This window comes from Papaver somniferum, unplaced genomic scaffold (genome assembly GCF_003573695.1).
Source record: "Papaver somniferum cultivar HN1 unplaced genomic scaffold, ASM357369v1 unplaced-scaffold_21, whole genome shotgun sequence".
Classification (NCBI taxonomy): domain Eukaryota; kingdom Viridiplantae; phylum Streptophyta; class Magnoliopsida; order Ranunculales; family Papaveraceae; genus Papaver; species Papaver somniferum.
The window spans coordinates 13,601,018-13,673,106 of record NW_020631041.1 but is presented as its reverse complement, the minus strand read 5'-3'; the positions used below and the strand labels follow the sequence as shown (position 1 = coordinate 13,673,106).

Here is a 72,089-nt window from a genome sequence, read left to right as displayed (position 1 = left end):
ATGATGATCTCAAAAAGGAAAGGAAGGAACAATGATCTATGATATTTTTTTAGTCCTATGTTGCTTTTGACTTTTGTCTCTCTCTTGAGAGTTTAGAGAAAATAAGAAGAAAAAATTCAATTTGAGTTTTTTAGAAAAAATAATTGATTATAATAAATTTTCAAAACAACTCTTTCCTGTTTATGGAAATAATGGATTTTTCCAATTATGATTAAAATAAGTAATTATTATAAGATTTTTGTTATAGGGAAAGCTAAAATGTTTATGGGGAAAGCTGACTTTTCGGTCAAACAAAATTGACTATATATAACTTGGGTAGAAATAAGAAAAGACTAAATAATCTTCCATCTTGAACAGAATTCCCTGTGTTTAGTGCTCGTCTTCCTCTTGGCAATGCATAACTTTTTATCCCGTGACAGAATCCTGTGTTTATTTCTCCTCGGTGAATTGATTATTCACTTCTTCCCTTTGGATCCGATCTTTATCGATACTCATTTGGGTCCAGTTAAGATTAAACCTTCGGATTGGTGGCATAATAATTAAGTTTATGGTCTTATGAAAATCAATCATCAATCCTAGCAAGAACATGGTTTTCAAGTTTTTTTCTTGGTAAACTTAATTTATAACGCCATATATAATTAATTTTCACTAACTGATCACACAGTTAATCTAGTTTATTATTATGATCATGCCATTGTCGAAACGTCAAAATAATATGATAAGCATCATATTCATATGCATCCTTTGCATCCCATTTTGGCATCGTTCTGATAGCGCCCCTGTTTCATTTTTCAAATCTAGTTCCATGACAACGAGATTTATATTTTTTCTTTTCTTGATTGGCAAATTTTTCACGGTGAGAATTTTCTTACCTACTTAGTTTCTACTTGAATCCCAGTTGAGGTTTTTGCATCTTTAAAGTAAATCACAGGCGTGCACAATCTAACAGTAAACAATAAATCTGTTAAACAAAGAAAACTAAAATGTTGGGGACGATAAATTGTTAATGGAAGATAATTGAGTTCTTTTTTAAGAAAATTTGTTTCTGCCCTACTGACCTATAATCAACCCTGTTTGACCGGAAAGTCATCTTTCTCCCTAAACACTTTAGCTTTCCCTATAACAAAAATCTTATTATAATAGTTACCAAACGCATATAGAATCCATTATAATTTGCATAATGGATTATGGGCTGATAATCCATTAAAATAATGGTTACCAAACAACCCCTTAAATGATCTGAGGTTATTTTTGTCAAATATCATAACATTTATATCTTATATCCACAATTAAAGAACCATCAAGTGGTTTGATGATTTCTGTACTTCTCCCTTTAGGCTGGTAGGGATTCGAATCCTATAATTGTCAAATCCACTCCAATTCTAAGGGGTTTAGACGTAATCACTTCAAAATGACCTCACCTTGTCTTTTAGTGATTGGGTTCGAATACATGAATAGGCCTGAAACTAGTCGGCCCGGTGTTATTTTCATTTTCACAAGTCAAAATTTAACTACGAGGATAAGGTCAAACGACTGTAAAAAAAATACTTGGACTAGGGTAAAATCTTAGAGATATAAATGCATAATTATCTTCCGCCGCAGTAAATAATTGTCTCTAAACCCACTGTTAAAATCATCTCAAGAACCCTAGCTATGAAGAAGAAACTAGAAAAAATCCCAAATGGAATCAAATCAAAATCATCATCAATATCGAGAAGAACAAGGAGTACTAGAACCAAAGTCATTGATATTGAAACCCCTAATAACTCAACCCCACGAAGATCAATAAGACTCAAAATCAGAGAAAAAGGAATTTCACTTGGAAACTCTGTTGAAATCAAATCGCTTAGATCAGTTAGACTTAAGAAAGAAAAGAAACTCATTACTGGTTTATCTGTAATTGAGACGAAGGAAAAGAAAAGGGGTGATTTTTCGGATAATTTTGTTTGTCAGATTTGTGTGGAGAGGAATATGATGAATGAGGCTTTTGAGATTAAAGAGTGCAGACATTCTTTCTGTTCCGACTGTACGGTCAGGTAAAAATGAATAAAAACCCTAATTTTTTAATGATTTCTGTTTTTGATTGTTTAAATTAGGGTAATTTTTTTTTAATAATTTCTGTTTTCGATTGTTTAAATTAGGATAAAAACAGTGAATTCACTAAGGTTATTAGATTTACAGTGAAAACTGAAAGTATAGTTTTGTACTGTCCATACAATTTTTAATAATTCGACCCACATTGCGGTCGGTTTGGGTGGAAATGACGAAATAAACGAAATGGCTACTGAATTGTTAATTGGGTGAAAAACAAATATATGCCTGTTTTCTTTTCCAAGGTTACAACCATAGGCTCGTTTTTTTGAAAGTTACAAATCTAGGCCGATTTTGACCGTTTTATTGAAAAAACGGCTAACGGTGGTTATCCACCTTTTTGGCACCGTTAGTGTGTTAGGAAAAGACTTTTAAGCCCTTCGACTCATTAAACTCACCGTGTTATTCTTTGAATCGTCAATTCTGCACAGGGACTCGGTGCTGACTGTGTAAACACGTGTACACTGTACACGTCATAGATTCTGCCACGTGTCAGTAAAAATGTGGCCCCCACAGTACCCAACGGCAGGATTATCTCCAATAAAAGCATATCTTCTTCATATCTTCTTCTCTGTCTAATTTTCATTCAGATCTAAAAATGGTTGGTGGTGTTCATCCTTCATCAAAATGCAGCACTAGCAGCTTCAAGGTGCAGTGTGATATGTGTGACAAAGAAGACCATGAAACCAAGAGTTTTCCCTGGGTATATTTAAGGTCCAAACATGTACCTTGTAATGGAGTTAGAGCATTATTGATATCTAAAACCGATCAAACAAATGGAAGGGCCTTATTCAAATGTTTGAATCCCACCTGCAACTACTTTGAGTGGTTTGATCATGCTTCTTCTCCAGCTAAATCACTTCAAATCAAGCTTCCAAGCCAAGATAGCTGCATTTCATGTGGAGATGAGAACCACTGTTTCAATAATTGTCCATTAAACAATCACCCCTGCTTCAAACAAAACTGCAATTCAAAGTTAGAACTAAAGGTTTGTAAGAATCAACGCAATCTGAATATAGCATATCTGGTATGTAAGAAAAAGATTGTGATGCTTTTAGATGGGCTTCAGATACACTTGTAATTGAAACAAAAGAGACATTGAAAGGAAAAGTACTAGAAGTATGTAATGAGTTTAAGAAAAATCTGAAAATGTAATGAAACAGAAGTTGTAATTGAACATTTCATAAAATGTTATGCAAAAGAAACTTCCAACATACATTGTATTTAAAAAATTTACTTCATTATCCTAAAACTTCACCAATAATCCAAAGTGAAAAAGAAACTTCCAACATATATATCTTCTACACAACAAAATGAAACTCAATCAACATAACCAACTCAGATCTTCATATACTTCTTTGTTTTCTTCTTGCTCTTTGGATATGACACTGTGAAGTTGACATTTTTGCTAACTGTACCAACCTTCTTGAAGTTCTGATTCATACATGAGGTTTGAGAAGTTCCAACTTTTGATTTTGTCTTAGTTGCACCCCAACACAACCCTGGCTATTGGATTTGGTCTTAGTTGCACCCCTTACACTGGTACTTTGACCTGCAGATGAACCATGAACAACTTTTGCAGCTTTCTTGTTCCTCTTTGATGGACCAGATTCATAAGCTGTGAAAGTATCACCATCAACACAGGTTCTAGCCTTTGGTACCTTTGGATTAGAACCAACTGCTCCTCCAGCATAGGTCTTTTCATAGTGACCTGGTTCTCCATATGTCTTGCATCTTCTACTCTTCTTTTCTGTGGGTGGAGGTTCATCATATGCTCTAATTCTCTTTCCCCTTGGTCTACCTGGTTTTCTGATGTTCACTGGAGGTTTAATCATCTCTTTCAATGCTGTATGGATAAGAAGAAGAAAATAAAGAAAGTATCATATATAAATGAAAGGTTGAAACCCTAAAGGAATCAAATATGAATATTTTATTTATTGCACAACAAATGATAAAAGCAAGAATGGGTCAAAGACTTTTCATAGTGATAATGTACCTTTTCATAGTCTTCCGGGACCAACAATGGGTTGAATTCTGGAGCATATGTCCTCTTGTAGCTGTCAACCCAATAATACTTGTCACAATACCTGCAACAATACCCAACATGTAAAAAAAGAAATCAGTTAGGACAAACCAATTAAAAATAAGAAATGTCCAAAGTACATTATCACTATGAAAAGTATAGAAATATTATAAGGACAAAAGGACAATACTTACTCAGCCCAAACAAGTCCCAATGGCTTTAGAGCACAGACAGCATGCTGGCAGACAAAACCCCTCAATTGCCATTGCAAACAACTACAAGTTCTCTTTGGCAAATCCACAACAAAGATGGCTCCATGAAAACTTGTAACCTCATATACTTTCCCCCTAACAACACTCTCTAATTGAAAATTTGTGGTCAAGTCACACATCTTGGTAATCAGCTGCATTTCCTTTGGAACAAGGTCACCATCCTTCCATTTTGCAGCTTCATTCCTCCTCTTGTTGAGAAGTCCCATCACCAGTTGTCCATACATTAAACCTAGCTTGCAGATTGGCTTGTCTCTAATCTTCTTGGCCATATTGTTGAAGGATTATGAGAAGTTGTTGTTGATGTGCTCACATTTGCTAGTAGGTGGAGAATGAGCCCCAGACCAGGTTTCAGGCCTTTCATCCATGAGAAATCTTGCAGCCTTTATACTCTCAGCTGCCATAGCATCCATATGTTGCTGAAAATTAAAGTGAAACATTACATTAAAGTGAAGCATTACATTAAAGTGAAGCATAATAATTGTGTGATTCAAGAGAAGTAATGAAGCTTTACATTAAAGTGTTTGATCTTATAACACTTGACAGCATTCCACAACCTAGAAAAATCGAGGGTCAATTCATTGAGAAACGAAAATCATCTAAAAATCAAACACATAAACCCTAACCCTATAAATCATAAATACCCACAACCTAGAAAAATCGAAATACCCATAAACCCTAGAAATCGAAAATACCCATAACCCAAAGAAATCGAAACACCCATAAACCCTAGAAATCGAAAATTTCCCTAAACCTAAAAATCGAAAATTTCCAAAAACCCTAAAAATTGAATAAAATACAATAAGGGTCTCGTTGTTACCTTTCAGTTCGTGTTCTACCTCGCCGTTTCTTTGTTTTCTTTCTTTTATCCATTTTCTCTCCAGTCTCTGAATCCATCTTACTTAGTAGTTTCTTTGATCTATTAGGTATACCCATCTTACACAGTAACAGAAACCAGTGATATTTCAGACGATTGAAGTGAAAATCGCAAAGAAGAAAGAAAATTGCAGAAAAAGAAAAATTAGTTGCAGAGGGAAAAAATGGAGCGAGTGAAGAAATGGAGAGACGAAGGGAAAATAGAGAAACTGAAAGACCTTTTCTCTCTACTTTATTCTTTTCCCGCATGTTTATTTCATCTCAGCCGTCCGAAAACATCGATATCCAATGAAATTCAGATAAACGACTAAGATCTCATGATGGGGTCGTTAATTACGAAGTGATTTAATCCTAGCCTTCCATTTTTCTTTCCATCGCGGATGACCACCACGTGTTTAGAGGGCAGATGGGTAATTGCGCATCAATTACACCTAATATCTCACACGTGTTTAGAGGGAAAATGGGTACGTTACGCGTGGCTAATTTACAACATGTGTCTAACTTACACCTAATAGCTTCCACGTGTATAGAGGGCAAAGGGGTAATTGCGCTTCATTAACTCATCTCATCTGATGAGAAATTGACCTTTTTGACCGAGAAAATGACAAAAAAATGGATTTGGATGGAAACATGGATGGAGGCCTAGGTTTGAAAATTCGAAAAAAACAGACCTATGGTTGTCTATCGGTTTGGGTGGAAATGACGAAATAAACGAAATGGCTACTGAATTGTTAATTCTGTGGATCAAGCCGAAACACATTGGGGCCGGGTCTAAGGACTATGAGCTGAAACATTTAGTTTTACCGAGCTGAAATGTGCATCAGTGGCGTTGCATTGCTAACGAGTACTAGTTTTGTACTGTCTGTGACATTGCTAGTGTATTCACATTATTCTTACAGTTTAACTTTATATCGTTCGTATAGCTAGTGCACCTTTTATATTGTCCATATTGGGTTAATGAACTGTAGTTTGAACTTTATAGAATGTGACATTGGTTTTTTGAATTATCGGGTATATGTTGCTTTTCAGTGTGTAATATATGTGGTTTTGAAGATTCGACATCTAGGGGAATTCGACGGAGTGTTGGTACATAATTGGTATATTTAAACTGGTTGGATTTGCCCTGTGGGTTAAGTGGACTGCATAGATCATACACTAGAACCCGAAATATCATTTTTTTTGGAATTTGTATTCCTCTAAGAAAAAGATAGTTGACTTAGTAGAAGGTGTGTTTTGTCACTCCTCGCTATTTTTTGTTCATGGTTGTGCTTTATAACGTATTTCCTTGCCAGCCTAGACTTGCATCTGTTATACAAAGTTTTCTCTATGTTTTGACATTGGTTTCAAGGCTTGTTGTTGTTATTGATTATGAAATCACCAGAATCCTCAAGCTAGTTGCATATTGCATTTTTGTTTGATTTCCAGTTAATATGTTTACCTTGTCTTCTAGAGGGATATCCTTTGTGGAATTGGTAATGATAGTTGGTTGAATAAGTAAAAAGATTGAGTTATTTCGGCTGGATTAGTTAAGTTGAGCATGCTATACGAATGGTATATGCATCCAGTTTATATTTACAGTCCGTGTACGCATTTGTATTATCTGTATTCCTATGTTTTAACTCGACAGATGAGATTTGGATTATAAAGTTCCCGATTCTTAATTTTTTTGAGTTTCCAAGGTACGTGGCATCAAAGATTCAAGAGACTGCAATATCAATTGGATGCCCAGAAATGAATTGTCAAGGAGTATTAGAACCTGAGCTCTGTCTGTCAATTTTACCACCAGAAGTATATGATCGCTGGGGTAATGCTTTATGTGAATCGGTAATCCTTGGGGGCCAGAAATTTTACTGTCCATTTAAGGATTGTTCGGCTCTCTTACTTGATGAGGGCGAAGGAGGAATATTACAATCAGAATGCCCACATTGTAACAGACTCTTTTGTGCACAGTGTAAAGTTCCATGGCATTCAGGGATTATATGTGAGGACTTTCAGAAGTTGAATGCTGATGAGAGAGAAAGAGAAGATATTATGTTAATTAAGGCGAAAGATGATAATATAAACACACAACGGAGAACACAGGAATTACGTGGTTCAGCTCATAGCTTACATCCACAGGAGAAGAGAGAAAATCATATTACTGTTATGCAAATACAATGGAGGCTCAGACGCTAAATAGGAGTTCGAGGATATAATTCTTGCCATAAACAAAACTGTATACAGGGCAAGAATATCACTCACGGTATATGATAGAGTGCACACTCTTAACACAAAAGGAAAGAGTATAAACATAGCAGATCCTCAATATTCTCTTCTCGGCCAACACTCCCCCTCAAGTTGGTGCGAAAATGTCAATTGAACCCAACTTGCCCAGTATTTCACGAAACTTCGCAGTTGGTAATCCTTTCGTGAAGATGTCAGCTAACTGTTGCTCACTGCGAACAAAGGGAGTGCAAATGATTTTGGCGCTCAATTTCTCACTATAAAATGACAATCTACTTCAATGTGCTTGGTCCTTTCATGGAATACCGGATTTGATGCTATATGAATTGCCGCTTGATTATCGCAAAACAATTTTGCTGGTTGAGAAGAACCAAATCCTAAATCTCTTAAAAGGGAACGGAGCCAAATAATCTCACAAGTAGTTGATGCCATTGCTCGATATTTTTCCTCGGCACTTGATCTAGAGACAACATTTTGTTTCTTTATCTTCCATGTAACTAGATTTCCTCCAACAAAGGTACAAAAGCCTGTTGTAGATTTCCTTTCTACTGGACAACCAGCATAATCAGCATCAGTATACGCAGTTATGCAACTAGCCGTTACAGAACTGTGGCCATTTTTCCGCATCCAAATACCTCTCCCTGGAGAACCTTTCAGATATTGGATAATTCGATCGACTGCATGCATATGACTGATTTTAGGAGCATGCATGTATCGGCTAACCAAACTCACTGCATACGAGATATCTGGGCGGGTGATGGTCAAATAGATTAGCTTACCTACCAGTCTTTGAAACAAACCAATATCTGACACTAGCTCTCCATCATCACCAAGTTTGCTGCCAGTATCAATAGGTGTGTCAGATGGTTTTATTCCCATCTTTCCACTCTCCTGTAGCATGTCTATAACATATTTTCTTTGGTTAATAAATATACCCTTATTTGAATAAGCCACCTCTATGCCAAGAAAATACTTCAATATACCCAAGTCTTTAATGGCAATCTTTTTATGTAAGAATGCCTTTAACTTCAAGAATCCTTGTTGATCATCACCAGTGATAACAATGTCGTCGACATAAACCAACACAATAATGGTACCTGCCATTCCTTTTTTAGTAAAGAGGGATGGGTCTGCAGTACTTGTTTTAAACCCACTAGTCTTGAGAACACCACTCAATTTCGCATACCAAGCTCGTAGCGACTGTTTAAGACCATAGATTGCCTTTTTAAGTTTACAAGCATACCCATACCGAGTCTCTTGAGGGTGACCAGGGGTATACTCATATACACTTCTTCCTCTAAATCTCCATGTAAAAACACATCTTTTACATCCATTTGGAACAATTTTCATCCTTGATTGACTTCCAAAGATAGAAGTACTTGAAATGTATTCATTTTTGCTACAGGTGCAAACGTTTCCGTGTAATCAACTCCATAGGTCTGAGTAAATCCCTTAGCCACCAATCTAGATTTTTACCGTTCAAAGGTTCCGTCGCTCTTATACTTGATCTTGTATATCCAACGACATCCAACTGTTTTCTTCCCTACCGGCAATTTGACAATATCATATGTATCATTGTCATCAAGAGCTTGTAATTGTTCTTTCATGGATTTCCTCCAAATTGGTTTTGAGTTAGCCTCTCTGAAATTTGTGGGTTCACGTTCATTTGATAATAACTCAAGAATGAAAAATGAGGTTGAGTGACATTATCATATGTTATATAATCTTCTATAGGGTATGAAACTGTGTGATATGTGAGATAATCTTTTAGCTTTTCTGGTGGGTGACTATCTCTTCCGGAACGTCGTAAAACAGGAGGAACTGGAGCAGATGGTTCTGCAGATGATATCACAGGTGAAATTGTGTCACCATTATACACCTCTTCAGGTTCAGATACTAAGGGAGAGATCATGTCACTACCAACTGGAAATGTATCCTCATTATTTGAAGATACGGTTGGTTCACTTGTTGTCGGAGCACAACCAGTTGGAAGTGGTAAAAAACTAACAGGTGTTAAATCACCTAAATACTCCCCCTGAAAGCGAATCTCGGAATCAAGCATTGGACGGAAGAACGATTCTGTTTCAACAAACCTAACATCACGAGAGACAACCAACTTTCGAGAAGTAACATTGTAGCATATATATCCTTTCTTGGTCGATGAATAACCAAAAAATACACAACGCGTTGCTCGGGGGTCTATCTTATCACGGTGAATTGCTTGGAGATGCACGTAACAAACACAACCAAAGACCCACAGGTGAGATATAACAGGCTTGTGACCCTTTAAGACTTATAGCGGGGAATTGAATTCAATAATACGACTAGGTAGTCGATTAATTAGATAGGCAGCCGTTAAAACCCCATGAGACCAGTATTTTTTCGGTACATTCATATGAAGCATAATGGCCCTGGCTGTCTGAAGAATGTGTCAAAGTTTCCTTTCGGATACCCCATTTTGTTGAGGCGTTCCCACACAACTAGACTGATGAATAATCCCTTGATTTTTAAGAAAAATAGGAAGTGAACCTTTGACAAATTTTGTACCGTTATCCGATCTAAACACCTTAACTTTAGCACAAAATTGAGTAACCACCATAGCATCAAACTCCATAAAAGCAGAATACACTTCAGTTTTTGATTTCAATAAGTATAACCAAGTTGATCGAGAAAAATCATCAATTAATACTAAGAAATACTTGTATCCATCATAGGAATCAATAGGTGCAGCACCCCATAAATCTGAATGAACTAAAGCAAATGGCTCACTAGAAACATATGTTGATTTAGGAAATGGTAAGCGAGCTTGTTTAGCATATTGACAAGCATCACAAACAGTTGATACAACTGACAAAGATGGAAAAAGACTCGACAAAATACGAGAAGACGGATGCCCCAAACGATAATGTAGAATCTGATTGTCCAATGAGCTAGTAGTACGCAAAGCTTTGTTAACAAAATTGCAGGGATTAAATAGATAGAGCCCGTGCGAATATATTCCTTCACCAATCAATTTCTTCGTCTTTCGATCCTGAAATATGACCGACGTAGGAGTAAATAAAACATTACAATTCAATGAATTTGTAATTCTCCCAACCGATAACAGTTGAACAGGAAATGATGGAACAACTAAAGCATCATCACTTGAAGAGTTTGGAAAAATATTAATTTTACCACTTCCTAAAATGGGTACAGATTTTCCATCAGCAACAGAAACCGTTTTCTTTTCACAATTAGAATTAAAGGATTGGACTGAATCTGGATTGTTTTCCATATGATCAGTGGCTCCAGAATCAACAATCCAGCTATCCATTTTATGATTCGAAGTAAGATAGGATTGGAGAATACCTGAAGCATTAGTAGAAGGGTCTTCAGATGACTTCGTTGTTGACTTACTATATTGTTGAAGAATGTGGTTTAACTGACTTAAAGTGATAGAAGTATCAGATACAGCAGCTTGATCCTTTTGTTCTTTCTTTTTATTGCTGTCAAACGTGGGTTTTAAGTGCGGGTGAAGCTGCCAACAACGACCCTTTGTATGCCCGGTTCTATTGCAATGATCACCGCGGTAGATTTCTCGTTTCCCTTGACCCTTATTGCGATTACCATATGACTTTCCTCTTTCAATAGCAAGAGCACTAGATTCCTCTCTAACAGGAACAATTTTGGAGTCCATGACTTCTTTTCGAGTTTCTTCACGCTGAATAGTTGCACAAATGCTAGAAAGTGAAGGAACGGTCGAGTTCATCAATACATGACTCTTAAGAGCTTCATATTACGGCTTCAAGCTGTGAAGTAAGGAGAAAATTTTATCTTCTTCAGCGTGCTTAAGAAGTACTTTTGGATCTATAGTATGTGGTCGATAAATAGCTAGTTCATCCCACATTCGTTTCAAGTTCCCATAATCCTCCATAAAGGGTTTATCGCCTTGAGTTGCTGCTGCAATTTCATGTTGCAGCTGGAATATCCTTCCGGCATTATTTTGATTACCATATAACTCGGCTATAGAATCCCACATGTCCTTTGAAGAATCAGAGAAGTTAAAAACGTTTGAAATAGTTGGTTCCATGGAATTGAGAAGCCAAGTCATAACAAGATGATCTTGAGAAATCCATTCTTCTAATTTCTTATCATCACTTGGTCGACTAATTTTTCCGTTAATGTAACCAAGTTTTGATTTCCACCAAGAGATAAAGCCACAACTCTTGCCCATGCGACATAGTTGGTACCATTAAGAGGGACATGAGATAACTTTATGTTTGTATTCGAATCAGACTCCGACATATTAAAATTTTATCAAACAAGATATATTGATTCAGATCTATAAATATACGGAAGAACAACTTCAACCAAAGAAGTATAAGAAAAAAAAATTGATTTGACTTGAGATTTAGTCAGATCACTTATCAACAAATATAGAAGAACAATGACCTCTTCAAGAAGAAATATGACAGAACAACAAAAAAAAATCCAGCAATAACAAGTTTCAGAAATCAATGACCAGAGATCGCAATAACCTGCTCAGATGCGATAAGGCGAAAGATGACAATATAAACACACAGCGGAGAACACAGGAATTACGTGGTTCAGCTCATAGCTTACATCCACAGGAGAAGAGAGAAAATCATATTACTGTTATGCAAATACAATGGAGGCTCAGGCGCTAAATAGGAGTTCGAGGATATAATTCTTGCCATAAACAAAACTGTATACAGGGCAAGAATATCACTCACAGTATATGACAGACCACACTCTTAACACAACAGGAAAGAGTATAAACATAGCAGATCCTCAATATTCTCTTCTCCGCCAATAGGAATCTGCGAAGAAAAACAAATGGCAGCGATGTCCCCAATGCAAGTATTATGTTGAAAGAACTTTTGGATGCTTGCTTATTAGCTGCAGGTTTGTTTTATTTATCATTGAGCTTTCTTTGCTCGATTAAATATATTCGTCTCGTTGTTTTCTGGTTTTCGTAGGTGTGGACATGCATTTTGTTACCACTGTGGATCTTCAATGACAGATCATTATTGCAAAGTTTGTAAGAGGTAGTTCTGCTGAAATACGTCGCAGGGATTTATTTTGACATATCTCTGGGTTGCAAAGTTAATAGTTACGTAGAAAACCTTTATTATTTACTTCGGCTAACTTCTGGGTTTCTTAATGCAAGAGGACGTATATGGGAAATTCATTGGATAGTTAGAGCTGGAAACTTTTTCTCTCTTAATGCAAGAGGACCCAAGCTTGTACCTCAGGAACTATTGAACTGAACGTTTTGAGCTCTTGTGACGAAGCGGCTGCTAATCATCGTTTAGCCGGTGCAATACTTTTTTTTTTATAGAGAAGCAGATGACGAAGTGGCTGGAACTATTTCAGTTGGTTAGGAGATTTTGTACAAAATGACTTAGCTGACAAATTTAATATACAGAGATTCGGAGAATCCTCAGTTTCCTTTACAGATTTAACTTTCCACTGCTCAGTGAAAGCTAATAGTTCTATAGAAAACCTTTATTTTTATTTTCCGCTAACTTTTGGGTTGGTGAATCTAAGACGATCTATATATGGGAGGTTCAACGTATAGTTGGAGTTGGAAACTTTTGCTTTTGAATTGAATATTACCGGTATTTTTTTGTGGAGTTTTACTTTTGAGCTCTTGTGATAGTCATGGTTTAGTACAGATCAGAATGCAATATGATAAGGTTAACTCTGTTCTATCAATGAGTTTATTGAGTTTCTCTGTTTTGCTAGATTATCTCATAGACATAGTGCCAGTTTGTGGGTATTTCACTAAGCACCACCTATGGATTGCCGTATTCATGGTTGGCCGTGTCCGTTGGAACTGCCGCTGATTACCTATTATATTAAGGAAATTTAGGTACTGTGGCTGCTCTAGTTGCAGTTATCGCAACCAGAGTCCAGTCTGCTTTTGATAGTCACTCATGTCAGCACTGAAATGGAATCTGATGCAGGACATCATAAAAGTTTTAGCTGATATAGCTGATTACAATGTGAAATAGCCCCGTACGACCGCAGAGAAAAAAAAAAGTAGGACCAGTGTCAACAGTTCATCCGGAAGAATGGATTCACCGAACTGGGATCCGGGATCACTAATCATTACTAATAGCAACATAGTCAAATTTCTCTAAAATTCAAGAATGGGCAACCACTATGGTTAGCAAAATTTATTACTTGTAATTACTATCTAAGTCATGACTGATGAGAACTGCACATCTGTAATGCCAGTAAGCCATGGTTTAATTCGCGGAAACTTGTTTCTGCATAATAATTTACCCAAAGCCATCCTTGCTAAACCGGATAAATTTGTTTGTGAGGAGAAGAAGAAGATGAGTGTTGGACAATTATGAATCTGCAGCCCATATTATCCTGCTGCACTGCTGCCTGTTTCCAAATTCCAACGTCAACTTCTTAGGAACAACTTACATGGATATTAAATGCACATTATTATAAAGATAACAATGCCATGTAGAGGCTTATGCAAGGTCAGTTTGAAGAAATCATAGAATCTTGTTGGAGGAAGAGACACTTAAATTAGTTCACATGGAGCTATTGGTACGCCTCGAAGATGGCACACGTAAGTGAATCTGGAACTTCTTGAACGGGGAACGTGGTTGTTTGGTCCACACGACATCCTCTTTCTTACAAAGAAATAAATTCCTGGATATCAAAAGTAAAAAAAATTCAATTCTAACGAAGATGGCAATTACAAAGAGGTCTTCATGTTTTCTTGGTTCTGGTTCTTACCTTGTTGCATTACTTATTTCCCTATCTGCTTTCTCAGGTAGAGTAATTAAGCTTTGCACCACGCATGTCTGTGCGTAATCACATGGCTTGTTTTCTGGTGCGTTTCTTTTCTCTTTTCCCACTTGATTGGTTTTAGTTTAAGAAGTTTTTGTGTTTGGCTTAGACTCACTTTGAAAACTTATCAAAAATATAAAGAAACTTTTCTTTATTATTACAATATATATATACATGAAGAGATTGTGATATCTAAAAATGATCGTCTGTGATGGTTCTTTTGGTTTTTCCTCTAATAACCTTTTATTTCGTTGATGTTATTACTTGATTACTATTAATTTGTCATATTTTCTTGAATCTGTCATTACCTAATTTATCTGGATTTGATGTTTACGACTACAGCATTTACGGGAGAATGCAAGATTTGTCCAACGGAAATTGAACGCAAATGTAAGTTGCAGGATAGACCAGTGTCTACCATAGAGTGCAACTGGTGGGATCGCGCTGAAGCATCTAGGGTGTGATGGTTGTAAAAGAAAATGTGAGTTGTGGGGCGGTCTTAGTCTTAAGCAAGGGAGATGTGCTATTTATTAGATAGAGAGGCCCGAAGAATTATAAACCGCAGGATTTTTGATTGCCGAGACAATGTGAGACTAATAATTTCAACACTATTTCATGCGTTACGATGGTGAAGAACTTTATGTGTGCAATTGTTGTTGTAAACGAAATCCTATATCTCCCACCAAGTTGTCTCTCTTATCCTAGCACTGGCTAGCAATACAAAGTGGTCACCACCAGACTCACCACTATGCTAGATTAGTGGGAGGAATAAAGAAGATAACAGCACCAGTCAAGTGGCAGTAGTCGTAATAAAAGTGGTGCAGTTTCTATCTGTTCCCTGGGAGATTCTATGGAACTTTCCTGCAAACTCAAATGTTAATTAGTCTACGGAGTGAGCTGCATGAGAGACATTTGTTATATAGCTAGGTCGCTCGGCCTTGGTGGCTTCCGTTCACCGGTCGCCTGTTCCCTGTATGGTGCTATAATATATGTACTAGTGCATTGCTATGGGTTTTCTTCCGCTTATGGATGTTTAAGTGTATGCTTTCTCTCGTAGAAAAACTTTCGAAAAACTTTTCTATTTAATTCGTACTGTATGGACAACTTGTTGCTAAGCTATTATAGCACTAGCACGCCTTTATTTTGTAGCAATACAGGACCGTTTGCAGCACTCATGCGTTCACGACCTGTTTCAGATCTACACACAAGTGCTGTTTTTGTAGGCCGATTTAAATCGGTATAAGCTCTCTCTATACATCAAATACATAATATTTAAGGCAGACAGCCGATATCGCGGCGGTAAAGTTATTAATAATGATGACATTGCAAATAGTAATCTTATGGCTGCCTGTTAAAAGGGGCTAATTTTTCAGCAAGTTAATGACATTTCAGATTCTTGCCGATAATAATGTAATATTTTAGGGTAGATAGTAATCTTACCGCAGTCTATTAGGAGGGGCTAATTTTCAGGAAGTTAATGACATTGCGGATTGTTGCTGATTTTGTATGGATCAAAAAAGAAAAAAAATAGCATCCTCTTTGTTTCTGGAAAAGTGATATTCACTTTTTAACCTATTTTTACCCAGATCCATAATGATCTTGTCACCGCCTGTTAAGAGGGGCTAATATTTCAGCAAGTTAATGACATTGCAGATTCTTGCGGTGCTTAGCGAGCCTATTAGATAGGACTAGAGGGGGTATTCATATGTATATTCTTATAGTCCACTCTCCTGTCCATTTCTCTTGTACAAGATCTCACATGGTAATCGATGAGAAAGATAGTCTTTTTTTCTTCTTTAAATCATTTTTGTAGTTTTATAGATACAAGTTGCCAACTTTAGTGTGTAAGTTTGCTTTTAAGTTCCTATAAATAGACAAGTAGTTTGATCACATTAACAACATTGTCACAATGTCTTTCAAGAGATTTCCATTTGGTTTTAGTTTGTTTATCTTTGGGATCCTTGCTTTCAATGCATACTCTGGTAACTATGCAAACAATCATTCTTTGACTGTCACAATTGCTTTTATGCCTTTGGTTCTTCGCTGTAACAACTGTTTTTTTCAGCGACTTTGCATGCGACATTTCAATTTCATACTTTAATTTAATTTTTTTGAGTTGTATAACGACCAGCGAGTTTCTTAGTACCAGCGGCGTTGAGAGCATTTGTTAACTACTCCCTAATTTTCACACAACCCTGCCTATCTTTTAGAGACGGGGATATTTAACCGGTCACCAGCCAAAATGAGTACTCTTTAAAGAAGTGTATACAAAAATATATTTTTTTTTTGAAACATGTTCTTTTTTATTATATAGTTATTCATTAATATTTCTTTTTATATATAATTATCACCATAAGACATTATTAATCTCTTTTTTATGCTTTTTTTTTGGTGTAGATATGGCATCCGCGGAAGCAGTTTGTCAACCTGGGCAACAAGGTTTCAATTTCACCCTAGCCCTAACTTGTGTCGGATGTAATGTTAGATGTAAAGCAGTATGTCTCTTACAACCATATACCACGTTCTGTAACCGCGGTACGGGCTTGTTTACCGATCAATGTTTGTGTTGTTGCGGAACAGCAACCCCTCCATCACCACCACCCCCACCACGTGCTCCATCTCCACCACCCACACCGCCAACTCCATCCCCACCACCTCCTTCACCCCTACCCCCACCTCTGTCATCCCAACCGCCACCTGTTCCATCGCCACCACCTCCATCACTCCCACCACCATCATCCCCACCGCCACCTGTCCCATCACCCCCACCTCCAAATCCATCCCCCCACCTCCATCACCCCACCTCCTCATCCCCACCGCCACCTATTCTCCCCGCCCTCCATCACCCCACCTCCATCATATCTCACACCACCACCTGTTCTATCCCCGCCACCTCCATCACCACCGCCACCAGTTCCATCTCCACCACTCCATCCTCACCACCTCCATCCCCCCACCCCCACCAGTTCCATCTCACCAATCCATCCCCACCACCTCACCCCCACCCCACCCATTCCATCCCCGCCACCTCCATCACCCCTCCATCTCCACCACCCCCCCATCTCACCACCGCCGCCAACTCCACCCCACCACCCACCCCATCACCCCGCCCTCCATCATCCCACCGCCACCCGTTCCATCACCCCCGCCCTCCATCATCCCCGTCGCCGCCTGTTCCATCTCCACCACCTCCTTCCGCACCGACCTGTTCCATCCCCACCCCCCATCACCCCCACCGCCAACTCCATCACCCCCACCTCCACATGTTCCATCTCCACCGCCACCAGTTCCATCTCCACCACCCCACCGCCACGTGTTCCATCCTCACCACCTCCACACGTGTTCCATCCCCACCACCACTAGTTCAATCGCCACCACCCCCACCTCCACCTGTTCAATCACCCCCACCACCACCACGTGTTCCATCCCCACCGCCACGTGTTTCATCCCCACCACCACGTGGTCCATCTCCCCCACCACCACGTGGTCCATCTCCCCCACCACCATCGAATCGTCTCCCACCTGGGCAAAGAGATCCGAGGGATTTATGCGGTTCCAATGATGATTCTTTTGGCAGCTCAACGACCGATTGTCGCAATGCTAATAGTTGTCCAGCATGTAATTGTGGTCAAAACGTAACTCCAACAAATGAGACGTGCGCTAATAATTATTGCAATTGTTGTTGCCCCCGTGATTAAGCAACATCGATATTATTATTCGCGGCCGCAAAACTCTCACGCGGTCATTAGTTAGCTGCAGCCAGTTTAATGTCACGTAGGGTGATCTTAGTGCATTTGGTACTAAATAAGCAGCATCTGTTCTTTGGTTTCTTTGTTTAAAGCACGTAATGATCAATCCATATTTTCCATCCTCGATTGATGTATTTGTATTGGTGTTATTAAACGTTGGTGTTTAACGCATCAACTTATAATTTTCTGTGTATTATGTTGGAATTAAAACTATTGGGTTGACTATCCAAACAACAAGGCACGGCCAGCGGCGATCTTTTGAGAATGTTTTTTTTTCCATCCAAGCACAACGAGTTTATTATTCGACAACATCCTTTAAAAATACAACGTTGTAGTCTATTTGTGGAGCTTAATGTAACCGGCAAGGTTGAGCATAGTCCGGACTGGATGCTTTTGCATCATCACATCCAATCCAGTATCCAACATATTTTATTTAAGTGAATGTACAGATGGACGTTTTGGATGTGGATGATCAAATGAATTTCTTTTATAATTAAAAATTTAAATAAATAAAAATAAAATTAAAAACTAAAAAACATACTTCAATTTGTCTCTCAAGTTCAAGTCAAGTTTGATGGAAGAAAATGATGAGGAGATAGTTAAGTTGACTATACAATAGACTAGATTGCCGCATGCGGGGATCGATCCGATTTAATTTTAACTAAAATTTTGATCTTGCTATTGGAAAAAAATTTAGGAACATATATACATCCTTTACTAATTGTTCTGTTTTATACTACAGTTCTTTTTACGCCACATTGTTTTAATTTTGTTTTGATTTGAAGCAATTGAAGGTTAAATTGATGGAATTCATTTGATTTGTTGGAGTTTATTATGACGCCCCAAATACTAAACCTATTTAGCTGATAGAATTATATCCTAAATTCCTAATTGAAACATCAAACCTAGTTTACTGATTCTAAGAATCATAATTACGTAAACTGATTCCCAAAACAATCCCATATACTCTAATATTAAATAAGTGAAAATCTCTCGAGTGATATGAATATAATAAATTGTTGTGTTACATATTAACAAAGCCATACATACGTAAAAGATTAACAAACATCTTCAGTTCGCTAAAACCTTAAGCTATAAAAACGGATATCTTCACGCGCATCGTTTCTTCTGATCAGTGAAACTGAAGTGGGAACGAGGAGCACATCATCCCAAAGGGGTGCCCAATGGAAACATATAACTTTCAAGTAATCACTAACATGCTTCGCAGTTCCAAAAGATAACAGAAATTTAAAGAAACAAGAAGACACTAATCATTCAGAAATTTATGCAACACGAAGCAAGTGTCACTCTAACGTCGCCAAACTCATTGGAGAAAACGACGTGAGAGAAACCCTAACCAATAATAATAACATCGTCCACACAAGTGATTTCCCTCAAATAAAATAGTATATATAATATCAAGACGGATGGAGTACCTCCCTAATAGATGAAATAGTTATAATAATATTACAGACGGATGGCGTACCACCCTACTAAAATAATATTCAACCGAATGTCTTACCAGTATACTTAACTTATCTAAGATCCGTGGGAAAACACAGACACTCCTCACAAGGAAATCTCAGAATGCATATCACAGACAAACACATCGTATCAGACATTGTACATGCAGATATAATATACATTGCATAAAAAGTACCACATAAGTAATACAAAAAAGTATACACCATCATGCACACATATAGTAAAGTCTCATCATGCTCGCATATAAAGAAAAACTTAATGATTACAAGAAGGTTACAAAGTTCCCATCTGATTTGATGACAAGCCATACCTACCTCGAGATCCTCAATCCGCTGGTTCATCTTTTGAATCGATCGTTAATAAATCCAGAGACCCTAAAATCCAATTATAAGAAGGAACCCTAATTAACTAATTCATCAGCTCATCACTTAAGAGCAGGATTCTTCTAAAATCCTGCTTCAACCAACAAATTAACACAAAACCCATCCAATTAAACAACAAATTAACACAAAACCCTAATTAACCAACCAATTACATTTTTATTTTGATTCTTCATCAGAACATCCTCACATCATCAACCCATTCTATCTTCATCTACCATCAACTCAAAACTCTAATCAATTCAGTAAAAATCTCGAAGCCTAATTTGAAAATCCTAATCTCCAACTTACAGCAACATCAATTTCTTCTTCTTCTAGAACTCAATCAACTTCAACACCATCTCCTTCTACATAGATAAAACTACCAGCTTCTACGAATCACCCACATCAAATCAAGCTCGTTTCGTCGACTTAAAATCGACAGGAGAAGAAAAGAAGAAAGAACATAAGAGAGGAAGAGAATAAGAAAGAGAAAGAAAAGAAAAGAAAAAGATAATGAACTCTTCTCGATTTGGTATAGATAAGACCAAATCAAATTTACTGAAACAACTAGCGATTCGGATATGGGCATCCAGGTCGGTCTATTTGGAAAAAGACTATTTTGTCCTTCATATTAATATGATAATATCTTCTTCGTCTGGTGTCCGAGTGACACGTTCGAGTAGTCCATTTCGCATAGCTTTTCGAGATCTAACTAATGGTATTAGTTTTATATCTAGATTATCGTTGGATTAAATCCTATTAATAAAAGTTCATATTCAGTTAATCGAGTCACTAGCGACTAAATCGTCTCTTGACTGGTCTAATAGCGTTGACGAGCTTGAGGGACCTTACATTTATACCTATTTGGAGACCCTAAATCTTTAATTATCAAATCAATTTTATGAAACGATGACCAATTTCGTTCCAATTTGATCGAATTGAATGAAATTGAATTAAACCGTTGCAAATTGGAATCGACCACGGTTTTTTGAAGGTTTTTAGGTTGAAATAATTGACGACTAATTCGGGTTTTGATCGATTTGATAGTGTTTAACAATAGTTGGGAGATATAACTCTCTAATTATCAAATCAATTTTTGGACAAAACGACAAATTCCTATTAATTGAATCGATTAAAAAAAAGCGTTTCGTGACTGACAAAATACATTTAAGTTACGTACCATATAAAAGATGTGAAAACTACAGCCACACCCATTTTCTAGATTTTGGACACTGTGAAACCCACGCTCAAAAAAACACAGGCGCGCACCCATTTTCTACGATAAAATATCTCCCAAACCCATAATTTCTAAAATTATGTTTCCGACTTTGTTTTTTCTTCTTCTCCTATTCGTAACTCCCTACTAATTTCGTCTCAGATCTTCATTGGAGGTGAACTGGTTGTATGTTCTTCTTCTCGACAAATCCATTTTTTCTCTCTTGAAAATCCAAAATACTAGTAATAGTAATCGAATCAGTCAATTCCAATTTCCTTTCTGGATTTTGGGTCCCCCAAAGTCCACATTTGTCATCAGATTCGGAAGATACCGAACTTTTCAATTCTCTAGTTGGTAAGTGTCTTGCTTTCCCCCTTACTTCAGTTTTCATCAATTATGGTTTCGTAAACTCCAATTCTGGGGTTCTTTTAAATCTTATTTCTCGTTACCTGTTGTGGGGTTTGCTTAGTTTTTGTAATGACTATGAATTTTGTTGAAAAATTGATGTTTTTAATTGAATTTGTTGCAGAAAGGAAACCGTAACTATGGGTGGGTGGAGATTTCACTAATAGGTTATCAATTGGGGCTTATATGGATGATAAGAGGTATTTATTTTCCTTTTCATTCTGTGTGTTCTGCTTTAAAGGTACGGCTGGAGAAAGATGTGGATTTGGTAGGGGGTTTGGTGGCCGTGGAGACAGAGGTAAAGGTGATAGGGGAAGAGGGGATCGTCGAGGTGCAAGAGGTGGACGAAGTGAGGAAGAAGAGAAATTGGTACCAGTAACTAAATTAGGTATTGTTGGTATTGTTACATAGAATTGCATAAGGATGCTGGATATTGGTCCACAAATTTTGCAAAAATGAAGATACCAGAATTGGCATATACATTCCAAAGTTATGAATGGGAAATGGAATGAAGAAAAAAAAAAAGAAATGTCGGTACTTTTAACTTTATTCACCAACCATTTAGCTCCACCTTTTATGCTGTTTTGCATTGACTATTGCAAATGAAGAAATTATGTATTAACAAAAGATTGTTTGGGAAGCTACATATGTATCATTGTTGGTATTGGTCATAATGGTTGAATAATCTATTACGCAGCTACGAAAATGGTTGCATAACCGGTTATGCATCTACAAAATTTGTTTAATAACTTGTTATGCAGTCCCGAAAATGGTCGCATAACACGTTATGCAACAAATTTTTTCTCACTATTAAAACCAATAAAAACAAAGACTGCATAACTTGGCATCCATCTGCAATGATATCTGCATAGCATGTTATGCAGTCGTGAAAATGGATGCATAACATGTTATGCATCCGAAAATATGGCTGCATGATGCGTTATGCATCGAGAAAATTGTTGCACAAACTTTTATGCATCGAGAAAATTGATGTGTAACTTGTTATGCGTCCGAAAATATGGTCGCATAATGCATTATGCATCAATTTTTTATGTACGCACTAAAATCAACCAAAACAATGGCTACATGACTTGTTATAGATGCATAACTTTGTTATGCAGATGCATAATATGTTATGCAATTGAAAAAATGGTTGCATAATTCGTTATGCGTCTGCACAATGTGTTATGCATCTTTTTCGGAGGCTGCATAATGAATATGTAGTCAGTTTTCGAAAAAATTTCCTAAAATGATGATCATCTCCGATTTTTTTCGTGAAAAACAAAAATTTGATATTGTTGTTTATACTCGTTGCGTAGCTTTAAAAGATTTCCAATGATATAAAATTTGTTAAATTCCAAGGCGTGGTTTTTTAGTATGTTATATCCAAGTTGCGTTGCCAATTATACCTCTGAAAAACTTGGATGCATAACGAGTTATCCCTAAAAAAATAGTATGCATAACCCGTCATGCGGATACATAAACCGTCATGCAGACATTTTTAATAATTTCAGATAATTACGGGTGTCACGGTAGATATTTTTCATAATTATGGATGTCACGGTAGATAAAATTAACTGTGGGCATGACAATGAGAATATTATTTTTTTGGATCTCTCTCTAAGTTTCCCATAAAAGATCTCCCTTTGGTCGACCTAATTACCAACTATGAATGCTAAACTAACCTCAAATTTCATAAAAGTCACATGAGTCTCCATAATTTAACGGGTGGTATTCCATGGATTCTAAGATTTCACCCACATCCAATCGAAAATCCGTTGAATCTCAAAAATTTGATCGCATCTGGTTAAATTAGGCTATAATTTGTCAAGTAGGGATTGGCGTAGTAAGAGATTAAACTAAGCTATAATTTGTCCCTGTTTTTGGTCGGATGTCATTTTACTATGGAACTTAAAGAAGAAAATAAAAATTAGCCCACCTTTTGTTGTAATTAAATAATAATATAGATTTTAACATATTTAATTTCTAGCCCATGTTTAAAAGGATAATTAAAATTTGAACCTTATTTAAAGCAAAAGAAAATTTTCTTCTCAACACATTTATTTTCCCTTTTGCTTCCATAAACTATAATTTTCTTACTATAACCACATTTTGCTATTAGTTCATCTTACTGTGTAGTTGTTTATTTACCTATCATAAATACATGTCAATGAGTTGAAAATTATGGTTTTTTTTGGGGACCATGATTTTATTTTGGGTAAGACATTAGAAGTAAATCTACGTCACCCTTTATCTAGATATTTATATTAATTCCTAAATTACCCTCCTGATTAATTTTGGATAATGATTAGTTAGTGTTAATAATAGTTAGTGTAATGATTAGTAAAATGATTAAGTTAAAGATAATTAGTGAGATTAAAAAATCAAATGTTTTTTTTTTTTAAAGTAGATATATTGAGAGAGTAAAGTTACAGAAGATGAAGAAAGAAAACATGAAAAACGATGGATTTTACCAACCACAACCGGAGGAAGAGTATTTGGGTACCCAGGTATGCTTCAAACTTAGATAATGTTGGTTGAATTGCTCCAAATTTTCAAAAAACTGTAAATTTTTAGAGTAGATTTGAGGTTGTTCGGTTACCTTATGTGAAGAACAAGTTACCGAACTCATCTGAAAGTGTAGTTCGGTTACTTTTTCCAAACACGCAGGTTACCGAACTAGCTCTTTAATGGAGGTTTTTAGTCGTTTGGTTAACAAACATGTTACCGAACTTTGTTTATAGAATTTACAGAGTAATGTTCGGTTGGTTCGCAAACTTTAACGCAACAACATATCTAACCGAACTCCACATGTATGCAATTAGTGAAGAGTTCGGTTTGTTAAGATTTTTTTGCGAACAAACCGAACATAGTGGGACAAGTTCGGTTAAATTGAAACTCAACATAGTAGGCAAAATATCACAGCTCGGTTACATTGGATTTTTTTTTCTTTTTGTAATATAGGTAGAGTTCGGTTACTAGATAGTTCTAGAAATTTTTGCGAACCAACCGAACAGAGTAGGCAAAGTTCGGTTAAATCATAACTCAACATAGTGGGAAAAATAAAACAGTTCGGTTACATCGTTTTTTTTTTTTTTTTTTTTTTGTATTATGGGTAGAGTTCGGTTACTAACTAGTTTTAGAATTTTTTGGGGACCAACCGAACACAATTTATTGGTTTTCAATGAGGAGTTCGGTTAAAACTATTTTTTGCGAACCAACCGAACTCAGAGTTCGGTTACGAAAAATTAAATTCGTGATAACCGAAGTGTTCTTCGTGTTCTTGGTTTCAGAATGTTCGGTTACAAAACTAGATTTTTTAAAACTATTCCTAACCGAACATGCCACTTTAATTTCCATTTTAACCATATTTTGATGATTTCTACTCAATCGAACGAGGAACGTCAAGGAAAGAGAGAAGAAGAAGTGAATAAATTTTTTTTTCAAAACTAAAAAATTTCGATTCCCCTCCTGTTTTTGTTTTTGATTTTGATATTGATTAATAAATTCATTTAGATTAGATGTAGATGATCAGATTTATATAGTTATTAAGTAAGTTTTAATTTAAATTAAAGTAAAGGATAAATGTGTATTTACCTAACTTTAGGACACCCCTAATAAATATAGGGAGGTTGACCTAATAAGACCATGGTCCCAAAAAAAACATGATCCCTAAAAAATGGTTCCTCTTATTCATTTGCTTAATCCCATCAAAGATCAAAGCCTGCTATTTTGACGATGGAATGGGCTCCGAAGCTCTGTTTCTCTTCGGAAAAAAAAAAATGTTTGATGATCTTCTTCTCTCTTACTAAAACAACCATCACCCCACACCATCAGTGCCACTGTGTTTGGTTTGTCCTTTAGGTTTTAGTTTTTCTTCTTTAGTTTACTTTTTAGGTTAATGGAGACTGAGTTGACGAGATATATAGTGATGAACTTAAGATCTCTAAGTCCCGGGCCGGACAGATAAATAAATGCAAGAATTTTGTATATAGATAGATTTTTTTGATCGGTATTGTATACAGTGAAAAGTAGTTTTCCGCCATCACGTTTTAGTTCTAGATATAAGCTGTAACGATAAGATGAATCACAGATTCGATCACAGATTCACAGTTGTTGATTTTTTTAGAGAAAGGTTTTTATCATGTGTAAAACGGGTACAAGCAGGTCAAAATATATTTTACATGCCCAGATTTGTTTCACACATATACACTAAGGATATATTCGGCATAAAAATCAATTTAGGGGGCAAAGTTACTATCATTAACAAATTAGGGGGAACTTCAATCGCTAGTTTGTCGGGGAAAACTCAAAAATCCCTTATATTAATTTTAGATTTTATTTTATTTTATTTGCTAATTTTAGAAAACTGTTATCATTAACTTCAGCTAATTTTTGCATCGGTGTATGTAAGAGGATGTACATGGAAAGTTCAAAGGATAGTTGGAGCTGAAAATTTCTCCATTTTGTTCTATTATCACCATTTGTGACTCAAGGCTTGTACCTCATGACCTATGAAATTGAATATTATGAGCTCTTGTGACGAAACAGCTACTGCGCTCATTTGTAGAGAAGTAGACGTTGATTAATGGCTGGATCTTTTTCATCAGCTGGTTTGGAAACTTTGTAGAAATCACTTGGCTGACAGATTTAATATACAGAGACTCAGAGAATCCTCCGTTTCTTCACAGATTAGAATATATGATGATTTTTAAGCTATGCCCGACACACAGCCTCTGCACGAAGCACATGACTGTAACTCTTTGTATCATACTATCATCTGACTGCTGGATTCCAGGATCCTGTCCATAAACGTCAAGATTGATTTTTGTGCATAATGCTCAGATTTTAAGTTTACTTTCGATATATTATTGTGCTATACTGAGCAGAATCAGCAGATCAATAAATGCATAACAAATGAAATTTAAGCTATAAAATTCGAGTTTGACTATTAATCAAAGCAATAATGTCAAAGAAAGTTAGAGAAACCTGTCAAGTATCATGAAGGTGCACAACCAGAGATCTTGTTAGTACGTGTTCCTAAATTACAGAAGCCTTGCATATTACCTTCTCATCATGGTTGGTATACTTAACTATCCTATCTTCTCCATCTTCGGCACAAGCCGAAAGAACGTTAACGTGCGACAAGATTCAGTCACAAGAACTCTGAAGTATTTCTCAAGAAGGATAATGATGATAAGGTGATTGGATAGTTGAGGTATACCAATCATGATGAGAGACGAATATGGATTATGGATGGCTTCTCCGACTTAGAAACATGTACAATGAAGGTGTCAACTCATGGTTGTCCATCGTGATGAGAATATGATGTATCTAGAGCGGTAGTCTATTATGCATGTATTTCTACATCAACACCAGTAAGTGCTAAGTAAACAATTTGCTCAGGAAAGTCAATGCAGAAGGATGATGCAGAGTGATTGATAATCATGTCGTTTACACGACTATGCACGATAGGAACAATAAATATCATTCATTTATATGAAAAAATCATGGGTATTGCATTATGTGCACATTTGTTGGTAGATACAACTCTATTTGATCACATAAATCCAGCTAAACTTCCTAAGTTAGACCATAACCATCATGGTGTCTGCTAAGATTTCTTCTTCTGGTTTGTTTCTCCTTGCAATAATCGCTATATCTTCATTTCCAGGTAACTACAACCTCACATGCCGGGTTATTTGTCATTTGATTCAGCGGAATAACTTGTTCAAGCTAGATATATATGGTTTATAGCTTAGAATTTGATTGAATTTTTGTTATTATTTCTTTGTTGTGTAGAGATGGTATGGGCGCAATGTAGGCCAGAAGAAGTTTATGGCCACTACAGATCACCTCCATTGTTTAAGAACTGCCGTTGGTGTGTAAATCGGTGTAGAAGACTATGTGACGGGATTCACAGACCAGTTACTAAAGCTGCTTGCACAATCAAGTATATCGGTGTAGTTCTAGAATTACCCTACATCGATTGCACATGTTGTTGCCAAGCACCCCCAACACCAGTCCCACCAAAATCTCCACCACCGCCACTTGCACCCTTATCTCCACCTCCTCCGTCTCCGCCACCATCACCTCCTCCATCTCCATATCCACCACTACCAGCACCCTCACCTCCACCTCTTCCATCCCCCCCACCAACAACGCCAACACCTCCATCTCCATCAGAATCACCACCGGCACCGGCACCCTCACCGCCTACACCCTCACCTCCACCTCCGACATCACCACCACCACCGGCACCCTCACCTCCACCCCCTACATCACCACCACCACCGGAACCCTTGACACCATCCCCACTTGCACCCTCACCTCCACCTCCTCCATCTCCATCACCACCAGCTGCACCCCCGCTTCCACCACCTCCATCGGCATCACCACCGGCACCCTCACCTCCATCTCTACCACCACATGCAACCCCGCTTTCACCTCCTCCATATCCATCACCAACACTACCACCATCTCTATCTCCATCTCCATCGCCACTGGCACCCTCACCTCCATCCCCACAACCACTACCACCTGCAGCAGCACCCCCGCTTCCACCTCCTCCATACCCATCACCAGCGCCAACAGCGACACCATCACCACCACCTCCATCCCCACCACCACTACCACCTGCACCAGCATCCCCGTTTCCACCTTCCCCATCTCCGTCACCGCCACTTCCATCACTCTCACCTCCACCAGTCGATCCAAAAGATATATGCGAAGTTGGAGACACTTATTCACAAGACCGCATTCCTGATAAGACTGACTGTAGCCTTTGTGAAGCTAATTGTAGTAGTAAATGTTTGCAAATGGGAACTTCATTAGCAAAACATGTATGCTCGAGAGAAGATCCTTCTTCATTATTATGCCAGTGTTGTTGCAAGAGCACTACCTCTTTCTCAAGACTGTCATCATCAACATCTGGTCTTGGTTCACATATCGTTTTCTTGATTTCTTCTTTATGCAACTTATTGTTCATCTTCCGTTGATCGTTTGTCTTCCTATCGCACCGTTTTGGGATTGATATATATATATATATATATATATATGTAATAATGGACTCAAAGTAAAGGTTGGATTGCTGTCAACACTTCTTATATATATATATATATATATATATATATATGTAATAATGGACTCAAAGTAAAGGTTGGATTGCTGTCAACACTTCTTGGTAAGATTCATAGCCATGCCTAACAAAGAAAGATCTTTATGAACACATCAATTTGGTGTTCAAAGCAAAGGCAACAGCAATTCAAAAATCACCCGTACGAGCGTTTGGCTAAGGTCACTAGGTTGAGATAGCTTATGAACATTAGTCTCGAATGGCAACATCTTGGCTGTCAGGATCATTTGTTCCAAACGCGGGTACTAAATGTGCTAATGCGTTTGATACTAGGATCTAAACCTGTAGCGGTTGAGTTCCAAGTGATCTAGTACCTGTTAAGAATGCTAGTACAAACCAATTGTGATATAGTTGCAAACAATTACCAAAAATAAAATAGAATCAAAACCAAACGATGACTGCTCCAACCAGTGCGTTACATTTCTTTGATATAATAGCGAAACAAGCAAATTTAGGATTAATTGCAAGTCGATTTGATTTCTTGCAAAGAGCTGACTTTAGGAACTAATGCTGCTTAGATTTTATTTGATGCTTTTTTTTCTCTTATTGCTTCAGGTAGAGATAATTAAAATGCATGTGGTACAGTATTACACTACAGATTACAATGAATTACAGCTAGCACCATTGCAACCTGATTTTACCGAGACTTGAATATTGACATCAACGGGACAACATCCACAGCAAGGTGGTGGAAGTGGAGGTTGACCACACGGGGGACGTTCTCCGGGGCAGAGTGGAGGTGGTGATGGGGTTGGAGGAGGAGGCGCGGCCCCACAACAGCACTGCTCATACCAATTATACGCAGCTTCTTTGCCATCTCTACTTGCTCCCAAGCACTCTGACCTTACAGGAAAAAGATTTATTTCCTTGCATTTGGTCTCACATAGAGGATTTGAGGGGCATTCTGTGCCTGTAGCCCGTTTAATCAGTATTTCTGTTTCTGAAGTTGTACATATCTTTTCAGGACCTGATGTGTATGCAGCGAACGGTGGCCTGGATGGAGGTGCAGGGGGTACCGTTGGTGGTCGTGTACTGCAGCAACACTGACAATCCTGCCAATCACCAACTTGACGGCACTCATCTTGGACCACCCAACGATCAAGACTACAACACTGAGCTTTACACCAATCTGAGCAAGAGGTGCACTTGTCGGCAGGAACGGGGTTATAGTTCCTCTCAATATATGCTTCACCGGGAGCGCAGATATCGGGAAACCAATACTCTTGTGCTAATACCATCTCTGCAAACAGTAACAACATTTATGAATTATTATCTCTAAACCAGAAGATTAATTGTAGTCCATTAAAAAAAAAAAAAACATCTTAATACCCAAGTACAAAAATGCTCAAGCAACTCAACCAACTATAGGAAACTTACCGGCAAAGATAGAGATGCAAATTAGTATTGCAAATAGATGATTAATCCTAGTGCTTGTTGCCATATTTACTAGTGTTTCTTGGAAGAGCTTTTCCTACTTTCTGTTGTTGAACCTCTCGGCTCTTATATATGAATGAACTTTTCCTACCCAGTTATTCGAATATTAACTGGGATATCAATTTAATACTATCATTTGTACTCGAATACTCGATGAAAATTTTCAAAGATAATCGTGGCAAGTCGAGGTATCAAAATCATCAATTTTCACTGATTGAGCACGTGGGGTTGTCCAAATGACCTGATATTGTGCATCACGTTATCTAGGAGTAATTGTTATGGGGGTGCAGCAACAGCTGTGACTTGTTTGCATCTTCCAAGATCCTACTTGTTATAGGCATCCAAATCTAAAAAATCATAATTTCATCACCCAACAGAGAAGAAAACAAAAATATTGGTTTAAAATTGTTTACAACAGTAAGTTGTTGTTGTGACGGCTCCATCTGATGGCGACACAGAGGGGAAGTACTCGTTTACCGAATATGATCCAAGGATAAGATGATTAGGTTTAATAAAAATATGTGCACACACTGTGATTTTTTTTTTTTTTGATATTACATTGAAAATTTGAAATCCCCATATTCTACTATTTAACACCATGACCATGTCATATTTCTAAAACACCAAAGCTTGTAAACATGAAAACAAGTAGTAGGATTAATCATCTCTTTGCAGCACTAATTTGCATCTCTGTATTCGCCAGTAAGTTTCTCTGATGAAGAGAGTGATTTAAGATTTGTTATATAATTCCTCTTCGCTGACCGCGATTAATCATTTGATGTCTATATATATATATATATATTTTTTTTTGCAGCATGGCGTCTGCCTGGTTAAGTATTTACCAATCCTATGTTGGCTTCTGCTTAGAATCTACTGTAATCTGTATAGTAATCAACAATGTTCATGGTCAAGACTCAAGGGTGTTGTTGTTCTATTTATTTGATGGACTATATCAACCTTCTAAGTTTATATATTTATGATGTCTTCTCATTTATGAGTGTTCAACAGGAGATTAAGTAGTTTAGTAACTGGACACATTTTTCTGCACGACTCCAATTCTACTTCGTTTTCACAAAGGGATCAATCAATGAGTAGTCGGTACATACATCATTCATGAGAAATGAAAAATAAATAAATCTAGTAAGTTGGTTTTGTCATATTTTCCTACCCAGAAAAGAGGACAAATTTGCCGTCGGTGTGAAATTAGATTTTAGAGGTAATGGCATTAATTAATGATTTTATCTGCCTCCATCACATGTACGTCCCGTGTCTTTTCACACTGGTGAAAGATCGATCGACCTAGAAGGTTCTATGATAGGAATACTTTTATATGGACCATCATCGTTAGTTGGTTTTCATGTGATAATAAAGGAGTTGAAGATCGGAAGCTGCAGCCTGTAAGCCTGCAACACCTATGAGCCTTGAATATAAATATCGATTGCCTATGTTGTTGCACAATATAATTAATATTCTGTTTAAAAAATCGCATATAGCAACTTAGATTGGGCATCTGAGTCTTAAATTCCTCGTGCTCATTGATTTGGGCAAGATTTCAACATGGGGTTGTCCAGTGACTCCAGTTTACCGTATCATTTATTGTGGATCAGATCATCAAGGATTGCTTTGGTTTTGGAACGTGTAAATTAATTTGTTGATCACCTTATCCTCCGTTGTCAGCCTATTTTCGCACTTCATTACACGTATATCTGCCATCTAAAAGATCATGATTTTAATAATATGCAACCCACAAATTGAGCATCATCATACATGTAATTAATGTTTTTTTGCAGAAGTGGCAGTGCCTTGTTATACTAGCTAGAACTTGGATTGGGCATTTGGATCTTAACTGCATCGTGCTAGTTGCATGTTCGGGAAATTTATTAGATTCGATTCCTTCTAGTCCAATAAATGACTGAACATGAGCATGTAGTTGTCTAGTTGACCCCGTTATTGTGGATCAGATCATGAAAACTGATTTGCTATTGAAACCTGTGATTCGAAATAAAAAATATAAATAAATCGTGAGCACGTTCTTGAGTTCAGAGGCATTGGAATTTGGAAAGAAAAGAAGATCGCATTACTCACTCTTATCTAGTTTGCTTTAATCTCCGAAGGAAGAGGTTGTAGTTTGCGACGGCCTTTGCTATGCAACACATTTAATAACGCTGTTCGAGCACATCAGATTAATTAAATTAAAAAATATTATAACATTGATTAAGTGTAACAGAAATAGAGAACAGTTGCCAATTTGCAACGTCTAAAACATAGCGTTACAAAGAAAATGTAAAATCCCAACTTGCACATTCACATTTTTAGAAAAAATTTTGACTTTTAATGGCGGGTACGTGGTTAAACAAAACATCTTTTTTTTTTTTGATCTTTAAAGAAGTTATCGACTTTTGAACTCAGGTTACCAATATCATCACCCAATGACTTTACCACACTGTACTACAATGACACCGGCGTGATGAAACAAAATTATATCCAATTTGGTAGTAATCATGCTAGAATTGTGCAAATTAAAAAAAAAATTAAGAAACAAAACAAAGAGAGAAAATGATGATTGATTTCTGCTTTTCTTCTGTAGATTAAATTATCATTTTATTTTTAATTCTTTCGTGTTTTGAGTTAATTTAAGAGGGGAAAAAAACGCAAACTAAGATCAAATTGAGGAATGAACATGGAGCTGTCCAGTTGATCTGGTTATTTAATTACCAAACCAATAATGGTTACTTTTACCAATTTGGAGCTATCTAGTTGATCTATGGTGTTAAGTAATTTACAGCATCATGCATATACAAAGGTCCAGGTCGCAAAACGTGGTATTGTAGGGGTTGGTGTCAAAGAGTGAAAAAGAAATATTCAACAATACAGTTTCTTTGAAATTGATCTCTTGGAATGTTAACTTTAATTATCATCTAACTTATACTACTATCATGATTTTCACTCAATTTTGATCTGCTTATTTATGGAGTCGCAGTGGTGGGGTCGATTGGTGTTTCAGGGAAGTTGTAAAAATGAATTGCTGCAGGTTAGTACTTAAATGGAATGGTGTGTGGGGTGTCGTTGGTGAATGGTGCGATTCTTTTGGATGTTTGTTGGTGCTGCTTCTCTAAGCTGGGTAGACAATTGAATGGCAGTGGAGGTTAGGCTTTGGGTTGATTTTTGTAATAAATGGATTATATCAATGGATGTTTTAGAATCAGGGGTTTTGGGTGTCTATTCAACTCAAATTTACAGGGAAGAAAAGCTTTAAAATTAGGCACCAAGTGTCGTTACGAATCAACTCAAAGAAACCTAAGGTTAGAGGAGAATCGACTCTACCTAATACAACTAGTATCACACAGAAGGTGTGGGGATTAGGTTTCCTAGTTGGTAGAGTTCTCCCTTATATAGTCTTTCAAATCAGGGTTTGCAATCAATGTTAGCTTAGTAACAAAGCATTCAATATACACCGTTAGATGAAAACCTGATTAGATTCAAGCTAATATCTTTCAACCGTTGGATCGAAAACTTAGCTTGTTACACACGAATGAAATGCACGATTTTAGGTTTGTGTAACCGTACCCAAACATGTACATTTGTTGGTTCAACAATAGTTAACCAAATGGTTAGCCATATGAGCACTTTCATATCAACTATATTCTTCTTCACCATAACTAGTTCAAATGACTCAAATGAACTAGTTAGAGAGATGTTCAATTGCAAGGAAATCTTATGTAACTACACAAGACACAATCGAAGCAAAAACGATTTGATTCAATCGAATTGGTTCATGAACTTTATAGCCATGATTTGCATTTTGCATTCCTTAGTTAATATAAGTTCACAAACAATCGTCTTTAGATATAACCAACTTAAGTTCGCAGACTTAGTTCGCGGACTTAAGTTCTCGGAAGGAGTTCTCAAACTCCAGCAGATTTTCTCGGGTTGAGAACTTCCGCCAGTTCGTGGAATGGGTTCTCGGACTGAGTTCACAATCTTCGGTTCAAGGAAAATGACTTATACATATATGTGTTATCACACAATGCTTATATCCACCATTAGTTATACAATCTAAACTCTCATTTCAATCATCGAAACATTCTTAGAGGACGTTATTATATAGTTGTTATTCACAAACTATTTTTCGTCAAAGTAAACAATTTTCAAAGTGATTGAAACGTATCATGACTTTCGTCACTAGGTAAAGATGAACTTGTCTAAAGCGAAAGCTTACCAACACATATTTCGAGAAATAGATAGGCGAGATAAACTCGACTCGAAATAGCAAATGTATATAATCAAAGTCTATATAGCAAAACGACTTTTGTCTCAAAGATAGGAGATAGAGTAGATAGACTTTTGAGTGATAGATAAGTTCAAGTCTCCACATACCTTTTAGTCGATGAAGTTCCACTAGTTCCTTGAGTAGTTCTTCGTCTTGTATGATGATTGTCATGGAGTTCTTGAGCTCAACTACACTTTCTATCCTAGTCCGAGACTTTAGCTATAGTAGACTAGAAATCAAGACTTATAGTTTGATCACTAACATTGACAAACATGCTTGAGATAGCAACGCATGCGAGTTCGACCGAGCAATGCTCTAACCGTTGTTATTCACAAACCATTTTTCGTCAAAGAAATTTTCAAGTAATTGAAACTTAATATGACTTTAGTCATTAGTAAAGATGAAGTTGGCCAAAGCGAAAGCTTACCAACACATATTTCGAGAAATAGATACGCGAGATAAACTCGACTCGAAATAACAAATGTGTATAATCAAAGTTTATATAGCAATACGACTTTTGTCTCAAGATAGGAGATAGAGTAAATAGACTTTTGAGTGATAGATAAGTTCAAGTCTCCATATACCTTTTAGTCGATGAAGTTTCACAAGTTCCTTGAGTAGTTCTTCGTCTTCGTATGATGATCTCCATGGAGTCTTGAGCTCAACTACACTTTATATCCTAGTCCGAGACTTAGCTATAAGTAGACTAGAAATCAAGACTTATAGTTTTGATCACTAACATTGACAAACATGCTTGAGATAGCAACGCATTCGAGTTCGACCGAGCAGTGCTCTAACAACAAATATATTAGGAGATGAAGGGGGTTCTGATTCTGAGGAGGAGGTATCATCACAAGAATCACTCATATCATATTTACCAAACTCAAAATAAGGTTTTTTTGGGTTCCTCCTTCTTTTTCTTCATCTTTTCTTTTTCTTCTTTCTTCTTCTTCTCTCTCAATAATTCTGATTCTGACAAAACTATCCTATTAATAACTCACTAATCACTAACTAATCAGTAATTAATCATTACACTAACACTAACTAATCAATAAACTAACTAATTTAATTACCAAGGGTAAGTTTGGTATTAAAAAAGAATTTAGATAAGGGGTGACCCAAAATTACTCCAAATATCCACCCAAAAAAGGAATAGTAGTCCCTCGCCTTTTTCGTGCAGTCCCAAAAAAATCGTTCCAAATATTCACATAGGAAGGTAAAGAAAGAAAGAAGCCCAAAAGGAACGTAATCTTGAGAGCCTTATCATCATATGTGATGAATCTTCAATACCATGATGATAAGGTCTATTTCTTGCTCTCGAGCATGATGAATCTTATACCCTCGTTATTTCAAAAACTCGAAGCTGCTGTTGGTATGGTTGATATTCATTTAATTATTTAGATTTTATGGAAATGATTTTGATGACAAAATCATTCATGCAAATACCGTTTTAATGATTCTTATTGTCAAGGGTCGTCAAGGAATTGAATTATGAACATGACAACTTCTAAAGAGTCGTTATTTTCTTTGAAGTGTCGTTATTGTCTAAAAAGAGTCGTTATCTTCTTGAAAAAGTCATTTTGAATTGTTGTTATTGGACAATCGTTATTATGTAAAAAGGGTCGTTATCTTCTTGAAAGAGTCATTACTGAGAGTCGTCATTGTCTTTGAAGTGTCGTTATTGGAGAGTCGTTATTGTCTAAAAAAGAGTTGTTATCTTCTTCCAAGAGTCATTAATGGCACAGATGAATTAAAAGGTCGTAATAGTATTAAATACGACCATGACGACCCTTAAGGTCGTTATTGTCTTTAAATGGTCATTAATCTAAAGTCGTTATTTAATACTAGTAGGATGACACATGTCACAATCCTAAGCGTTTGGGTAATCTAGTCTTTTCACTATATCTAGACACCCCCTTATCCGCCTCCCATGGGTGGGGATGGTAATATAGGGCCCAAATTAACCCTTACTTCATTTCTCACATCTTTCTCTATATCGATTCAGAAAACCAACCCTTTATTCGTTTCTCACATGTTTCATTAAATCAGTTCATGAGATCGAGATAATAACGCATCCAAAAAGATGAAGTTGAAAAGGGGGTTTCTTATATTCTCCAAGCATCGGAAGCATTTTGGGAAAATCTGATTTTTTTGGTCACTGATTCTTAATTTTGTTTAAATGAATCCCAAGAATCGGAAGCTTGTTGATTGATTGGAAATATGCAGCAGTAACCAACATAAACCTCTACAACAACAACAATGGCTTCTTCTCTTTCTTTCAACCCCAAATCAAAATTAGGGTTTTCTGCTTCTTCTTCATCTACTGAAATTGAAGGTCTTAACATTGCTGAAGATGGTTCCCAGGTATACATTTGAACACTTTCAATCATTAATTCAACTGAAATTTCAATTTGGGTTTGGTTTATTTCTTTCCATCTTGGAATAAATCTGAAATTTTTACTGGGTCTTTTCATTTCCTTCACTTGAACTTTGTTTCATAAGTGTTTCATAAGTATCTTGGGTCAACTGTATTCACTTCATGTTAGAGTCATATGCACTGTCGTGGTGGTGCTGGTGGGTGTACAGTATATACCCTGGCCTTAATATTTTTACTACTTAATGCATTATGGTGCCGATCTGTTCCAAGTTTCTTTGAAATTGATCTCTTGGAATGTTAATGGCTTAGGAGGCATCTCTGCGCTGCAACTCAGAGAAGTTGGATGTGTTGCGCTTGCAAGAAACCGAACTTCAGGCAGGTATATCATTATTAAGTTTATAGTAATTAGTAATGAGCTTTCAATCATGATAAGATGCACTTGTTCTATCCGTTAAAGTTTCAGACATACTTCTGCTAGTTGTACAGAAGTGTAGTTATGATGACCATAACACTTAGACTCTGCTTTCACTTTGAAGACGTCTGAATGACGTAGACAAGAAGGTTAAGCTTCTCATCCATTAATAAATGCAGCTGGGAATTAGTAACATGCAGGATTGTATTTGGATTGCGTGAACATTAGTTTGCATTTTGTTTGTTTATTTTTCCTTGCAATTTTTTGCATTTTTGCTAACTATAATTGTCTGATTGAGAGTGTATCCTTTTAGTCACCTGAAAATAGTTCTTAAGCCAGATATGTCAACATAATCTAAATATTTGTAGTAGGTAAATGAAACTGATGGTGTTGTTTAGCTTTATTATATGAATGCTTTACTAAAGTACAACCCGAATAAGTTGTACAAACTGAGTGGACTTATGTCTTTTGTACTCCTTGTGAAGGTACAATATGGATCACATTTATGGACCCCATGATCAAAATGCGTTGCTTGTTTTAATGGTTATGATGGTTATGCCAGTAAAATTGCAATGTAGGTGATTCTCATCCCAGTGCCACACAGTTGTTAGTTATGTTCAAAGAAATGTTTTTGGTGCAGCTCAAACTCCATAATCTGAAATATTTTCTCTTTCCTGTCGCTAGTTCTGAACTTTATGACATTGAATTGAAGCCCAACCTTTGTGGTTTATCCCGTAGAAGCAGCTAATAGCTGTTAGATGGTCAGCTGCATAGGTTCGCCATGATTCTATATTTACTGTATTGCTTATCAGTATACTAGGAAGGCTTAACTTTTTCATATTGTTCTGCCAGTTAATTTTACTCGTCTTTGGATCCAGGATCTTGTTTTATTATTTTCTTTCGTGCTCCCTTAAATGATTCTGAATCGTCCAATGCACTTCTTAGTTCTTACCGAATATTCTCTTCAAAGAAATGAGGGGAATCCAACAACTTCCTCCGATGAGAAGGTTACTGATGTTTTCATGCCTTTTTCTGAAGCTAGAGAAGTATAAGCAGTTAACTGTTACCATGCTCTATCCTCTTAAGCATTCATTAGTTGTAGTTTTTGTTGTCTAAATTTGTAACCAAAGAGTTTAACAAGTTGTGTAATATTCCATAACTCTGTTATCTGTTTTACAAACTGAAGGTGTTGCTAAGCACGAGTGAAGAGTTGAAGGGCGCGTACATATCCAAGGATGGGACTTGGTTCTTGATTTCTGGGATGCCCTTCACGCAGCTGAAAGCAATTTGAGTTATATGCTCACGTATTTTCTGAGGAAAAGAGAATTTTGAAGGTTGATATGCTGTTTAAAGCCTAAGGCGTTATAATTAATTTAATGCTGGTTTTGCATCTCAATTTGACTATTAACTGCCTATGTTTTCTAAATATGAGGAATTGAAGGATGCCAGAGCCAGGCAACTCATGCATGCTGCAGAAGTTGCGACGTTGGAGAAAGTTGTAATAGTCTTCAACATTGTTAAACTATGCTTTTGTGCACTTCATCAGATTTACATTAAGTTTTATATGACTGCCTTGTTGTTTCTGCTTTGAGTAGCAATTGAGGTTTTTGAAAAACATTTCGTTGCAGATATAGCTAAAGCAAAACTTGCCGCTTCTATTGCTAATGAGAAAGCATCACAGATTGAAAAGATGGCATTGGGTAATCTTAGTGTAAGTTTTCTGTTGAATTATCAAACACATGCACACAACAACCTCATTGCATTTTTTATTTAGTGCTTATGCTTATTTTTTTCTTTTTTCTTTTTGTTGCATATTTCTTATTTAATGCTTTACTGGATTCCTGCCGCTACCTTTTGGGTAATAGTTTATATATTTATGGTGTAGAGGTCTTTTATTATAGATCAATGCCTTATGCATGGCTTTCTTGGCACGATCTGAAGAGTCTCGACCGAGTCACTCTGTATACAAGCTGTCTCTGGTAATCTTTTCGATTTCCTTCTTCTTTGATGAATAAATTTCTGGACGGCATTGACAAAGACTCCCTTTTGGAATTGGTCGTCCAGTCTTCCAGAAGAAATGTTAAGGCATGGTACAGACACGCAAATTTCAATTGAATCAGAAGGCAAGTGTTGAAGCTTTGAACTTCTTTTCATGGCTACAGATAAATACTATTTTACTCTCTTTAAAAGTTACAACTAGTTATATTAGGCTGTTAGAATTTTGTTGTCCTTAGTAGTCCTCAAACACATACTCATTCATGTAGTATCTCATACTATCTGCACTCTTTCCACACGTTTTCAACTTGATGTATTCGAGGTTGCAGATGCTGTTATATTGGAATTATCATAGCACCGGCGCTGAAATTTAATTCTCCAATCCAGCTCAGGTTTGTATTCTGGTTTTATCTCGTGAAATGCTAGCTTTCGCCTGCTTTATCCTTTAACTGTATAGTGTCATGTTAAACTTCATTTTTCTTTGTTGGACTCGCAACCTTGCGGAAGGTCGTGAATTAAGCATTCTTGTCTCTGGTTATTGTTATTCTTTTCAGATGTCAAGTCTCCCGGTGGTCTGAAGTATGTGGAGGCATTTGGTAGTGCACATATGATGTCAAGTCTCCTGGTGATCCTAAGACTTGTTTAGATGCCTATGGATTGTCCTCAGTGAACTTGCGTGAATGATATCTGCATTTGAAGACTCTGTGGTGTTTTTTATTATAAGTTAAAGGTGTGTACATGTTTCCTTGCAGCCATGCTCGCTTGATACTTCATAGATACACTCAATTGGATATCCATGGTGCCTGGGTTACTTGGTATAAATAAAAATGTTGATTCCACCTTCAGTTATAAACAGATTCTACTCCTTTTTGTTATCATTTAACTTACTCGCTCAAGGATTATGAAACCATTGAATTTAATAAGATTTTGCTATAAAATTATTGTGGTTGAGCTACTTTCATGAAGTTGTAACTTGTATATTCTGGTGAGAATAATTATGATTTTGAATTTAGGGAATCTCGGTGATTGCATTTTATATCTCGATTTTTTTCGCTTGCAAAATAAGTGAAACCCTAGATTTTATTTCTCTAATTATCGTGTACCTGTTTTTTCCACAAGGGTTTCGACTTATTTAACAAAGAATTCATATGTACATTTGAGATTTACAGATCAACATTTGTTATAAGACAAGCTTTCTATTGATTTGAACCTTTTACTGATTCTTAAAACTCCTGTTTGTTCGATTAGGTATTTCTAAAACTTATGTTTTGTTATTGGATTTTGTTACTCGTTCAGATGATTTTTGAGGATCAGGTTTGAGTTTTACATAGAATTTTGGTTTAAGTATAAATCTACTTGGGAATTTTATTTGATTGATGTGAATAATATGGTGATCATGTTTAATCTGGCAATGCTTTCGTGTAGGTTTAGTTTACGTTTTTTTAGAATAATTTCAGTTGGTTTTGCAATTTTTGCAGGTTTATCTCTCTTTATGTTGTTCTTTGGTATCTGCTTCGGTTGGGGCTTACCTTCATATTTTCTTCTAAAAATAGGAGACTTGCTCACAACATTTGAACATTCGCATGTATGGGATAGCACACATTGTGTGGCTAAGCATGGCTCCTGCATATGAGAAGGTAATTCTTGTTTCTTTTTGTTTTCTAATTGTTTTCTGAATTTTTAGTTTAGTATTTTATAGAAACTGTATGACTTGGTGACACAGAAGAAGAAAGTTGGTGTCTTAATGGCTTCTGGTCTCTTTCAAAGGGCTTCTATAAGTTCTCTTATTCAGCTTGCTATGGATATTGACTTTAGGTAAGTGTAGATGGATAAGCATTGTCGTGTCTGGCATAAATTAAATAGTGTCATCTGATCTTTTAAGGGTTTTGAATTGTGCAGTGTGGTTACAAGTTATAGGTGATAAAGAACTGGAGTTACTTTCTACAACTTTTAGTTCAGTGTTAAGTAAATATCTTAACAAGTTTTGTTGAACCTGATATTTACTTATAATGGGTAATGCATTAAGGTGTTAAATTCATTAAGGAACTACGAGCTCTCAAAAGTGCATTTCTGTGGTTAGTCACATTTCAGTCAATTATAGTATTTTTCTGATTTGGGTTGGTCAATCATGGGATGAGATTGTATATGAGGGACCAGTGGCTTCCCAACCTTGAGCATTAAAGAAATCATCTGTTAGTCGGCTGCAATTATACAAAACATGATTCAAACTGTAGATTAGTGTAGACAATGTGGTTGTGCTACTCTAAACTTAATCGGCATAGTACATTTGCATGGTTTTCTATGAATGTGATGTTGTTTCTTTACTTCACATACAGCTGCACCTAATCAGCCTATTATGGTTATTTGTGCCCTTCAAAGACTTTTTTTCCTTCCCATTTTTCGCACTATTTGTTAATTTTGTAATTCTACCATGTTGTTTAGCTCTTGAAAAGATTGTTTTGTAACTAATACAGCTGTCATATTCTACTACGAAGAGATAACAGATATATACATGCCCAAGGTTAGGTTTATAATCTCTTTCTCATGTTCTATTACCTTCTGAAAAGCACATGTGAAAGGGCAATAATGCAATTGAGGAGCAGTCTTTCTGTTGTGGAGACTATTCTAACTATATTACTTATTCATGGTATTCAGGATCAAGGCTCAGAAGCACCTAGTGGAAATGGGTTCATTGCTTATAAAAGTGCAGGTTGTTATATGGTAGTAATTGTTGTAGATCAGCTTACTAGCATTGACGATAAGCATTCTGCATCTGTTACTAGGGGATTCTCTGCACAACTACTTATTATTGCATAAGCTAATGCGGAGAATAACATTAAGGTAATAACTTTTTGTTCACAATATTTCTTGAAAGAACTTATAAATTGTCCAGACGTCTCACGGCTGTTGTAATTGCTGATGAAGCTGCTGTACCTAAAAGAAAAGTATCGAAACCTGTTCATAAGAAGGTAGCTGTGAATCCCAAGCCGTAGGCGGCAATTGAAATTAGCCCCGATGCGGAAGAGTTTAAGAATTAAAAACCTCAGAGAAAGCATCAAGAAAAACAGTGCAAAACTTAACTGCATGTTATCTGCTCGTACCAAGGTAGGTCTCTCAGAAACTTCACTATCCAATTTCATTGTCGTACTAATTTCTAACAGGCTATATATAAATGTTGTTCTTTCTATCATTTTGCTAATTATATAGACATATCATGACCTCATTCATGCTAATAATATATATATTGTTCTTTTTGAATATTTTTGTTCATTTCTCTCTGGTTTTATACCTGGGATTAGCTATTTAAATATTGTGGATTTTGGCTTTTTTTACGAAATTATATTGACCTTCCTTGTGATATGGTATCAGAACTAGCTTCCTCAGTTCTTACTACTAACTTTAAAAGGTAGTTAGTGGTTGACACTTTTTGCTTGATTCTGTTAGCTTTTAGTGGATTTGCAATGGTGAATACTTCTCTTTACTGTCTCAAAGATGATTGGTTACCATGGATTAACAACTGGGTGCAGGAGAGCTTGACGAGGTTTTAGACGGCAAAAAGAGGCCCATTCCAGTGCTGTAGTTCTTGAGAGTGTATGATCCCAAAATTATATCTCTGTATTGTGATAATCGATCTAGTTCTATGAATCAATAGTTTATGTGTATCTTGTGTGTATTTTACAGATTGGTGACATTCCCGGAGCTGATATGAGACCTCCAGTAAACAGGCTCTTTGTTTGTAAGCTTAATCCCAGTTACCAAAGTGAATACTTTTTATGACTTGGCTGCTATTTGCTTTCGTGGCGGATATTATGCTTCTATTTGTTTTAGACGTTAAAGATTTTGATTTTTGAGATTTGCTTTTGATTTGTTGATTGTATTCGGGTGTATAAGGAAATGTTGGATTGACCCTCCCCAAGGGAGATTTGAAGGATGTCGATGAGGAAGTGGCCAAGTATGAGCTATGTTACCTGGTTATATTTTATCTGGTGTTTGGGCTGGAAGTACTTTGTCTACTATAGTTTATTTGAAATACTTGTTAAAGTTAAAACTCACCACCGTGAATCCATGAAGGCACTACATAAAACAGATACTGTGTTATGATATTCAGAATCCCTTATCCAAATTTATGTCAACTTGCTCCACTATGTAGTTTGAATCCAGTGTTTAAACCAGATATGCTTGTTTAATACTGATTGAGATTATTGTTGAGAAACTTTGAGATTGTGGTGTTGATGAAAACCTTAGAAAATGAGCATGAAAATCCCTAATTAAACCTAGATGATAGTGGTTGTTAATCTTGTTTCATGTACACTGAATACCGTAGTTCACAAAGCTTTCCACTCTTCAAATTTACTGTTAGCCTCCTCAGTCTATAGTCTATGCTGCTATGTGTTATCTCTTAGACTTAGTCCAGGTGCTACCTTACTGTTTATGCTTTTAGAGCTGTTGTGTGTTTGCCTAGCCATGATTCATTTATCCTGATACGCCTAACTTGAATATCTTACGTGCTAGATTGCCACTCCTACTCTTGGTTATACTGTATTGACATATGTTGCTTGCTTCTAAATACTGGAGGTCTTGAAAATAGTTTGAGATTGAGGACTTGAAAATGTTACTGAACCCTGAATCTTTTGCAGAAAAATTAATGCTGCTGTCGATTTCTAAAGGAAATTATAGGCTGGTGTTTGTGGAAGGGTTGTTTGCTGATTTTCCCCCATCAGAGACAATCTTTATTATCTTATTTTTTCTTCATAACAAGTAGTAATATCTTTTTTTTTTAACAATGTTGATAGCTTAGAATTGCGATGCAATGGGTGGTATGTAGAATAACTATGTTGACAGTTAGATGTATATTTTTTTGAATATTTGAATGTATACAATAATGTTTACAGTCTTGAATTTTGTTAAATTAGATTTGGATTTCAACATGTAAACATGCAATTATAAGAATTTTTAACACTGTTTTGATGTGGGTAAACCTTAGGTAAAATCTCACAAAAACCCTGTTTTTTTACTTCCAAAATATCTTTGTCAGCTGGCAAACAGTTCTTTGAAGACACAAAATTGAACCAATTGTGGCGAAGGTGGAGCTTTGCTCATCACATTTCCAGTGGATTTTTACTTTCATTTGTTAATACGATCAAGAGTTTGCGGTTTAACATGTAGCACCTTTTTGTGCCTCTGATCACTTGGTCAGTAAAGCCAAATGGAATCTCAGACGATTACGGACGTCAGAGCCAAAGAAAAGATCACAAGTTATTTAGGTGTGGCGGATGTCTCACACGAGGAATTGTATGTGCAGGATTTTGAAACGGTTATTTGCGTAAATTATTAGCAACATTATCCGGGGTCGATTATGTTTCGCCAGGTTTTAGTAACGTTTATAAATGTTGCCATTTCGAAACTACGTGTGCTGGTGAATAATACGTGCTGGAACCTAAGAACTGTTTAATTTTTGATTCCCTTGCGGCCATTAAAAAGAAGGGGATACTGTTCTGAAACCTACCCATAGATCACACATTTTGAAAATTCACATTCTTTTCCTATATGATAAAAAGAGGGGGATACTGTTCTGAAAATTCACATTTTGAAAACTCGAGGGAGTATCGATTTTCTGTCAAACTATATGATAAAAAAATTGATTTATTAATTGTGATTAAAATATTGGATTAGTTTTGGAAATCAACAAAAATATATATGCACTTTTATAATAAGCGTGCCAGAAATGTGCACATTATTTTAATCCCCAAACATCTATTTCATCTCTGCCAGTAGATATGTTTTGTTGGGTAATCTAGTGACATTGCCTGTAAATTGACATAGTTGGAATGTACTGAGTCTACTGACAAATTTTAATAAATTCTAATCAAACTGATCCACAAAAATAGAGTAATCTAAATAGCAACCCCATGTTCATCTTCTCCTACCAAATAATAAATTTTATTTTAAGCAATGTTTAGTTTTCCATGTCGGCCATGCTAGACGTGTTAGTGCTACACAAAATTACAAAAAGAATAAAAATAATCTATTAATTTTGAGTAAACTATTGGATTAGTTTTGGAAATCAATATATATATATTGCGCAAATTATTGAAAAATATATTCGTCAATTGATACGTCTTCTGGGTACATCCGGTGATATTGTCTTTTGGGTACAGCTAGTGATATTATTTGGTTTAGTTTATTAATTTTCGACAAATTTCAAGTAGTGTTTAGTTTTCATTAGTTTTCCATCTCTCTCAATTGATATATTTCTTTTTTTTTTGGTATAAGTCGACAAAGTTGGAATATTTTTTTACCAAATTTTCCAAAGAGAATAAAAATAAGAGTTAGTTTTGGAAATCCCAAATATATAGTATGCATTTTTTATAATAAGAGTCCCTGAATTGTGCACATCATTTTAATCCTCAAAATCTATTTCATATCTGTCAGTAGATACGTTTACTGGATACATCTAGTGATCCATTTTTATAATAAGCATGCCAGAATTGCGCATACTATTTTAATCCTCAAAAATCTATCTTATCTCCGTCGGGTTAGTTTTCCGTCTCTGTCAACCTACCGGCCATACTAGACGTGTCAGTATATACTATATATATACCAGTAAGAGAAGTACTGATTTTCTATATAATAAGATAAAAATAATTTTGATCAAATTATTGGATTGGTTGTTGAAATTAATCTACACATGCATTTTATAATAGGCGTGCCAGAATCGTGCACATTATTTTAATCCTCTTAATTTATCTTTGTCGGTAGATACGTTTTTTTTGGATACATCTAGTTTCGGTATTTCTAGTGACATACTGACATTCCCTATAAGTTGACAAAGTCGGAGTGTGCCGACAAATTTCAAGTTTCTAGACAACTCATGTTCATCTTCTGCTCCCAGTTGAGATAAACTAAGGCTAAGTCATATGGTCTTCTAATCTAGCACTAGATTAGCAGTCCACGTCAGTTAGGACAATCTCCTGAATTTTATGGGAGTGCTAATCTAGCAGTTAGATTAGCAGTTCATGTCAGCTGGGATCACTGTCCAGCGCTGTTTGGTTCAGCGCTTTAAATTTTAGACGTCAGATCAAATTTTGTGATTTTTGTGATCCGCAGATTTTTGTGAGCGCTGAACGGTTCAGAGCTAAGGTCACTTTTTGAACGCTGAACTATTCAATGCTTCAATCTCGCTGCTAGTTGAACTACGAGCACATGGCAGGAGAGAGAACTAGTGTTAACTTTTAGGCCACACTTTTTTTTTGAATTACAACACTTAACTCTCAATCTAGTCCATAGGACTCAGCCTAATATCGACTAAGATTAGAAGATAAAATAAGGTGACATTTTCCTCACAAAACCTTAGTACACCACTAAATGTCTAAATCTAGTCTGATGTTTTTAATTTTCATCAACAAATATCGGATAGAACAGGAAATGAAATAGACAATTACGTGAGTAATTTTACCATCAATCTTTAGGAAAGTTGTATATGGTTCCAAGAGATTTCTCTTTTTTGAGTGCAAATTAAAAATCTTAGATAAATGGTTCCAAGAGATTTTTCTTCTTTAGGTCCATTTCAAAAAATTTAGATTACCGGCGAGTTCAAAAATACTACCAAGGGAAAAGGGGCTATTTTACATTTCCTCCCCTCCCAACATCGCTAATTAGCGTTTTCTCGTTAAAAAGATTGAAATTAGTGAATCCTCTCCTCGTTAGTTTTTCCATCCACTACTCGGTTAGCTGAGTCAGCGAAAATATACGCGTGGCTAAATTCCACACGTGTCAGATAAAGTTACCAAAATACCCTCATCTATTCCCATAAATTATACCAAAGACATAATCCCATTCACACCGAAATTGATTTTCATCGATTGATTTGTGAGCAACAGATACATGAAAAACCCAAAAACTATTACTATGAATTCTTGGGTTTGATCGATGAGAAGATGTTGATTAACAGGAAGGAAGATTCGAGTTCTTCACAAATTCTCTCTTCCATTATCCATTTGAATGGTGTGAATAGCAACCCAAATCATATGGTCTCTAATTAGGTTGAATGAGAGAGAACTGTTCTTCCCTTTTCTCTCAATTCACCCCCATTTTTCTCTACTGTTATATGAATCCAAGCTATTGTTGGTGAAGATTCGGAGAGAAGATTCAGACCAATTAATTTGAGAGACTCATTGAAGAAGACTAAGATTTAGAGATACAGAATCAATGAAGAATATGGGTTTTGAATCTGGTGATGTAGTCAAGAATCAGTGAAGAAGAATCGACGCTACCATGAAAGAAAAGGATGAGTTTGTCCTGAATTTGATGTTGCCGCAGTGGGTCTGAGAAAAATTTTCTGAAATTGAGCGAATTTTTTTTTTTTACAATTGAATCGATACCTTTATCTGCTTCTACATCTGTAGTATGTATTTTCATCGATGGAGGTGGTAGTGCTTGATTTGAAGATGGTGCTGGTAGGTTTTCTGTGTTTGAAGATGGTGCTGATAGGTTTTTGGGTTTTTTAATTTTGAAATCAGGGTTCTTCAATTTTAAGGAAGAAATTAGGGAATGGTAATGGCGTACTGGTGCCGGAGGAGGATAACATGTGGTGTGGTATTTTTACAGGGTATTCTGGGAAAATCACGAAACAGGTGTACAATCTACACCATGTGTGCATAATCTATGCCACGCGTGCACAAGTGCTGACTCAGCTAACCGAGTAATGGATGGAAAAACTAACGAGGAGAGGATTCACTAATTTCAATATTTTTGGGGAGGAAACGCTAATTAGCGATGTTGGGAGGGGAGGAAACGCAAAATAGGCCAAGGGAAAAATAAGAAACCATCACTCAATGATTGTTTAAAAAATCATTTTTCTTATTAAGCCTATCAATAAGACATAAAAATAAACCTAAAGGGCCTATAGAGCATTCACCCCCTACCACTAAAATTCATCCAAGAAACTCTACCTAACTCAAAGCCGTTCTAGGCCCAAGATGAACATTCTAACCTGGAATTGCCAAGGCATTAACAATCCAACTTCTATTCAACACCTACAGGGCCTAGTATCATTGCATAAACCCGATATGATATTCCTTTCAGAAACTTTAGAAAATGACCGACATATGTCAAATCTAGCTCGATCGCTTCAATTCCAAAACCTAATCTCTGTTCCTAAAGTAGGTCGTAGAGGTGGACTTTGTCTTATGTGGAAAAACCTAAATATTCGGATTCTTCTTCAGTACCACAGTTACATTCACGTCATCATTACTCCACCTGGCCCAGCACAACCGTGGCTATGTACCGGCATATACGGCCCTCCTCATCCAGACGCAAAAATAGATTTTTGGCAAGATTTCCCAACAATCTTCCCAAATACCAACAACTCAACTCCTTGGCTCCTAATAGGGGACTTTAATGACATAATGGATCAATCGGAAAAAAAAGGTGGCAGACTAGTCACTTATAGTCAGACTCAACCGTTCATAACAATGATCGACCAAATGGGTTTTATCGATCTAGGATTTCGAGGAGATCCATTCACTTGGACGTAAAGACAACATCATTGAAAGACTAGATAGAGCAATCACAACGCAACACTGGCGAACATCGAATCCTCATGCAGGAGTCACCCACCTTCCAAGGATTGCATCAAATCATGCACCTATCCTGCTACACACCAAAGCAATAGACTGGCAAGGGCAAATTTTTTTTACAAGTTTGAGCATTTATGGCTGACACATCCACAAATCAAGAAAATCGTGGAAACCGCCTGGACACAACAAAGCGACTCAGATTCTGCCATGGATCTTCAACTCAGGGTAATCACAACGGGGAAAACACTAATGGAATGGAACAAAGACACTTTTGGTCATCTTCCAAAGTTAATTCGCAATTCAACAACACAAATACAAATCGCTCAACATCAATGTGTTATCCACATCGGAGAAGAACTAAATTTTTGGAAAAATCGCGAGAAGGAGCTACGCAATCATCACCTAACCTTACTTCAATGCCATGCAACATACTGGCATCAAAGGTCCAGAATTCAATGGCTCCAATCAGGAGACAATAATACAACCTTCTTCCATACCAAGGCAACCATCCACCGGAGCCGCAACAACATAAAGCAATTACATGATCAGCAAAACAACTGGGTCAGTGATAAAGATCAAGTGATCCAATTCATCCTTGATCATTTCACCAGTCAATATACGGCCCCAAACACAACTCTAGACGAGGAACTCTTTGAAGCAGTAGCTCCACGATTGACATTTTCACAATGTGACCAGCTCTCGAAGACCGTAACGGTAAAGGAAATCAATCAAGCATTGTTCTCCATCAACTCTGAAAGTGCTCTTGGTCCAGATGGATACACGAGTAAGTTTTTTAAAGTTTTCTGAGACACCACTCATCTTCAATTAATTGCTATGGTTCGTAGTTTTTTCGATAACTTGAATATCCACCGTCTCATGAATCATACAAACATCACTCTTATCCCAAAAGTAAACAACCCAACAAAACCATCCCAATTCAGACCTATAAGCCTATGCAATGTCACCTACAAAATCATCTCAAAAATCCTAGTCAACCGCTTACGTCCTCTTTTACCTTTCTTAATAAGTCCATATCAGAGTGCTTTTGTCCCCAAGAGATCAATACATGATAATATCACAATTGCCAGTGAACTATTTCATCACATCAAAACATCATCAACCACTAAAACCCTCAAAATAGCTCTCAAACTTGACATCCAAAAAGCTTATGATAGCCTTGACTGGGGATTCATCAAAAAGGCTTTTACAAAATTAGGTTTTCCGTCAATATTTGTGGAATATATCATGTTATGTATCAAATTGGTAACTTACTCAGTCAACGTCAATGGTACACCGTATGGATTCATTACTCCTACCAGAGGCATAAGACAAGGTGATCCCATATATTCCCACATTTTCATTATATGTGCAGAAATACTTTCAACAAATCTTGCCAAACTAGAAGTAGATAACTCAATAGATTCAAAGGAAGAGGAAGGAACGACATCATTCTTTGAGGACTAGGTCCCGGGGTTTTTCTGCATTTGCGGTTTCCTCGTTAACAAAATTTCTGGTGTCTGTGTTATTTCATTTTCCGCATTATATTGTTTAACTATATAATTGAAATAATACAGGTTGTGCATTAAAGTTTAATCGATTAGAGACCCGACCTTGCGGTTGTTGATTTCATTGATTAACATTTGGACATTGGTCTTTGGTACCGTCCAAATTATTCCTTGTATTTGATAAAAACTCACTATTGTTTTTAGCTTGAGTAAAAATCAAATCAAGAGAGAGATATTAACTTCTTGAGATACTTTTATCTAGATTGAGTCTGACTGTCTAGTTGATTCTCTAGCAAAGTATGTCGGAGTTAGTCCATACAGATTGCTAAGCGAAATATTGGGTTGTGTTTTTAGACCCCCGCTTTTTCATCACTCCTGACGCACGCGATGACGTCACGAGAATCATACTTAACATGTGAAGTCAAACGCGATGACAATGTGGGCGCGAAAAGATCGTACTCCCAGATCCGAAATAAGGGGTTTTATTAGCTGTGCTCCACTATGTAACCTCCCTAGTTATAAAAGGGACTAGAAGACATTGTACGCAAGAGAGACTTTTTTGATGGTTTTAAGTGAGAAATTTAGGAGAGAGAAAGTTGTTTATTCTCCAAGTTAGGGTTTCTCCATATTATATTTGTGAAAGTTCATGTTCTTAATATCAATACTTAGAATTTTTACATGATGTCTTAGATTTCTGTCATAATATTACTTGGGTGTAGTTTGTGGGATTCCCTACAACTACACAGCAACTTGTTTGCATCTTCCAAGATCCTAATTGTTATAGGCATCCAAATCTAAAAATCATAATTTCATCATCCATCAGAGAAGAAAACAAAAATATTGGTTTAAATTATTTACGACAATAAGTTGTTGATGTGACCTATGTTGTAAAAGGGGTGTGCCTCCCACTAGGCATAGGACCAGCGCCCAGCAAAAAAAGGCGCCAAGGCGAGGCGATATGACCAATTATTTTTCTTAATTTTTTCTGGACGCCTATGGCGCCTAGAGAGCGCTTAATCCCTAGGCCAGGCCAGGCGATGGGCTTGGCGCCTCGCCTCGCCTAGCGCCTTTTATAACATAGGTTGTGACCGCTCCATCTGATGGCGACACAGAGGGGAAGTAATTGTTTTCGAATATGATCCAAGGATAAGATGATTAGGTTTAATAAAAATATGTGCACACACTGTGAATTTCTTTTTTATATTACATTGAGATCCCCATATTCTACTATTTAACACCATGACCATGTCACATTTCTAAAACACCGCTTGTAAACATGAAAACAAGTAGTAGGATTAATCATCTCTTTGCAGCACTAATTTGCATCTCCTCATTCACCCGTAAGTTTCTCTGATAAAAAGAGTGATTTAAGATTTGTTATATAATTCCTCTTCGCTGACTGCGATTAATCATTTCATGTCCATTTTTTTTTTCTGCAGAGATGGCGTCTGCCTGGCTAAGTATTTGTGCTCCTGGCGATGATTATATTGAGAGAAACTACAATCCTATACCCGGAGACAAATGTGGCTCTTGCCCAGCTTGGTGCAACAGTAAATGTAGTAGCATTGGTCTTTTCATGGTCCAAAATGAGTGTCGAATAGTTCGTGCAGATATGGATTGTCAGTGTTGCTGCGGTAAAGTAGCACCGACCGGACCTTCTCCACCTCCAACGACAACCCCATTTTCCCCAGGTGAAATGGAGAATGTATGTACTACTGAACAAAAATCGATACTTATTCCACGCGGAGAAGCCAGAGATTGCCCATTTAATCCTCTATGTGAGGCCAAATGTAAGGAGCTAGGCAGATCTAGTGCAAGGTCAGAGTGCTGGGGATCCAGTAGAGATTTCAAAGAAGGTTCATATAGGTGGTATGAGCAGTGTTGTTGTGGATATGTGCTCCCACCACCTTGCTGTGGATGTTGCCCCATGGACATCAATATTCAGATATCGGTAAAATCAGGTGGGGATGTCAAAGTAGCAACACCATCGACGTCATCGTTTCCGGGTCTTAGCTGGTAATGCAGTGCTTGATAGTTGCTCTAGTTAATTAACTTCCTGTATCTTATTTTCCTTTCCAAGAAACTGCAACCGATCCTAGTTTGCAGTATGTTGATCTTGATTGTACTTGATTGATGTTATGGGCTTGCTGATATATGAAAAAGGAAGAACTTGTTTCGAATGTTGTATGTGAAAAACTACTGTCAGACCCTTTTTTGAGTTTTTTCCACTGAGAAACCTACGGGCGTAGAATCTCATTACCGCATCCATATTATTTACTCTTCACATTCTTAAGCCAATATTTTTAAAATTGTATTTGGTTGAGATTTTTAATGGCCAATCTACCCTCTTCTTCAAAGACACGGACAGAGAGAAAAATAGATCGACTGAGAAGTGAAAGCAGCTGATATTTTCCGACTGAAGAACTTTTGATTTTGTAAGCTGATTCTCTCTTGGTTTTTTAGGTTGCACCGTTTCCCTCTGATTTTACGATCTCTTTTTTGTTTCCAGGTTTTCAGATCTATGTTTCCTTTTGTAGCGATATTCTTAACAGGGAAGGATCTCTGTGATTTGGGAGGTGATTTTTGTGACCGATTTCGTTTTTTTTTTTCCTCTTGTTATTAGATTTGATTTCAATTTCTAATTTCGATTTAACAACCCTAATTATTATTGTCATTAATTTTAATTTCAAATACAGCTGCGGAAGTATGAAATCTAATTAGGTTTTGACTTTGATTTCGATTTCTCCCTCTTTTGTTGTTGATTAGTTTTGTTTTGTTTCTAATTAAAATCTAATACGTTTTGGATTTGTGGTTTTTTTTTTTCTGTTTCTAGGCTTACATAATGGAGCTTGAAACACCAGCTTCTCTAGCAAAGAATGAACGAAGTACTAATGAACATGTACTTACACAAATCTATAATAACTGAATTATGATGTCCAACTGAAACTCTGAGACATATCACGTTTTTAATTGTGAGATATGAAGAAATGTTGTCTTGATTAATATATTTGGTCACTTTTCCCTTGTATTGCTTGTCAAATAAGAACTTCTTGCTCCAACGTGATGATTGTCTAGTATTTGTACTCATATATCTAGTTTATGGAAAATTAGGGAAGATGAACTGGATTAACTTGGATTGACATATTTTGTCTAAATGGTGCAGAATTTATTTGAAAAACTTGATTTAAATTTTTTTAGTCACTTTTCCTTAATAATACTACCTCTATTATTAGTCTTCTCGATAATTCACTGAATGATACAAATTCTTCATAAAACTTAGTCATTTTAGACTTTACTTTAACCCATATTGTTGATTTTTCACGTGTGATGATGAAATTGGGTGCTTGTAAAATTGGCTTAGTCTTGTTAGAAGCTTTTTTACTAGATTGAAGTGACAACTATAATTTTTGGTTACAGGAACATGTGATTTGTTTACCGGCAATTGGTTAAGAGATCCATTGGCTTGAGTATATGATTTTTTAGATTTAATTCCATGCTATTGTTTTATTGGATCGATAAGGTGTGTTTGTGCTGTTGTTTCATGTATAGGATATCCAAAGGAAGTAGGAGAAGGGAAGGAAAAGTTGGTGTCTGTTAGTGGAAATCGGTGATAGGTGAAAGATGTTTGAGGTCTCCCGCCCCACATTTACAAATTTTGTCTTATGTATATCTTTCTGCTACCAATAACCTATTATACAACTATAAAAATTAATGCATAACCTACTACGCAACTGAAAAAATGACTGCATAATTTATTATTCATTTAATTTTTGTAGAAATGTGAATTTTTAGATTTATACATGTGTTTAGTGGTGTATAATTAATCAAATTAGTGGATGCATGAACCAAAATGTGGTTACATAATATGTTATGCTTCTTTTGCCGTGACTGCATAATGTGTCATGCATCATTTATTTTTTTTAGTTAGAATGTTATTTTTTTATATAGGCATATACATCATTTTAGTGGTTGCATAACCTAACTAGTGGATGCATAAACCAAAATATGGTTGCATAATTTGTTATGCATTCTTTGTGGTGTGTGCATAATGTGTTATGCATCCTTTATGGTGGCTGCATAATGGTAATGTATCCAGTTTTCGAAATTTCTCCCTAAAATGATAATCACCTCCGCTTTTTTCGTAAAAAAATCAAATTCGATATTGTTGTTTGTACTCGTTTTGTAGAGTTTTTGATAAGCTTTCCAACGAGATAAAATCTGTAAAATTCCAAGTCACGTTTTTTTAGATGTGTTATATTCAAGTTTTCATACCAATTATACCCCTAAAAAATTATGACACATAACGAGTTATGCAAACAGTTTAATGAGAAGATAGAAAATCCGAGACTTCTTTGTTTTATAAATAGAAACATTAAGGGTAACTATGTCTTGTTACTCTCTTTTTATATTTTTAAATAATTATGGATGTGAAGGTAGTTAAAAAATATGTTGAGCCTAACAATAAGAATAATATTTTTTTGGGCCTTAGCCTAATTTCCCCATGTTGCATTCAACTGTAAATTGTGTTTGTTTAGTCAATTAACCATAAACTCATCCCTTTCATGGCGCACAGAGTAATTTAGAGATCTTATGGTTCCAGTTCAATTAGGACGCACTTGGGAGTTCCAAAACACCAAATGCGTGTTGTGAAAAATAGATTCTTGAGATTCTACGAATCCTATGTTGGCTTCTGCTGAGAATAGAGGATGGTTTTTGGTAATCGGATAGTTACAAGTAAAATATTCCTATAAAATTCTTTTGTTACTTCTAAAATTACTCAAGCTGAGTGCCATCTCTTATCTCTGACTCATCTCTTTACAAAAGAGTACCATTACAGCAACCTATCCTACATAATTTTAGGATCGTGTTCGATTTTTACTTTATCGTGAAAAGGTGAACAAAGTCTGAAAAGATCAACAAACTATAACTTCGAGATTTCTAATCTCACACGACACCACCCAATATTTCGCTTACCAATTTGTATGGACAAACTCCAATATACTTTTTATGAGAATCAACTAGATAGTTAGACTCAATCAATAAAAAGATATATCAAAGAGTTTATATCTCAATCTCTCGATTTGATCTTTACTCAAGCAAATGGAAATCTACGAGTCTTTATCAGAGAGAGATAACTTGGACGGTACCAAAGACCAATGTCCAAGGATCAATCAATATCAATCAACAACCAAAGGTTGGATTTTGAATTAATGATCTTTAACGCACATCCTGTATTATTTCAATTAAATAAAAAATATAATGCGGAAAATAAATAACACAGACACCAGAAGTTTTGTTAACGAGGAAACCGCAAAAGTAGAAAAACCCCGGGACCTAGTCCAGATTGAATACACATTGTATTAAGCCGCTACAGACACTAGCCTACTCCAAGCTAACTTCAGACTTGACTATAGTTGAACCCCAATCAGTCTCCCACCGATCCAAGGTACAGTTGTACTCCCACGCCTCTGATCCCAGAAGGATACTGCGCACTTGATTCCTTAGCTAATCTCACCCACAACTAAGAGTTGTTGCAACCCAAAATCGCAGACTTGATGATAATCAAATCTATCTCACATAGAAAAGTCTATCAAAGGATAAATCTGTCTCCCACAGAAAAACCCTAGATTTTGTTCCGTCTTAAGATAAAAAAATCAAGGTGAACATGAACCAATTGATAATGCGGTCTTATATTCCAGAAGTACATCCTAGATTAATCGATCACCTTTCAACAATCCTTCTTGACTACACAAGCGGATTGTCGAGGAATCACAAACAGAGAGACAAAGATGTTTGTGACTTCTTTACCTTGCCTATCGGAGAACTCTCACGATCTCAATCCAATCAATAGATTGTACTTGTACGATAGAAGATGCAAGATCATATCACACAACTACGATAAAAGTAGTATCGGTTTGGCTTCACGATCCCAATGAAGTCTTTAAGTCGTTAACCTGGTTTTAGAAAAGAAAACCAAAGGTTAAAGGAGAATCGACTCTAGCGAGCGCACTAGTATCACACAGACGTGTGGGGATTAGTTTTGCACAATGCTAGATGTCTCCTTTATATAGCCTTCAAATCAGGGTTTTGCCTTAGTTACAAAGCAATCCATATTCACTGTTAGATGAAAACCTAATTTAGATTCAAGCTAATATTTCACAACCGTTAGATCGAAAACTTAGCTTGTCACACACACTTGGGTAGACGTTTACTGTGTTTCTGAAAACCATGCCCAAACGTGTACGTGTATGTTGGTTCAACATAGTAACCCAAAATGCTAACCATATGAGCTATTCATATTAACCTAGTTCTTCTTCACCATAACTAGTTCAATTGACTCAAATGAACTAGTTAGAGAGTTGTTCAATTGCTATGAGATCTTATGTAACTACACAAGACACAATTGAAACAAAGATGATTCGATTCGATTGAATCGACTCATGAACTTTATAGCCACGGTTTGCATAAAGCATTCCTTAGTAATTTAAGTTGCACGTTCAGAGCACATCTTTAGATCATAACCACTTAAGATCACAAACAAGTTCGTGGACTTAAGGAAACCGGCAGAGTTTTCCAAACTCAGCAGAAAATATCGGCAAAGAGACTTCCGCCAGTTCGCGGACTAAACACGCAAACGAGGTTTTAGAAAATCCCAGCAGAAATGCTCGGCAAGAGAACTTCCGTCAGTTCGCGGACTTGGAAAATCCAATTCCTCCGGTTTCTTTCAATCAACAAAGTTCGAAAACTTCGGATTAAGGAATACATGGTTATGTAATCTAAACTCTCATTCCAATCATTGAAACATTCCCAGAGGACGTTATATAACCGTTATTCACAGACCGTTTCACGTCAGAGCAATTCTTAAAGTAATAGAAACTTTTCATGACTTTCGTCACTAGGTGAAGATAAATTTGATCAAAGCGAAACGCTTTACCAACACACGATTTCGAGAAAAAGATAGGTAGTGAATACTCAACTCGAAATGTCAAATGTGTATGATCCAGTCTATATAGTATACGACTTTTTGTCTCATAAGAAGTAGGAGATAAAATAAATAGACTTCTGAGTGATAGATAAGTTCAAGTCTCCACATACCTTTTTGTTGATGAATTTCCACGGTTCCTTGAGTAGATCTTCGTCGTTGTATGATGAATCTCCATGAAGTCCTTGAGCTCAACTACACTTTTCTATCCTAGTCCGAGACTTAGCTATAATAGACTAGAAATCAAGACTCATAGTTTTGATCACTAACTTTGACAAACATGCTTGATATAGGAACGCATGCGAGGTCGACCGAGCTATGCTCTAACAATCTCCTCCTTTGTCAATTTTAGTGACAAAACTATTAATACATATGGAATACAAAAAAGATAAACTTTAGTGGCTCCTATTCCATAGTCTAATCTTCAATGTTTCTTGAAATCTTCGTCCTTCTAAGTACTCCAATGATCCCAAAGGTTGTAAGTTTAGCACCACCGTTGTTGAAGATCCGTAGCTATAAGAATGAGAGAAATTGAGATTCTCGATCATTATTAAGTGTCAAAGTATCATTATGTAACATCAAAGTCCAATTGCATCACGACTTTAACAACAATACTATGGTGATATGTATCACTCCCCCTTAGTCAATACTCCATCTCGATCATGGAAACCACTCCCCCTTACACAATGATCCGAAAACCATATGTATTTGTAATGTGAACTACATTATTTCTCCCCCTTTTTTCAGTAAAATTGGCAAAGGTAAAAGAACGGGATCATAATGAAATTTCCACAAGAGACATTTCATAGACTAAAAGAAAAAATACATACCAACTTAATTTAGATGCAATCATAAAGTCGAAGCTAAATGCATTCATCAAGGAGTTTTAAGATACAAGATAACCCCTATAAAATTCCACAACCGCACACCCTACAAGATATTAGCATTAAGCACAAGTTCAAAAGAACTCTCCCCCATTTGATGCCATTCCCGAAAGAAGAACAAGAGCGACCTTAAAATCGAAAGAAAAGAAGGATTTTTTAATTGGACGCCAAAATCCATGGAAATGATTTTTTATATCCAAAACTCAACCAAATTAATCACAAGTAAACCCATGATTAATTTAATCAGATTTACGCAACTAAATCAAATCACAAAAGTGATCAATTTAATTGATTGTGATGAACATAAGAAAACTCACGGAGCTACGACTAAGATAACCACACGGAGATGGCTACCTTAATCGTTCAAATACTCAACATAAGGAAAACCTTACGAAATATACGACTACATCAAGCAATAGAACATGATTACTATAGCCGTTCATATACTCAACACAAGAACTTGTGGAATATATGAAAAACTAAACTAGATTAATTTACAAGAGAACCTATAATTAATCTAATTGGAATACACAACAAAACTAATCACCGAAGCAATCAATTTAATTGTCAAAACATTTTGCTCGACAAAAGAAGACTTTCGGAGCAAATAACCAAAATAACCAATCAAGATGATTAATTTAGTTCAAGAATGCTCAACATATAGCATCTCATGGAACAACCAACAAGGCCAATATTAATCGACATAGTTGTAAGGTGCTCAACAGAAGATACACAATGGATCCTTCACGGTAAATCATAACAAAATGGATCAATGAAGATCAATACCGTGGATAACATACAAGGATCTATTCTATTTTCCATCACTATTTGCAAAACGACATAATAGACTTTATCCTTGTCAAACAAAAGATTTCATCCTATTTTCTATCAAATAAATGACTGCATATGCATAATTTTTGTAATTGTCAAAAGTCCATTCGTCCTTTCATCAATACGAATATCAATTTATGAACGACATTACTTTTGACACAATATGGGACCTTCAAGTTCACGAACGCAAAAAATACATATCCCATAAAAATATTGCAATACTTCAAGACAGATTAATATTGCAATAATATCATCCTCCAAATATTTTTAGAATTTAAAAACCAATAAACCTAAAAAATAACATAAGAAGATGAAAACAAAAATAGCTATGTGTAGTCACAATCTTCGTTATTCAAAGCACTAGTTATTCTTCCAACTAATCTAAAAAGATAGGAAACAATTCCTTTGAGAAATTCTTTATCATTCCCGAACTCCTTGTTATCGACAACCATCGGGACATAAGGTTCACGGAGATAAGTGTCAATACCCACAAACTGTCTTGGATGAAGAGGTCGAATTAGGGTCCTCTGAATTTCCATAGATTTAGACACGAACGTCTTTATTTCATAAATATCCCTTCTTATTTCCTTTAACTCATCAAGAACATCGGAAAACTTCTGAGAGTTAGAAGGAACAGCCCTGGGTTTTCTTGTATTCCTTCCTTTTTTTTTTCAGGGACTCAGAAACAGGAGATTTCTCTTTTTCCTTTATTGAAGACTTAACAATCATGTTGGCATCCTTTCCATCTGACGACATAGTGCTTTCGGAACAGTTATGAACAACTGGATTTGTGTGATGGAATCACTTAACTCAACAAGTAGTCTTATAAAGGATGTCAAAAGGAAAAAAAGGAATGTAGGGTTCGAAACCTATTGACAGGTAACTCTAAAAATCCTATAAAGAGTAGAATTGTTTATTATAACCCTTTTTTTTTATTTGATAGACAAAAGAATAACAAATCTAAGAAAAGAAGGAAAAACTTTTCTGAAGCCTGGATCAGCACTCAAACTTGTCTCTTTTCGAACAGGCACATGAGACAAGATTTTCCCAACAACACAATCAAGTTGTGTTGCGATGAACAAAGATTTGTCCATCTTTTTCCTCATGGGAGGAATCCTCTGATCTCTGTCTATCAAAACGATTTACCATACTTTCTTTTCAAATGGTGTTATTCTATCCTTGGAAACCAACTTCTTAGACGAAGATAAGATCATACATACCTCGGCGGTCTTCTGAGCAAGTTTCAGCTTCCTTGCTAATCGATTTGCTCTTCGTTGAAGTTTGCTGGTGTGCGTTATTTGGTGCTTGTATTTTAACACCTTGATAGTTCGTGTCCCTTCATCGAACAAAACGAGCATGTCAATCTTGGATAGTATTCGGGCATCTGAGATGTGCAAGCAGCTAGACATACAGTTAATCCTGAAACATCACTGATAGGGTTTCCGGTTATCGGATTCAGTGAATCATCCATCTTGATTGGGTTTCCCTCTTCTCCGAACCCATTGAGATTGATATATGTATTGCTACAAGCATCAAAATTGATGTTTTCACAAAAAAGCCCTACTGTTGATTTCCTATCTTCATCGGAATCATAGGTTTCAGACATTTCATCAAGTGTTACAGCTAGACCTTTGTTCCCAGTGTATTTTCTACGATTTGGGCATTCGTTAGCAAAATGGCCAAAACCCTTACACTTAAAGCACTGAGGCATGTCCTCGTCATCAGCCTCATCAGCATCCTTGTTTTTAGGAGGTACGCGACCATGAGGTTTGTCTGATGATTTAGGTTTGTCTCTTGAAAACCGTTTACTTCTCTTCAACAGAAGATCCCTAAACTGTCTTGTGATCAAGGAGACTGATTTGTCAAGATCTTCATCCTAAAAATCATCCCCAGACTGATCATCCTCAGAGACATGAACACTCTTACCTTTGACAAGTAATTTAGTGTTCTTTTGTGCTTTAAAGGCAACATCCTTACCGACTTTGGATGTATGCTCATGGTCAAAGATCTTAAGATTTCCAACCAAGGTGTTTCTGGAAAGATTATCTAGGTTATTCCCCTCAACGATGGTATGCTTCTTAGACTTGTATCTAGTTGGAAACGATCTGAGAATTTTCATTACAATGTCCTTTTCAGGAATAGTCTTACCCAATGCAAAAGATGCATTAAAAATTTCAGAAACTTTGTGATTAAAATCATAAAATGTTTCTTCATCTGCCATACGAAGGTTCTCCCAATCGAAATCAAGGGTTTGAAGCCTAGCATCTTTTTCACTGGAGTTTCCTTCAAATACGGTTTCTAAGATATCCCAAGCATATTTAGATCTAGTGCAGTTTGTCACATGATGCTGAGGATTTGGGGTAATGGCATGTATGGTAGCATTCAAACCGTCGGAATTTTGCTTTGCAGCAGTTATCTCAATACCGGTGTATTCACCAATAGGTTTGGGAACGTCTACATCACCAACTGCCACAACGGGAGCATCATAGCCATTAACCACATATACCCATGATTGAAAATCACGCGATTGAAGAAAAGTTCGCATAACAATTTTCCACCATAAGTAATTGGATCCACCGAAGACTGGTGGTACGTTAATAGAGATAGCACCTCTGTCCATAGAATCAGATTGCTACAAACACGAACTTGTTAGGTCTTAAACGTGTTTGCCTGCTCTGATACCAATTGAAAAACGGGGGTCTAACAACACCACCCAATATTTCGCTTAGCAATCTGTATGGACAAACTCCAATATACTTTTTATGAGAATCAACTAAACAGTTAGACTCAATCAATAAAAAGATATATCAAAGAGTTTATATCTCAATCTCTCGATTTGATCTTTACTCAAGAAAATGGAAATCTGCGAGTCTTTATCAAGGAGAGATAACTTGGACGGTACCAACAACCAATGTCCAAGGATCAATCAATATCAATCAACAACCAAAGGTTGGATTTCCAATTGATGATCTTTAACGCACAACCTGTATTATTTCAATTATATAAAAAATATAATGCGGAAAAGAAATAACACAGACACTAGAAGTTTTGTTAACGAGGAAACCGCAAATGCAGAAAAACCCCAGGACCTAGTCCAGATTGAATACACATTGTAATAAGTCGTTACAGACACTAGCCTACTCCAAGCTAACTTCGGACTGGACTATAGTTGAACCCCAATCAGTCTCCCACCGATCCAAGGTACAATTGTACTCCTACGCCTCTGATCCCAGCAGGATACCGCGCACTTGATTCCCTTAGATGATCTCACCCACAACTAAGAGTTGTTGCAAACCGAAATTGCAGACTTAATAATAAACAAATCTGTCTCACATAGAAAAGTCTATCAAAGGATAAATCTGTCTCCCACAGAAAAACCCTAGGTTTTGTTCTGTCTTAAGATATAAAATCAAGGTGAACATGAACCAATTGATAATACGGTCTTATATTCCCGAAGAACAACCTAGATTAATCAATCACCTCTCAACAATCCTTCTTGACTACACAAGCGGTTTGTCGAGGAATCACAAACAGTGAGACGAAGATGTTTGTGACTTCTTTATCTTGCCTATCGGAGAACTCTCACGATCTCAAGCCAATCAATAAATTGTACTCGTACAATAGAAGATGCAAGATCAGATCACACAACTATGATAAAAGTAGTATGGGTCTTGCTTCACAATCCCAATGAAGTCTTTAAGTCGTTAACCTGGTTTTATAGAAGAAAACCAAAGGTTAAAGGAGAATCGACTCTAGCGAGCGCACTAGTATCACATAGACGTGTGGGGATTAGTTTTGCACAATGCTAGATGTCTCCTTTATATAGCCTTCAAATCAGGGTTTTGCCTTAGTTACAAAGCAATCCATATTCATCGTTAGATGAAAACCTAATTTAGATTCAAGCTAATATTTCTCAACCGTTAAATCGAAAACTTAGCTTGTCACACACACTTGGGTAGACGTTTACTGGTTTTGTGAAAACCATGCCCAAACGTGTACGTGTATGTTGGTTCAACATAGTAACCCAAAAGGTTAACCATATGAGCGATTCATATTAATCTAGTTCTTATTCACCATAACTAGTTCAATTGACTCAAATGAACTAGTTAGAGAGTTGTTCAATTGCTAAGAGATCTTATGTAACTACACAAAACACAATTGAAATAAAGATGATTCGATTAGATTGAATCGGCTCATGGACTTTATAGCCACGGTTTGCATAAAGCATTCCTTAGTAATTTAAGTTTCATGTTCAGAGCACATCTTTAGATCATAACTCTTAAGCTCACAAACAAGTTCGCAGAAAATCTCGGCAACCGACAGAGTTTTCCAAACTTAGCAGAAAATCTCGGCAAAGAGACTTCTGCCAGTTCGCGAACTACGTTCGCAGACTGAGTTCGCGGACTAAACATGCAAAACGAGTTTTTGGAAATCCCAGCAGAAATTCTCGGCAAGAGAACTTCCGTCGGTTTGCGGACTGAATTCGCAAACTGAGTTCGCGAACTTGGCAAAGCCAATTCCTCAAGTTTTTCTCAATCAAAAAAGTTCGAAAACTTCGGATTAAGGAATACATGGTTATGTAATCCAAACTCTCATTCCAATCATTGAGACATTCTCAGAGGTCATTATATAGCCGTTATTCACAGACCGTTTCACGTCAGAGCAATTCTCAAAGTAATAGAAACTTTTCATGACTTTCGTCACTAGGTGAAGATAAACTTGATCAAAGTGAAACGCTTTACCAACACACAATTTCGAGAAAAAGATAAGTAGTGAATACTTAGATGGAAACGTCAAATGTGTATGGTCCAGTCTATATAGCATATGACTTTTTCTCTCATAAGAAGTAGGAGATAGAATAGATAGACTTTTGAGTGATAGATAAGTTCAAGTCTCCACATACCTTTTTGTTGATGAAGTGCCACGGTTCCTTGAGTAGATCTTCATCGTTGTATGATGAATCACCATGAAGTCCTTGAGATCAACTACACTTTTCTATCATAGTCCGAGACTTAACTATAATAGACTAGAAATCAAGACTCATAGTTTTGATCACTAACATTGAAAAACATGCTTGATATAGCAACGCATGTGAGGTCGACCGATCTATGCTCTAACGATAAGTGTCAAATCTTAAATTAGATGACTCTTACAACAATACAGGACGACCTAAATTTGGAGTGCCTAGCGGTTTAGAGGAATTGTAGGGGCTAGTTTTTGTGACACTATTCGTAGCATTTTTTTAACTTGTTTGGTAACGATTATTTGCAACATTTATAGGCGTTATACTTTACTTAACACTTAGTTTGTAATATTTTTGTAACATTGTGTAACAGTTCTAGATCGGATGGCTGAATTTTGTTGGCAATTAAGATCAAGATTAAAATTAAAAGTTTAGGTGACGGTTTTTTGGCCATTTTCATGCCGTATTAGCCATCAATCGGATCGACTTCCATTCGTTTTCATCGCTCCTAACCGTAGTCGGGGATGATGACTGTTCGTACCTGTTTGAGGGTGAAAACAGTTTCTGCTGATTTTGGTAATTTCGAGCTGAGTATTCACTACTTATATCAGAAAGTTGACGACTTGTATCAGAAAGTGAAACGCTAGCAGATTGGAAATCTAACAAGTGATTTCTGAGTGTTTTATTCTCCTGACCAAAACTTGTTGTTTCGTGGAAATAGGTGAGACCTATTTATACAAGTCCCAACGAAACGTACCCTGGTCTCGTAAGAAGTGGAAACGGTTGAGTAAATGGAAGAAAGCGGTAATGGGTAACGCCTGGAATTGATGTTTTCATAATGAAGGAAACGTTTCACCATTACTTCTTGTATTTACTAACCGCCTCACTCTTACGACACTTTCTTGTAACGGGCGTAGTGTACGCCGCACGCTGTAAACTGCCAGACCAATACCCTGATGAGTATCCCCCAGTTTTTGACATGTTTTGATGTCTCCTGGTGTAGCATGTTGCTATTTTTTGGCAAGTTGAGCTTGGGAGGCTTGTCGGCTCGGTGGTGACCTTCGACGGTCGAGATTTTGCATCTTGAGAGGAAGGTTAGCCGTTGATTGTGGTTACCTTCCGTTCGTAGACAATGGCGTGGCCACGGTGCTGGCATGGCTTGCACATTCTTTTGGCGTGGCTAATTAGGTTTTGGTGCCGTGACCATAGAATTGGCATAGCTAAGTGTGCGTCGTGGCCAAAGAGTTGGCAGCGTAGCCAAAGGTTGCCACAAGTCATTTGGTTTAGTGGCGAGCTTGTACGGCTGAGATTTGCATCTCAGAAGGAAGGATAGCTGTTGATTGTTACAACCCTCCGTTTGGTAGCCAGCGGCATGGCCGGCGTGGCTTTGGCATGGTTTAGGCGCGACCAAGCTAGGATTTTGGCATACCTTTAGGCGCGACCAAAATTAGGGTTTTGGCATAGTTTAGGCGCGGCCAAAATTAGGGCTTGGCATTGGGCCAAAAGTTTCCACGCATTTGGTGGCGAACTTGGACGACCGAGATTTGCATCTTAGAAGGAAGGGTGGTCGTTGATTGTTGCAACCCTTCTTTTGGCAGCCAGCGGCATGGAGGCATGGCCGGCATGGCTTTGGCGTGGTTTAAGCGCGGCCAAGCTAGGATTTTGGCATAGTTTTAGGCGCGACCAAATTAGGAATTTGGCATAGTTTAGGCGCGGCCAAAATTAGGGCTTGGCATTGGGCCAAAAGTTTCCACGCGTTTGATGGCGAACTTGGACGGCTGAGATTTGCATCTCAGAAGGAAGGGTGGTCGTTGATTGTTGCAACCCTTCGTTTGGAAACCAACTAGAGCTGGCAAACGGGCGGGCCGGGGCAGGCTTGTTGCGGGTTACACGAGTTCGGATTAACACGGGCCAAAACCCGCGGGTCGGTATTCTTCACGGGTGGTCATTTTTTCAACCCGCGCCCGTAACGGGTAAAGCTTGCGGGTTTACAGGTTAACCTGGCTTGTTTAATTAATTTTGAAATTAAAACTTAATTAAGTTAATTTGTGGTCCTATTTAAGCTTTGACCATCTTCAAATCTCTAATCAACACAAAAACCAAACAAAGATGTACTCAATTTCAACATAAAAATCAAAGACAGATCCATTCAACACAAATCAAAACCCATCTTTTTTGTTCAATTTCTGAAACTCCATCTTCTTCTTGGATGATTGAATCCCCACTTTTTAGCTGGTGTTGATTCTACTTGTGCTCCCCCTCTCGATTAGCGGGCAACAATCCAACATTACTCACCAACGACATTGTCATATGTTTTGGAAACTGAAATTGGGGTTTTGGTCTCTGCAATTGATTGAACAAGGAATCAGAAATGATAGAAAAAGAAGTTTTTTGTCCATCTTGCAAATGTACTGCAAGTCTGCAAACAAGAGATAAAAAAACAAGGCTAGTGTAAATCTTCTTTTACACTGAAAAAGCACGGATTCAAAACAACTCTAGGTTAATTAAATCAAACTGTACAACAAACGGGACAAATATGCTATGATAGTGGAGGAATTATACACTTCTCAATTAGCAAATCCAACACAGTTAACTTGCGAAGACATTGTATACTACTAGTACATTCATATCCCCATTCAACATCATCAATTTTATGTAACCAAACCAAACAACTAAAATGAAAATCAAATTATACACAACCTAAAGTTTCTCAACATTACAAAATCTTACCTAAAGCTTGCTTCCTCAAACTTACTATCCATTAATCCTTGAGCATTACCACTAGGTTTCCTCAATCCAGAACCACTTACTTGTTTCGTAATTGGTCCATCCAATAACCAAAAAATACAAAAAAATATAAATTGGGTGTGGGTCTCCTTGAAAATCAATTATAATGATAGAAATCTAATCTTTTCTGAATTTACTTACACCTTGATACACCCTGAGAAGCCATGCAAACTTAGACCCATTTGTGATTTCAATTTCATGGTGTCCTCCAAAACTTTCCATGTTCAAAACCCATGAACGAATTTATTATTAAATAAAGTTATTTAAACTTGCAGAAGAATAGAGAGAGAAAAGAAGGTGATACCTTTGAAGATGAGTTTTTGAACTCCATGGAGAACATTAGTGAGAGGTTGAAGAAGAGATTCAAGATATTTAATGGTTGATTCTATAGAAAGTGATTATGCAGGTTGTAATAGCAACAAACCCTAACTCCTTCATTTCCCTTCTCTGCCGATTCAACATAAATCCAATTAGTAATCAAAACCCCGTAATCCCATAATTCAAACCCCTAATAGTGAACCTTACTTTCTTTTCAGATTCACTTTATTACCATCTGATTCCATCTCTATCTCACAGATCCACCTTCAACTGATTTCAAAATCAAATTTAAATAACTCTCAACTTCAAAAACTCGATCTAATTATCTTCAACCTCTAGGGAGCACTAGCAACACCCTGTGAAATAAAGATGGAGGTGGTGAGGAGGCGCAGTGAAAATTAAGAGACAATGGAGAAGAAAGAGAATAGGAAGAAGAAATGAAACATTCTCTAGGGTTTTTGGATTTTATATCTTAAACGAACGAATTTGATTAATTCTAGATAATCTGACGGTGGAATTTAAGCATAACTTATTACTGTAGACGGTTACGGGTTGTACCCGCGGTTTTACGGGCCGGGACGGGTTAGCCCGTTTTCCCACAAGCCAGCATTTATACAACCCTAACTTGGCTTGTTTAGCCACCAGCCGAGCCGGGTGCGGATTTTTTACAGTCCGGGCCGGGTAAATCCGCGGGTTTTGGCTTGTTTGCCAGCTCTACAGCCAATGACATGAAGGCATGGCCGGCATGGCTTTGGCATGGTTTAAGCGCGACCAAGTTAGGATTTTGGCATAGTTTTAGGCGGCCAAAATTAGGGTTTTGGAATAATTTAGGCGCGGCCAAAATTAGGGCTTGGCATTGGGCCAAAAGTTTCCACGCGTTTGGTGGCGAACTTGGACAGATGAGATTTGCATCTCAGAAGGAAGGGCGGAGTTCATTGTTGCAACCCTTCATTAGGCGCGACCAAAATTAGGGCATTGTTGCGAGGTAAGCTGACAGACAAGGAAAAATCGAAACGGAAATTCACGAAGAGATGTTCAGGAAGATTCGGCTAACCTTTTTCGGAGGTAAGAAGAATCCGCATCTCCTGCATTGGCGGTCTTTGCGCAAATTTGGCTTGGCCATGGGATGTGGGCGTCAGCGCTGCGTCTTTGGCTGCTGGTTGACAGAGGCGGCATTGTAATTTGGCCCGTGGAGTGGTGCTATGGATATCTATGGAAAGGCGGATGACGTTGTTGGCTAGGACGCGGACTGTTGGCGTCAGCTTGGCTTGGCCTTGCGTCATCTTGGCTCGACTTGGGAACGTGGAATTGTGGCTCGGCTTGGCTTAGACGTGGCGCGGAGTTGGATTGGCTTGGAATGAGCCTTTATCGTTGGATTGGCTTGGAATGAGCCACTAGCGTTATCTTGTCTTGGAATGGAGCCGCTGGTGCTGCTAACTTGGCTTGGCTGTGGAATGGTGGAAACTGTCTTCGGTCCGCGGAATGGTGGAAACTGCCTTCAGTCCGCGCAATGGTGGAAATTGGTTTCGGAACTTCGGCTATAAAACGGTGGTGATGGTGCTGGAACTTCGGCTACCAAATCGTGGTGATGGCGCTGGAACTCTGTCTAACTCAGGGTTTGGCGTGCCGAAACCCTAATTAGCGCCCCTCACTAGAATTGTTGTAGAATTCTCGTACGAACTCTGATTTTGATGGTCCGCCCATACATTCTGATCAGAAAAGAATTTCCTATCTCCCTGCGCGAGAATATTTAGGTTTTGAGCTCGTTTAGGAGGTGAAAACAGTCCGCTAGTAAAACTCAGGAGGGATGTTGCGGGCCCGTGGAATGATGGCAACCGGCTTCAGTTCCGTGGAATGATGACAATCGTCTTCAATTCCGTGGAAGGATAAAAACCGACTTCAGTTCCGTGGGAGGATGGAAACCGCCTTCAGTTCCGTGGGAGGATGGAAACTGGCTCCAGTTCCGTGGAAGGATGACGACTGGCTTCAGTTCCATGGAAGGATAGGAACTGGCTTCGGAACTTCGGCTACCGAACGTTGGTGATGGCGCCTGGAAACTTTGTTTAAATCAGGGTTTGGCATGCCGAAACCCTAATTAGCGCCCTTACTAAAATCGTTTTAGGATTCTCGTACGAATTCGGTTTTGACTGCCCGCCCCTCCATTCTAATCGGAAAAGAATTTCCTATCTCCCTACGCGGGAATATTTAGGTTTTGAGGTCGTTTAGGAGGTGAAAACATTCCACCAATAAAACTCTGAAAGAATTCAGGAGGGATGTTGCGGGCCCGTGGAAGCATAGTCGTGCCCAGTCATCTATTCTCTTTCATGGAGCAAGAAGGAAACTTTATTCTTTGAAAACTCTAGAAACTCCATCCGCACGAGAAGAGGTATCGACCCTCTTCTATTTTCAGTTTCTCGTCCGGATCTGTGCTTTCGTCTGCAGTGTCTCTCCAGTGGATTCCCAAAATTTACCAAACTCCCTCGCATTCTTGGGACGGATGGATGAAATATATGCTCGACAACGATCATGTCAGGGCTAATCTTGGAGATTGTGGTTGCATTGTCGGTCTATCCTCGACTTTAGGTTGTTCAGTGCCTGGACTTTCTGATCGCAATGATGATATGATGTGGATGCTTGTATGGTCGAAATCTTCCGGAACCACCGGATGAAATAAATGGGTTGGGAGACGTTCTGTTGCTGATGTGATGCTATCAAGTCTTCAAGGACTTTGTTCCATGCTGCATCCTTCGAACCATCTTCTGAATCTTGGACTATCATATGGAATGGGATGCGGTGAGCAGTCCCCAGTTATACTTCTGTTAGATCTGATGGCATGGTCGAATATGTGAATGTATCTTTGTGGCGTGCTTTTGGAGTCTTCGACGCACATGTATGGCTTCATGTTAAGAAATTCCCGTGGCTCGTAAAACTTCGAAACTGATGATGTTGAAATCAGAAATAGCCTGGTTGAGGGGAGTGGAAGCGTCGCATACTGGTAGTCCCCATGTGTAGCCTACTCTCATTGCATCACCTTGAATCCACGTCCAAGGTATTTGATACAAGCTGATTGTATTCTTCTGGATGTGACGTTGGGATGCTCAAAATATCATATGGACGAAATATTCTGGATAGCGAAGAGGTAGAAATGAAAGAGTCATGTTGTTTATCGTGGATCCCTCTGCTTCTTCAAGAAAATGTTTCAGCCACATCTCTGGAGTTATCTCATGAATCTTTGATGGTTGTTGGGATGGACTGCGATGAGCAGTCCACAGTCGTATTTTTCTTTAGTTTCTGAAGTTGTTTCCTCTGAGCAGGCTTGGGATCCACCGCGGTCTCGTAAAGTGTTGCAGGCGTCTTCTAGGCAAAGAGGCAATGATATTATTACGCTACAGCCTTTAAGAGTAGATGACCTTGTCGTGGCTATGACCTTTTAGTTGACCGTGTAGATCCTCAGACCCCAAGTGTGGTTTACGAGTTTCCATCTTGTAGGGTCGGTGGGTTGACCGTGATAAAGAAATCACCATCGTGCGCTCGTACTTGTGATTCATTACTTCTTCCACGTGAAAATATGGAGGAGTACGGGTTACCTTTGTAGTGATCATTGCCGTGGTGAATCTCTGGCTGGTATCACCAAACGGGCGACAACAGTTCTTAGCAGCAGGTGTGGTCAGAAGAGACTATATTGTCGTGGGAACAAAGTAGGTTGGATGGAATTGTATGAGCGTCCATGGAAGTAAAGGGATTGGTTGGATGCGGTCATGATCTTTGACATGGGGAGTGTGGTGGAACGACCCTTGGCAGGTAGGAGCGGCGAACGCGGGAACGAACCTTGGCAGGAAGTAGGCGTTGAAGTGGCTTCGGTTCTTGTTGAAACTTATAGAGCAAGACACTGAAGCTTCGTCTTTGGATCCTGGAGAAGCTTATGGAGAGAACGCTGAAGCGGAGCGGCTGCTGGAGTGAACATTGAAGCGGAGCTGCTGGAGGACATTGAAGTGAAGCGGTTGCTGAAGCGAACGTTGAAACGGAGCGACTGTTGAAACGGACGTTGAAACGGAGCGACTGCTGAAACGGACGTTGAAGCGGAGCCGCTGATGGAGCGAACGTTGAAGCGGATCCGCTGCTGGAGGACGTTGAATCGGAGCGGCTGCGTCAATCAGCGTGCTGTCAAACTGGACACCCTTCAAGCGAACAGTGGTTAGGAGTCCCCAGTTCCATCTATCAATCGTGGTTTCCAGGAGAGGTTGGGGTTTGGGAACAGGTTCTCTGGCTGGAAACAACTGCTTTCCTGATGCACTGCAGTTGAGGGCTGCAAATATGTCTTGACGCTGCGCCTTGGGGAAATATAGAATCCCACATAAATTTTTCATCATAGATTGCACGATTTTGTGGGCGAAGTCCCTGGAAATCATGCATCCCCTGATAGGAAGAGAGACTTTGTGAACTCAGGAAGGTTGCTGATTTTCTTTGCCTCGATTTTGGACAAGTCGTTCTTGATCTTCCCGTGTGATGAAATTGGATTGTTGATTCCCTTATACTGGGCGTTCAAGTGCGACGCGAGCCTCTTTGTCTATAAACGCGCGTCCTGCTGAAGTGTCTGCATCGGATGTCAAAAGTATTCCTTTCCATCTCCATATGGGGTTGACGTGACTCTTGTGGTGGCCTCTCCGTGAGTGTCTTGAGGAAAATAGGTATCTCTTTCTGAGTTGTAGCCATGTATGTCTGAGCCTTACGAGAATATTTGTCTTTCCATCAAATCAACAGTGGTGAGAGGAGGTCGGCTTCTTATGCCTCCTCCAGTCTCTCGTCTTGATGGTGGCGTAGCAGCGGTTCTGGTGAAGGTTAGATCTGTCACAGTTGAAGAAACGTTGGGGTGGCGACAACGGCTCTGGCTCTGGTGATCGGAGGTGTAATGCCTGAAGGGACATTTTCCGCGTCACTAGTGTTGAAAGATGACGTATTAATGTCACTTTGTTAGGAGGCATGAAGAATCTGTGATCCTTGCATTCGCGAATTTGCATAAATTTGGTTTGGCATTGGGTGTTGGCGTCAGCGCTGCAACTTTGGCTACTAATCGGTAGCGGTAGCACTGCAACTTGGTCCGTG

The 72,089-nt window shown here is 37.4% G+C and overlaps 3 protein-coding genes and 2 long non-coding RNA genes across 16 annotated transcripts; 3 read left to right on the top strand and 2 right to left on the bottom strand.

The window, feature by feature from the left end:
- Window positions 1–16,852: 16,852 nt before the first annotated feature.
- LOC113339632 (glycine-rich cell wall structural protein-like) lies at window positions 16,853–28,503 on the bottom strand. The gene is made up of 5 exons (XM_026584873.1): window positions 28,356–28,503; window positions 27,528–28,256; window positions 17,701–17,820; window positions 17,396–17,591; window positions 16,853–17,087 (listed from the first exon to the last, which is right to left on the bottom strand). Exons 1-5 carry the CDS (start codon window positions 28,501–28,503, stop codon window positions 16,853–16,855), a joined length of 1,428 nt encoding a protein of 475 aa, XP_026440658.1.
- A 508-nt stretch (window positions 28,504–29,011) lies between these two features.
- On the bottom strand, window positions 29,012–30,218 carry LOC113339313 (unconventional myosin-XVI-like). The gene is made up of 2 exons (XM_026584606.1): window positions 30,028–30,218; window positions 29,012–29,890 (listed from the first exon to the last, which is right to left on the bottom strand). The coding sequence occupies exons 1-2, from the start codon at window positions 30,089–30,091 to the stop codon at window positions 29,250–29,252; spliced, it is 705 nt and encodes a 234-aa protein (XP_026440391.1). The 5' UTR covers window positions 30,092–30,218; the 3' UTR covers window positions 29,012–29,249.
- A 6,136-nt stretch (window positions 30,219–36,354) lies between these two features.
- On the top strand, window positions 36,355–39,266 carry LOC113340223. 3 transcript variants are annotated; one of them, XR_003355411.1, is made up of 8 exons: window positions 36,355–36,718; window positions 37,041–37,110; window positions 37,629–37,717; window positions 38,330–38,477; window positions 38,585–38,641; window positions 38,772–38,854; window positions 39,045–39,122; window positions 39,208–39,266. It is a non-coding gene; the product is annotated as an uncharacterized LOC113340223 (long non-coding RNA). The 3 variants fall into 3 exon arrangements; XR_003355409.1 differs by having other exon boundaries at window positions 39,029–39,122; XR_003355410.1 differs by lacking the exon at window positions 37,629–37,717 and having other exon boundaries at window positions 39,029–39,122.
- A 199-nt stretch (window positions 39,267–39,465) lies between these two features.
- On the top strand, window positions 39,466–44,039 carry LOC113340222. Of its 10 annotated transcripts, none has more exons than XR_003355408.1 (9): window positions 39,466–39,530; window positions 39,693–39,868; window positions 40,617–40,775; window positions 40,862–40,953; window positions 41,634–41,659; window positions 41,794–41,979; window positions 42,064–42,243; window positions 42,666–42,729; window positions 42,820–43,261. It is a non-coding gene; the product is annotated as an uncharacterized LOC113340222 (long non-coding RNA). The 10 variants fall into 10 exon arrangements; XR_003355404.1 differs by having other exon boundaries at window positions 41,613–41,659; XR_003355400.1 differs by adding an exon at window positions 43,776–44,039 and having other exon boundaries at window positions 40,862–41,979; window positions 42,820–43,090.
- Window positions 44,040–51,446: 7,407 nt separating this feature from the next.
- Window positions 51,447–52,412, top strand: LOC113339416. The gene is made up of 2 exons (XM_026584700.1): window positions 51,447–51,561; window positions 51,661–52,412. The coding sequence occupies exons 1-2, from the start codon at window positions 51,498–51,500 to the stop codon at window positions 52,239–52,241; spliced, it is 645 nt and encodes a 214-aa protein (XP_026440485.1). The 5' UTR covers window positions 51,447–51,497; the 3' UTR covers window positions 52,242–52,412.
- The last annotated feature ends 19,677 nt before the right edge of the window (window positions 52,413–72,089 follow it).

Excerpts from the sequence above, each read along its gene's own strand:
- LOC113339632 (XM_026584873.1), bottom strand. The coding sequence starts at position 28,503 with ATGAACAATAAGTTGCATAAAGAAGAAATCAAGAAAACGATATGTGAA. Across the intron at positions 28,257-28,355 it reads ATCTTCTCTCGAGCATACAT|TGTCTCCAACTTCGCATATA; the intron begins GTTTTGCTAATG and ends CTTGTGAATAAG. Across the intron at positions 17,821-27,527 it reads TGGTGGGACTGGTGTTGGGG|GTGGGAGACGATTCGATGGT; the intron begins GTGCTTGGCAAC and ends CTCTTTGCCCAG.
- LOC113339313 (XM_026584606.1), bottom strand. The coding sequence starts at position 30,091 with ATGGCAACAAGCACTAGGATTAATCATCTATTTGCAATACTAATTTGC. Across the intron at positions 29,891-30,027 it reads TTGCATCTCTATCTTTGCCG|AGATGGTATTAGCACAAGAG; the intron begins GTAAGTTTCCTA and ends TACTGTTTGCAG.
- LOC113339416 (XM_026584700.1), top strand. The coding sequence starts at position 51,498 with ATGAAAACAAGTAGTAGGATTAATCATCTCTTTGCAGCACTAATTTGC. Across the intron at positions 51,562-51,660 it reads TTGCATCTCCTCATTCACCC|AGATGGCGTCTGCCTGGCTA; the intron begins GTAAGTTTCTCT and ends TTTTTTCTGCAG.